General features: G+C 27.4%; 5 protein-coding genes and 1 long non-coding RNA gene across 7 annotated transcripts; 3 read left to right on the forward strand and 3 right to left on the reverse strand.

Annotated features, from left to right (window-relative positions):
• Positions 1 to 4,774: 4,774 nt before the first annotated feature.
• On the forward strand, positions 4,775 to 8,346 carry LOC145947765 (leukocyte elastase inhibitor B-like). The gene is made up of 4 exons (XM_083057543.1): positions 4,775 to 4,802; positions 5,630 to 5,877; positions 6,518 to 6,725; positions 7,742 to 8,346. Exons 1-4 carry the CDS (start codon positions 4,775 to 4,777, stop codon positions 8,344 to 8,346), a joined length of 1,089 nt encoding a protein of 362 aa, XP_082913669.1.
• Positions 8,347 to 12,927: 4,581 nt separating this feature from the next.
• On the forward strand, positions 12,928 to 16,641 carry LOC145947764 (uncharacterized). Of its 2 annotated transcripts, none has more exons than XM_083057542.1 (4): positions 12,928 to 13,197; positions 14,101 to 14,339; positions 14,821 to 15,140; positions 16,388 to 16,641. In XM_083057542.1, exons 1-4 carry the CDS (start codon positions 13,155 to 13,157, stop codon positions 16,395 to 16,397), a joined length of 612 nt encoding a protein of 203 aa, XP_082913668.1. In that variant the 5' UTR covers positions 12,928 to 13,154; the 3' UTR covers positions 16,398 to 16,641. The 2 variants fall into 2 exon arrangements, with proteins under 2 accessions (XP_082913668.1, XP_082913667.1); XM_083057541.1 differs by lacking the exon at positions 16,388 to 16,641 and adding an exon at positions 15,345 to 15,430.
• Positions 16,642 to 44,764: 28,123 nt separating this feature from the next.
• LOC145947766 (serine protease inhibitor 88Ea-like) lies at positions 44,765 to 45,331 on the reverse strand. Its single transcript, XM_083057544.1, has one exon. It carries the CDS (start codon positions 45,329 to 45,331, stop codon positions 44,765 to 44,767), a length of 567 nt encoding a protein of 188 aa, XP_082913670.1.
• Positions 45,332 to 50,596: 5,265 nt separating this feature from the next.
• LOC145947767 (serine protease inhibitor 27A-like) lies at positions 50,597 to 53,637 on the reverse strand. The gene is made up of 2 exons (XM_083057545.1): positions 53,598 to 53,637; positions 50,597 to 51,159 (listed from the first exon to the last, which is right to left on the reverse strand). The coding sequence occupies exons 1-2, from the start codon at positions 53,635 to 53,637 to the stop codon at positions 50,597 to 50,599; spliced, it is 603 nt and encodes a 200-aa protein (XP_082913671.1).
• Positions 53,638 to 55,661: 2,024 nt separating this feature from the next.
• On the reverse strand, positions 55,662 to 59,307 carry LOC145947768 (serpin B4-like). The gene is made up of 2 exons (XM_083057546.1): positions 59,277 to 59,307; positions 55,662 to 56,245 (listed from the first exon to the last, which is right to left on the reverse strand). The coding sequence occupies exons 1-2, from the start codon at positions 59,305 to 59,307 to the stop codon at positions 55,662 to 55,664; spliced, it is 615 nt and encodes a 204-aa protein (XP_082913672.1).
• Positions 59,308 to 68,314: 9,007 nt separating this feature from the next.
• On the forward strand, positions 68,315 to 69,191 carry LOC145947763 (uncharacterized). Its single transcript, XR_014427235.1, has 3 exons — positions 68,315 to 68,433; positions 68,604 to 68,739; positions 69,097 to 69,191. It is a non-coding gene; the product is annotated as an uncharacterized LOC145947763 (long non-coding RNA).
• The last annotated feature ends 2,898 nt before the right edge of the window (positions 69,192 to 72,089 follow it).

Below are 72,089 nucleotides of genomic sequence, written 5' to 3' on the forward strand. Positions count from 1 at the left end.
AGGACCGCGTGAAGCGCGGTCCGAAACGCTAGTTTAAAATAATTGTCGAATATATATACATATACCATATAAATTTTAATTTCATACAATATGCTTTGATTTTAAGATATGCTTGATTATATATATTGTTAGTTGTTAAGATTCATTTAAGCTATATATTAATTCAAATTGTAACTCATTATAATTAAATTACTATTTATTTCTAATATTCTTCTTTTCAAATTTAATTTTTTTATGTTTTTCATTCGCTAGAAAATATAATAAAGAAAGGACGTTTCCAGTTTGCGATCAAATGTCTGGATGAAACTATGCAGATTAAGCCAAAAACAAATTTTGCCTTCAATCCGTATTGCATATATAATGGACTTTTTATAATATGTTTAATGGTCAAAAGTACAATTGAGAAGCGCCTAAGACAGATTCTTCATTTATCGAGAATCAGCAAATTTAATTTGATAAATTACTGCCATATATATAAGGTAAATATTCCTGTTGCATTTTTACATTAAATGACAGATTCTAGAATGGTAAAAGAGTCAAAATTTGCATACCAGACTGTATAAAATAACATATGAAAACATATTATGTAAGAAAAGTTCTGTCAGATTACAACCTTTATAAAGTGGTAACAATAAAGAAATATATGTTAGCGAAAAAAGATTCGCGAAGCTTTGACACATATGTTAAATTTGTCAGTGAGGATATTTTTAACATGATAAATCTTTTAATAAATGTCAGAAACAACTTCTATCGAAATATCTCTACAATTTTGACTCTATTTACATTCAGAAATGAAGTAATCACAATTTTTAAAGAATATAGCAAACACACATAAAAATAATGCCTGCTAGACTCAAAACTTTAATGAAGCAATTATAAAATTAAAGGAATCTGAAATCTAGGAAGAATCTTACAAATATTGGTTCAATATTTTCGGTTTCAGAATGATACATTTGTGGCTTTCTGCGATTACCACCATCACTATATGTTTACATGTTGGATTAAACGTCAAATATATTTATCTAGTCTATTACTTTCTATTTTGGACAAAATACTCAAAAAAGATGTATCCAGCAATTCTGTGAAGAAATTAAATGACATCAATAAAATATTAAAGAAAGCGATAGATTATCACATTCATGATCCCGTGAAATTAGCCGTAGTCAAGAAAGATATGGAATTTATTTTGATGACCTCGTTGCGTATATATGTTCAAAAAGTGAAAGTTCCAACGACTCGTACATCTAACGTAAGAAAAGTATCGACTATTCCTGACAAACGAAAGCGTAATAGTTGTGAGCATCTCTTTATTTTATCTGACTTACATAAATTTTTTTATATTATAATCTTTTCAATTAATCTTAAACTAAACAAAAAAATATTTTGTAAACACAATTTTTCTTGTAAAAGACACAACGCGTAAATTTTATTTCTAGTAAACGTGTACCTGGGTATCCAAAGAAATTTTAAATATTAAAAATTTATTGGAATATTTTTCTTAAACAAAATATACAGAGCTGTGTTATACGAAAACAACTTATTAAAATATAACGAAAAACACAATTGGTATCCAGGTATCCATACATTAATGAAAAGGCGAATAAATATGCATTCAAGGGTCAAATTTTAGACTAGTAAAAATTACAGTTAAATGTTTTTAAAATTTTGAAAAAAAATACTCTGATTTTCACCTCTTTACAAATTATTTAATTTTTTATTGTCCAACATGTGATCAAAATGTGTTTACGCAAATGATTTTTCATTCTTGAGAATGTAAAATGTGGATTCTCAAAACAATACGGATAGGACGAATGTATATTTCTGGGTTTCATTCATCTATCTTGACCACTTTCGGTTCTTTGCTATATTCTTAATGCTTTTTTAGTCTTCTGTCCAGATCTAAGCATGCACGTGAGCGAGTTCATCTACGACGATAAAACCTCTCTGTTTGTGTTCCTACCTGCTTCATTAAACTCACAATCAAGTGAATGGAAGATGAAAAAAGACTCTACTAGTACTGACATTTGCGATTTTTGATTCAACGATGGACGACCAAAAACGGAATCTCCAAATTGTGGAATCTGCTAGATAATGAGAGGACTGCATCATCATCAGAAGATGATGGCCGATCTTTGAGGTGGAGAGAAATTTGAATATCCGTGAGCTGCTGCAAGTCCTAGGTGCCGAAGAATTATTGATGCCCGAACCAATTGAGCTGGAAACTATGGAAAAGAGCACCAGCAGCAGTGTGCACATCGGCAATGTCGTGCATCGTACTCGTATCAAGGTAAGGGAAGAGGACATCCTCGGGGGTGCCATCAATGTCATCTACACCGGACAAGAGTCCTTTCCGAGCACCAAAAAAGTCGTCGTAAATTACAACTTTCCATTCGTCTGGCTGATCTATGAGAAATTACATCGAGAAATTCTCTTTGTCGGCGCTTTCAATAAATTCGCAGAGTCTGTTTTCGGAAATTAGACGATCGGATACAAATTAAGTTTAGAAATACTCGAGTCGGAAAGACACTTTGACACGATTGGGATAAGATCTGTAGTTATTGCATAATAATATGTAATTGTAGAAGCTTTTTTTCCATCTTATACGCGCGATTCAATCTTTTGACAATTTGAGCTAACATGCATTATTTATATATTTCGTGAACGATATAATTTTACGAGCAACTTCTGTTAAAAATTCAAAAACGCATAAAATAAATTAATTTTTTAGATCATTAAAATTTAAGGTATGATTAGGTAAATTTATAAATTTTTAAAAGACCAAAAAAAAAAATTAAAAACTCGTATTCTTTTTTTCTTCGAAAATGTAGATTGTCAATTCTCATCAAAAATTTCGTTGTTTTATAATTTTTTATGTTATTAATTGACTGAAAAGAAGAATTACTAAAATTAAAGAACGCTGATATTATTGTCTCTTAGTAAGTTGATGCTAAATTTCGGTAAAGTCGTTAATATATGTATATACATACGTATATATATATTTTTATTTATGTTCATACATATAAGTACATAAATACATATAATTATATATACATATATTTATATATACATATCAGGGACCCGGACCAAACCGGAACCAAAACCGATAACCGTTCCACAATCGTTTTATTTAGTAGAACTGAAACTGTAAACCGTTGAAATTCTATTGAATTTATAACACCGGAACCGTAACTGAACTGTTAAATTATTTTCGTTTTACGGTTCTTTTCGGTATTTTTTTCTCTTATTGCGCAAATAACGGAAATGACGGTCATGAAATCTGATAATTATTTTTTAAACGTTCTGAAACGCATGTATCATCGCAATAATTATAGCTGTGAGGATATTATGTTTCCCGTTTATATATATAAATATATAAATTATTTATAAAAGTATATATATATAAATTATATTACTTTAAAAAACTTATTAATTTTTATGACATAAATAAAAGACACTTCATATACATGAATACTTCATTCTACATAAATACATAAAATATATTTATATATATTCTATATTAGATATACCAATAACTAAATATATTTTCATGTATAATATGAAGTGTTGTTTATTTATATGTCATAAAAATTAATAATAATTTTTTAAAGTAATATAATTTAGAAATTAATTTAATTAGAAAAACGAAAAGTAAAAATTAAAAAAAACCGAAAACGTAACCGAAGAAATCGTAATTTAAACGGCTTCGGTTTTCTTTATTTAAATTTATTTAAATAAAAAAACCGAAACTTGAACCGGAATAGTTGTAAAATATTTTATTAAACCGTAATCAAAAGCAAACCCTAATTTTGTTTTGGTCCGGATCCCTGATACATATATGCACATTAATTTATTTGTATATATACATATATATGTAGATGGATGTTTGTATGTATATGTATAATATATAGCTGCTATAAATGCCATAAAATTATTTTTTTCAAAAACTTTGAAAACATTAGACGAGTTAACAATGTCAAAATTTATAATTTGTAAATTATTGTGTATATACGTATATAAATAATTTTTACAAAATTTATAAAATTGTTTAATTGCACGGTAGTAATATATATGAGAAAATAGACTAAAGTATTCTTCTATCTCAAATATGAATAACCATGCAATGTGCTTCACTTTTTTGTAAATTTGCTGTGATATTGCTATAGCCGATAGTATTAATTTTACTTTTTTAATCAAATATTCAAATTTTCTATTTATGATTCTCTTCATGTATCAAATATTAACAGAATTAATGAGAAATTTTTGACTCCTTTTTTCATTTGATTTAGTATATATATGCATATATATCTACACTTATTTATGTATATTTTCAAAAATGTGTCAAGATGTATGAGATAACGCATATTTGTATAAATATTTTAATAAATTGATTGTAAATTTTTGACATTAAAATCAAATAATATGTTTTGTACCAGTGTGTGTGTTTGTGTGAGTATTAATTTGCGCATGCTTTGATTCTGACAGAAATGTTTTTTTTCCGTCAAGGTTGTATAAAGCTGGAGAACGGCTTCAGATTTAAAAGTTGTTCAATAGAATTTGATACGAATGTTTATGGGGAGGACATAGCTTTTTCAAACTCGGTTCAACTATCTATGCAACAATTTCATCCGATAATAACGTCAACTACAACAATTTGCGTGCGAGACTAAAGCTGCTAAATAATATTGCGATCAAAGCAATATTTAATAAATATAAGACTTTTGCGTTTCATCAATGCTACACGTTTGTTCCTGCTCTTGCTATTTTATAAATAGAAATGAATCGAGAACAGATATCACAAATTGGTAAGTTAAAATATTCTTGCATAAATCCATATAATTTTTCGAGTTTTTTTGTGGAAGAGATAAAAATCTGGAATAATTTTATATATTAATGTCAAATGTATTTACAGTTCCATGTAATTCAGTGGCCATGACTTGAAGAATTTTGCCATTTGTTATATTTTAATAAGCTAAATCCTAGTACTTTTTCTCAAAGTTTGCTAGAAATCGGTATTAATATATTTTAGCGAACTGTTTCAAGTTTTAAATATACAAAAAATAAGATTATATTTAAGGTGTAACTTCGTCAGCGTAAAAATGACAGAAAGTACCCTTGAGTAATGTATAAATAGAATTTTTGTAAAATGGATTTCTTCATTGTCAGTATTGAGAAATATCATTATTAATTTATATCAATAATTATTAATTGACTTTGAATTTTGTGATTATTCTAATTAATGGTAATACAAATAAAGTACCGTTTTTCGAATTTTTTACAAATTAAACAAAGTTTGAATATATAATCATGTTATTAAACATAGATGAGAATACATTCGTGAATTTCTTCTTTTTTCTCTTCAAATTGTTATTATATAAAATTTATTATACTGTATTTCGATTCTAGAATTAAATTTGAGTTGTAATAAATAAAAATATTCAACATACAAAATAATTTTCGAACAAGTTTTTAATACAATATACATTTAACATATTTTTAATTATATATGTTATTAATTGTTAGGATCAATTTATTAATTTCAATTATAACTTATTGTAACTATTTAATTGGAATATTTTTTTCTTCTATATTTTGCACTTTTTTTTTCTTACTCGTATTTTTTATTTGCCAGAGGATACATTGGCGGAGAAACGTTTTGAGTTCACGATCAATTGTCTGCATAAAGTTATCCAAATCAACCCCAAGAAAAATTTAGCCTTTAGTCCGAATTCCATATACGATGGACTTATGATGATTTATTTAATAATCCATGGTAACACCGAGGAGCGGCTAAAAGATATTCTTGATTTAACAAATTTATCGAAAAATGAGTTGTTACAATACCACAAATTAAAATTAGACAAAGAACATTTAATACAAGTAAATAATTATAAAGCATTTTTGTACTAAACAATGGAAACAATAACAAAAGTGTCAAAATTTGATAGCAGACTTTTTATCTATTGAAATGTAAAAACAATCTATCAACAAAAACTTTGCCACTCAGAAAGATTAATAGCGGCTACAAAAAAAAGAGAATATATTTTTAATTATAATTAAAATATTTGAAGCTTGGATACATCTTACATTTGTCACTGTTCGATATTTTAATGATAGAGCTATTAATAAATTTCAGACAGTTTACTTATCGAAATATTTTTATAATTTTAACACTTTTTTATTTTGATTAATTTAAACAAAGTAATTTAGCGCAATTTGGAGTTAATTTTAGATTTAAAAGAGCATAACACGCGCACTTAAACGATTTCGGCTGCTAATATAAAAATTTGAATAACGCGATTTAAAAATGACAGAAGTCTTTTCATCAAGAAATGAGTTAAAATCTTACTAATATTTTCTTTGATATTTTCAGTTATGGAAGGAAAGTAATATGGTTTACCCCTTCTACAGTTATTATACTAACATTTGGCTTAGGAAGGATAATTTCTTAATATCATCGCGTTATCATATTTTGAACGAATATTTAGAAGAATTCAATTGTTTCTATTCTCCTATCCAGGGAATAAATATCATAAATAGACATATAAGACATATCTTAATGAATTACATGATGCATCCTATAAAATTGAGCGTAGTCAGAAAAGATATGGACTTTATTTTGATGCACATCTTTTGTTCTGGGTTATTCGAATTCCAAATTTCAACGGCCTGCCAATCTCATGCACCAAGTGTATCGACAATTCCTGATAAACGAAAGCGTAGAGAATGTGAGCAAATATAATCTTTAGACCATTTATAAATGGAAAGAGAATTGATCATCGAGCCTGTATCCAAAATCGATGGCGGAAAGAAAATTAGTGGCTAACAATTGTTCGCAATGCTCATGCGTTGATATCGTTGTTGTTATGGTTTTCTTGGAAAAAGAATTATAAGCTTTGCTTGACCTTGACGTTTTTATTAACAATCGTTTGATAACAATTGTTAGTTATTATATTTCTATTTCGTATCGATCTTGGATACAGGCTAATTCCATGAAAAAGACAGACAATTTCTCTTTCATTGATATATGTCATAAAATATCATCTTGTAATTTCATCTGTTTTTATAAAATATATATGTATATGTAAAGCTTTTTATAATTGCATTTTTTGAATTAATTGTATCATATTTAACGAAACTAATTGAAAGCTGTTTAACGAAACATATTTTGTAAACATATTTTATATTCTAAAGCACTCAACGCTTTAACCCTTCTGTCAAGGAACGGAAATCCAAATATCCAAAGCAACTTTAAATGTTAAACATGTCGAACTTTTTCTTATACCAAGCAAAATACAATTAGCTTTGTATTTAAAAATAACTCTCTAAAATATAACGAAAAAGAATATTCAGCAGCTGCTAAAGAAATGTCACGGAACAAAAAACAGGAAATTGGTACCTGGATGTTAATAAAAAATAATAAATAATAAATATGCATTGACAGAAGGTTTAAATTTTAGAATAATAAAAACTGTTGTTAAATGTTTTTGAAATTGTTGAAAAACAAGATTCCGATTTTTACTAATTTGCCACTCATTTAACTTTCAATTTTCCAACATTTATTGAAAATATGTTTACACAAATGGTTTTCAATTTTTTAAAATGTCAAGTATTGTAGGAATTTTCAACAATGCACAATATTTTATATGCAATCAGACGAATATATTTCCGAATTCATTGATTTATCAATCTTGATCACTTTTTTTCTATATAATGTTCTCAACTTCTTTTTTTTTTTTTTTAGCCTATTGTAAGGAATTAAGTATGCACGTAAGCGAGTTTCCCTACCAGAATGATAACATATCATTGTTTATCTTGTTATCTGCTTCAATAGACTCACAATCAGGTGACTGCAGGATCAAGAAAGATGCTACCGACACTGACATTTCCAATATGGTTCAACGGTTGTCGACCAAGGATGGTATTTGCAAATTGCGCCATCTGTTACATCATGATGCGACATTGCAAGAAGATACAAACTTCTCGAAGCGGCCGATTTTTCGAGTGGAGAAAAATTTGAAAATCCGTGAGCTGCTGCAAGATCTAGGTCTCGAGGAATTAATATCATTCGGCGCGATTCACAAAATAGAAGTTCCTGGCTACATATCTTTCCAGCACCTCGGTAATGCCGTGCATCGTACTTATGTCAATGTCACGGAAAAAGACACCATCGCGAGTGCAATCACCATGTTTTACACCGGACAAGAGTCCTCTCCGAGCATCACGAAAGTCGACGTGAATTGCAATTATCGGTTCGTCTGGCTGATCTATGATAAATCGCGTCGAAATATCCTCTTAATCGGAGTTTTCAATAAATTTACCGAATCCTCAAGTGAGACGGCCGTATAAAATGAATTGAGAAGTACATGAGTCGGACACACATTTTGAAACGATTGATATAAGTGATCTGTTATTGCAAGATGATATGTAATTTTAGAAACTTTTTTCCTTTCTAGGCGACTCAATCTTTTGTCGATTTGTGTTAAGATTAGTATTAATATTTCGTGCGTGATATACCTTACGAGCAACTTCTATTAAAAATTCAAAAATGCATAAAATAAATTAATTTTTTATGTCATTAAAATTTAAGATATGATTGAGTAAATTTATAAATTTTTGGAAGATCGTAATAAAAAAAAGCTGGTATTCTTTTCCTTGAAAATGTAAACTGTCTCGTTAATTTTGTCTCGATTTGAATTTCATTGTATTATAATTTCTTGTGTTATTAATAAACTGAAAAAAAAGACATAACTTAAAAATGCTGATTATTGTCTCATGATATTTAAATGCTAAATTTCGATAAAACAGTTAATATACTCTGTATATGCCTATGTATAATGTATATATATACATATTTATGTACATATATGTATATCTATGCATCTATATTGTATATATTTATGTACATATATAAATATATTTATTATATATATATATGTACATAGTTTTATATATACATATATACATATTTATTAATTTGTATAAATACATATATATATTTATGCATATATACATATGTATATATAGTAATACATCTATAAATGTCAAATGTTAAATTACTTTTTTTGGATTCTTTGTAAGAAACATTTGGAGCGAGTCAACAGTTCGGTGTCGAATTTAACATTTACATATTATTGTATACATATGTATTTAAATAACGCTTACAAAGTTTGTAAAAGTAATAATTGTGCGGTGTAGGAATGTAATAGGAAAAAAATTGAACTATCTTTCTCTCTCAAATATGTGTAATCATGCGAAATACTTAATTCTATTTTAATTATGATATAATATTGCTATAGCTAATAGCATTCTATTTTATTCTTTTGATAATAAGTATATTTATTTCCTTTTTTATATTTTAACATAATCGAGGGATTTTTTATTTTTTTTTTACTTGACGCACGCTTTATATATGGGCGCCTATATATTTCTTAATATTTTCATAATTGTATTACGATATATGAGATAATAAATTCATATAAATATAAATAAAGTTTGAATTTTTGATATTAATATCAAATTATATGTTTTATTAATGTGTATCTGTAAGTGTGTTTGTATTCGTGTGTATATGTGTATGTTATTATGAATGTGATAAAACTGTTATCTTCAAACTATGAAAAATCAAATGAGAGAACTGTTTCAGATTTATAAATCCACAATAAAAAAAGAGATGTAGACTTGAGAAGTGTTTTTTAATTTCTTATTTGGGAGAAAGATTTAGGACAAGAATTAATGAATTTTTATGGCAAATTTAACTCTAGCTTAATTATTTGATTATTCCATATTTACGATATGTGTCACATTTAAATATATTTATAATTAAAATAAATGATTTAGGATTATTTTAATTATTTTATTTTCTTAGTTTCTTATAACTAGAAAAATTATTAGAGATTTCTTAGTTAATAGAGAATTTTGTAATTATGGGAGCTATAAAAAATTCCTCTTTCTCGATTCACTTTTTTGTCGATGTTAATTAGCATAGTTTTATTTCGTGCGCGATATATTCTATGAGCAACATGTTTTAAAATATTGCAGACCAATGAAATTAATTAATATTTTGAGTTATTTAAATTTATGTTTGTTTGATATTATATTTATAAATTTACTGAAGAGCGAGATGAAAAAAGAAGCTCGTATCTTTCAAAGTTTTTTTGGAAATATAATCTGTTTAGATGATTTTTATAAAAATATAAATTAAGCGATGTAATAGAAAAAATGTAATAGAAAAAAAATGAATTTTTCTATTCATGCGATGTGCTTAACTCTATTTTAATTTTTCTATTGCTATTATTAATATTAAAATTTATTTATCCGATAATATGACAAATATTTAAGTCTTTTATTTTTATGGTCCTCTTCATGTGTCAAATATTAATAAAATCCATAATAAATATTTAACATTATTTTTATTTGACGTATGCTATACATATATATATATATATATGTATATATATATATATATATACATTTTTACATTTTTTAAATTTTTGGTAATGCTTATCAAATGTAGAAATGTTATATATGCTGAGATAATGTATAAAAAAAAATGAAACTGTCTTTCTCTCAAATATGTGTAATGTGCGCTGTGCTTAATTCTGTTTTAATTTTGCTATAATATTGTTATTACATTATACATTATTTTTTAATAATATATTATATCTACATTATTTTTTTAAAAGTCCAGCAATAACAGAATTGTATTTTTGACTCATCCTTTCACTTGGCGTACGCTATATACATATAATAGGTGTCTATCTATTCTTTTAAATTTTTATAATTGTATCTCGATGTATGAGATAATGTATATTTATATAATAATAAATAAATATTGAATTTTTGATAATAATATTAAATAATACGTTTTGATGTTTTGTTAATGTGCATTTATCAGTATGTTTGTATAAGTGCATGATATTATTTTGATAGAAACGGTTACCTTCAGACTAGAATGAAGAATCACCCTAAAGAATAGTTTCAAACTTGAAAATTGTACAAATAAAAATCTTAGAAAAAAAAATTTACTACCAGAGCAAAAATTACATCTGATAGCAATGTTAATTAACAATAATGCGAGCAAAATTATAGTTGCTAAATAATATTGCCATCAAAGCTTCTGAAAAAATACTTGTGAATTTCACGTGGGCCACACGTTTGTTCCTACTTTTGCTATTTTATAAACACATTGGAAATTAATCGGGAACAGGCAATATTAATTGGTAAATTTAAAGATTCTTTTATAAAATTATGTGTAATTTTGTAATCAATTTGTCGAATAGATAACGATCTATAATTACGCTGATCATACGTTCTTTATTCTAAAAGACAATCCTTTATTTCAAGTAGCAGTCCTTTAGATTTTCATTTTTTTTAAACTTAATTTTGTTCTTTATTTTTACATATTTGTCTTATATTACAATTTTGTCCTTTATCTTCTACTGATGCGATGATAATAATCTACAACTTGTTCTATTACAATATAATTATGTTGGATGGTGAGACCAAGTCAAATGGCAGCTCTAGATTTGTACAAAAAAATTTTGGACGATGATAATAATGTACAAAACACGCGGTTTAAATTATCGTACACAAATTTCATTCGGTGACAATATATTCGTGCGCTACATAATATGATATAAATATGTAAGCAAGTTTGTCACTGTTTTGCTACGTATAGCTATAATGGAGCAGCAAATTCTAAAGAAGAAAATTGGTGAGTCGAAATATTTTTTACAAAAAATCAAATAATTTTGATTCCGATTTAATAAACAGATAATTGAGATATACAACGCTAATATTTTTTTGTAGCACATATTATTTTTTAACATACTATTTTAATTTTATATATTTCGATGTAATTAAGTAACCACTGCGTAATGAGTCTTTAGATTTTTTAGATTTGAGTAATGTTGCACATTATGGTACATTATTTCGAATTCTGATGGTATTAACTATATTTTAGCGTATATTACCTTATTTTGTACACGTAAATAATGTACACGGAATAAGATCAATTTTAACGTACAATTTTTACTGCGTAAACAACGGAAAGTATATTTAATAAATACCAGAATTTTAGATATATGTACATATATAGAATTATTGCAGAATATAAATTCTTTATTGTTAAGTATTAAACATTACTAATAAATATTATCAATAATAATCAACTTCGAATTTTGCATTTATTTTACTTGCTGGAAATATAATCAACATATTGTCAAAGAGTTTGTTACATATTTAACAAAGTTTGACTATAAACATGTTAGCAAATATATGTAAGTATATATTTATAAATCAATTGAATTGACTTGCATTATATTTCGTGCGCAATATACCTTATGAACAACTTCTGTTACAAATTCGGAGAGCAATGAAATAATCGTTTGGTCATTTAAATTTAATGTGTGCATGTATTAAATTTATGAATTTATGAAACAAAAAAAACTCGTATTTTTTAAAGATGCAATAAAAAAATTATAAATATAAATGTACCATTCTCACTTAAATATGTGAACCATATGCGATGTTTTTAACACTATATTAATTTTACTATAATATTGCTATAGTTAATTGGAATATAATTAATGTTTTTTGTATATTTGATCTATATCTTCTTTTTCAAGGTTCATTAACAAAATCGTTGAATTTGTGACTACTTTTTTACTTGACGCTATATAAATATATATATATATATATATATATATTTATATATAGGCGTCTATCTATTTTTTAATATTTTCATAATTGTATCACGAAATGTGAGATGACATATATTTATATAATTATAAATAAATTTTTAATTTTTGACACTATCAAACGATATGTTTGACAGTCTTATATTTGTGTGTATCTGAGGGAGTGTGTTTGTATTCGTGTGTATATGTTATGATTCTGACAGAGCGGTTACCTTCAGTCTACGAAGAACCGAGCGAGAGGACGGTTTAAGATTTGCAAATTATATTAAAGATTCTCAAACAAAAGAGAAGGTGTACCAAGAGGACAAAATAATCTTACATTCGCCTCAATTATCATCGCAAATATTACATTCTCTAGCTAAATAATATTGCAATCGACGCTATTAAATAAAATATTTGCGAATTTCGTAGGACACAGTTTTGTCTTTGCCTTTGTTATTTTATAACTAAAACAGGATGGAACACGAGGAGATAAATGAGGATAAGGCGAGAGAAATTGGTAAGTTTAAAAATTATTGTATAAAATTATGTAATTATTGAGTTGATTTATCGAGAAGATAATTTAAAATATATTTTGTGGTAACATGTTTTTCTTTATTTATTATTTTATATATTGTTGTCTCTAGAATTTATAATTCGATGAAATTTAATGGCTATGACTTGATAAGTCTTGCAATTGGATTAACTAAAGTATTTTTGTTTTAAATCTGCAGCAACTATAATTAATTAGTTAATCGTACAACGTTTTATATATATGCATAATAAGTTTAAATTCAAAGTATGACTTTGTCAGCTTTCACGGCAGAAAGAAAGAACTTTAAAATTCTACATATATTCATTGCAGAATGTATTTTCTTTATTGTTTTACACATTATATACATATTACTTAAAAGTTTCATCAATCATAAAATCCATCGATCTCAAGTTTTGCATTAATTGTATTTTCTAAAATGTAAGTAAAATATCGTATCTTCAATTCGTTATGTATTGAACGAGGTTTAAAGGTCATGCTATTAAACATTAAATTCGTTTATGTATTGAACGATGTTTGAACGTAGGCATGTTGTTAAACGTTGGTAACTTTACATCAGTTATTTTCTCTTTTTTCCTGTTTCGATTTTCTTTATATGTATATTATTGATTCTGTCATATTTTGATTTTAAAATTAAATAATAGTTATAACAAAATTTTATTTTACACGTTTAAAATAATTTTGTCGAATAAATTTCAATACATTACATGCTTTTAATTTTATTATATGATTAATTATTATATTCTGTTAATGTATGATATTTATCTATAAATTTTTATTGTATTTTATTATAATTAAATTACTAGGTATGCTTAATATTTTTTTCTTCCGAATTTGATTCTTTACTTATTTATCTATTCTATTCGCTAGATAGTTCACTAAAGAATGCGCGTTTCCGTTTCGCGGTCGACTGTCTGGAAAAAGTTATGAAAGTCAATCCGAATAAGAATTTTGTCTTCAGTCCGCCTTGCATATATGAAGGACTTTTTCTAATGTGTCTTATACTGAAAGAAAGTAATTTTCGGGGCCGACTACGAGGGATTCTTGATATATCAATGTTCAAAAAACTAGATTTTATAAATTTCAGCGAATATCAGAAGAAACAGGAGGTAAATATTTTTGACACATTTTCGCATTAGATGATATATTCTATATGGAAAAAAATCAAAATTTGCAGTCGATGTATAAAATAATCTGTAAAAGTAATTGTGTAATGTAAACTCCGCCAATCTAAAAGATTAATAAAGAGTAAATTGCGTTGATAAAAAAAGAGATTTTTTAGCGAAATTAAAAGTCAACGCTTTGTTGCAACTTAAATTTGTCAGTGAGCAGTTTTTTTAATGATAGATCCTTTAATAAAAAATTAAGAAATTTTTCTTATCGAAAAATCTTTATAATTTTGGCTCTTTTTTTATATTGATTAATAGAAATATAGTAATTCGGCGAATTTTATAAATATAGCCACATATAATTACAATGCTTGTAAGAATAAGAACTTGAATAAAGCAATTTATAAATGATTGCTATCTGTTGTCTATTAAGGAATGAATTTCTTACAAATATTAATGATATTGGTATTTTTGGTTCCAGAATGAATGGGTGGAATATTTCAAGGATTGCTCTCGTAATGTTGGATACTGGTCTAAATATAAATATTTCATTGAGGCAAAATTTAATTTCTTTCGCGCACCACTGCCGTTAAATATGTCCAGAAATCGTAATCAAATAATAAAGCAGGTTAATGGAGTGTTGACGAAATTTGTAGAAGATGACATATGTGATCCCGTGTTATTACCTGAGAATGGACAAACTGATGCTATGATTTTGATGAGTTTTCTCAGTTGCGATCTCATACCACGGAACCAACAGACTGACGTACCAAGTGGAAGTAGAAGCAATCAAATTTTACTGTGAGCACATCATATTTTCATTTCATTTAACTTACATAATATAAATCTTTTTAATATAATTTTTAATATAATTATTATATTTAATTTAATTTTTAATATAATTTTTATATTTAATTTAATTTTTAATATAATTTAATATAATTTTTAATATAATTTTTTTGATGTATCCTAAATCCTAAACAGAACATATTATGTTTTGTAAAGGAAATACCGCTCAAATTTTATTTTCAATAAACGTGTATGCCGGTATTTAATGATGAGAGTTTAACTATATGTCGGCCCCAAACAAAATATCAAGTGCTTTGCACTCAAAAGTAATCTATTACCATATAATAAAATACATGTCCGATGCTTAGCAGCTGCTATAAGAAATTTGTCGCGGTGCTATTTGTCAAAGACACTTAGTTGATAGCCGAATATCCATACATTAATGAGAAAGTTAATAAATATGAATTGAAATGTGTTAAATATGACAGAAGAGATAATTTTTAAAGTAAAAAAATTGATATTAAATGTTTTTTTCAAAATTGTTAAAGATATAATTTTGTTTTTAACCGGTTTGACCATTATTTCATTTTTAAGTGTCCAATATTTGATCAAAATGTGTTTACGTAAAAAATTTTTTATTTAGAATGTGCAATTTTTCATTAAGGCTCCTGGGTGCTCACTGCGGCCATATTGGATTGTGACGTCAGAGGCGAGAAAGCACACGCTGAAAATTCTTAGATGCCATTTTTTAATGAAAAGATATTTCGATTAAACAGCATTTCAGATGGCTTTAGCACACTCTTAAAAACCCCCGAAAACAATTTTTTTCCTTTATAATCAATCAACATCTGTAAAATGATCGAGATATCAGAGTTTGACATGCGGAATGACTGCGCATGTGCAAAGACCAGACGGACTGGGCTTCATAATATTACATTTTACAGCTGTTGATTGATTATAAAGGGGAAAGGATAGTTTTCGAGGTTTTTTAAGAGTGTGCTAAAGCCATCTGAAGTGCTGTTTCATCGAAATATTTTTTTATTTCGAAATGATATCTAAGAAATTTTAGCGTGTGTTTTCTCGCCTCTGACGTCACGATTTCGACATGGTCGGAAAGGAGCCAGGAGCCTTAAGGATATGAAATATTATGTATTTTCAAAAATGCATGATATTTTATATGGAAAAAAACAAATGTATTTCTGGTTTCATCCAACTTGACCATTTTATGTAGTTTTTTACATTCTTAACTTTTTTTATAGATTACAATGAGGAATTGAGCATGCACGTGAGCGATATACCCTATAAAGATGATACGTCGCTGTTTGTGTTCGCACCTGCTTCGTTAAGCTCAGGTAGATGGATGATTAATGAGAAAATTAGCCACACTGACCTTATAAGTTTGACTGAACGATTGTCGAGCGACAATGGAAGATTTAAATTGCGCAATCTGCTAAGAGATAGTAGAATAACATACCCAAAATTTCCTTCACATGACTGTCTTTTTACGCCTTTCAAAATGGAGAGAAAAAACGTTTCTGAGATTCTACCAAAGGATGTAAGAGATGACATCTCCTACATCCTTTGGTAGAATCTCAGAAACGTAATATGTTTTCTATTAAATTTTGATAGTAGAATTATCATCGCTGTTTGTGTTTGCACCTGCTTTGTTAAGTCAGGTAGATGGATGATTAATGAGAATATTAGCCACACTGACCTTAAAAGTTTGACTGAACGATTGTCGAGCGACAATGGAAGATTTAAATTGAGCAATCTGCTAAGAGATAGCAGAACAACATACCAAAAGTTTCCTTCAGATGACTGTCTTTTTACGCCTTTTGAAATGGAGAAAAATCTGGCAATCCGCGAGTTGCTAGAAGCATTAGATCCCGAAGGATATTTCACGTCCGATAACTATCAAGTTGGACGTGATCCATCAAATTCACGAGACCTTAGGCAGTACATCAGCAATGCTGTGCACCGTATTCATGTCAAGTTCACAATGCCGAAGTCGAAAGCAGATTCACATTGCGTATGTTCCATGAATTTGTTTCACGGACGAGTTTACACTCCGGATGAGAGAGAAATAGACAACGTAAATCGCAACCGTACGTTTGTTTGGTTGGTCTATGACTCAAAATTAGTCTTTGAAGAAATTCTGTGTGTTGGCACTTATACTAGTGCTGTGAACGTATCTGAGATTCTACCAAAGGATGTAAGAGATGACATCTCCTACATCCTTTGGTAGAATCTCAGAAACGTTCACAGCACTAGTATAAGTGCCAACACACAGAATTTCTTCAAAGACTAATTTTGAGTCATAGACCAACCAAACAAACGTACGGTTGCGATTTACGTTGTCTATTTCTCTCTCATCCGGAGTGTAAACTCGTCCGTGAAACAAATTCATGGAACATACGCAATGTGAATCTGCTTTCGACTTCGGCATTGTGAACTTGACATGAGTACGGTGCACAGCATTGCTGATGTACTGCCTAAGGTCTTGTGAATTTGATGGATCACGTCCAACTTGATAGTTATCGGACGTGAAATATCCTTCGGGACCTAATGCTTCCAGCAACTCGCGGATTGCCAGGTTTTTCTCCATTTCAAAAGGCGTAAAAAGACAGTCATCTGAAGGAAATTTTTGGTATGTTGTTCTGCTATCTCTTAGCAGATTGCGCAATTTAAATCTTCCATTGTCGCTCGACAATCGTTCAGTCAAACTTTTAAGGTCAGTGTGGCTAATATTCTCATTAAGCATCCATCTACCTGACTTAACAAAACAGGTGCAAACACAAACAGCGATGATAATTCTACTATCAAAATTTAATAGAAAAAATATTAATACATCTTTTTCTTTCAAACATATATGCAACAATGCGATGTTTTTAATTTTATTTTAACTTTATTATAATGTTGCTGCAGCTCATTGTATTATAATATATTTTTCTCTCTGATAAAATATGTAATTTAAATCTTCTTTTATATTGTCCAACATTAACAAAATCGATAAATTTGTAACTTTTTCACATTTGACGTACGCTATATGCATATATGTGTGTGTGTGTGTGTGTGTGTGTGTGTGTGTGTGTGTGTGTGTGTGTGTGTGTGTGTGTGTGTGTGTGTGTGTGTGTGTGTGTGTGTGTGTGTGTGTGTGTGTGTGTGTGTGTGTGTGTGTGTGTGTGTGTGTGTGTGTGTGTGTGTGTGTGTGTGTGTGTGTGTGTGTGTGTGCGCGCGTGTCTATCTATTTCTGTATATTTTCATAATTGTATCACGAAATGTGAGATGACATATATTTATATAATTATAAATAAATTTTGAATTTCTGACATTAATATTAAATGATATGTTTTGATGTCTCTTAATTATGTGTATCTGGAGGGAGTGTGTTTGTATCCGTGTGTATATGTCATGATTCTGATAGAATGGTTATCTTCAGTCTACGAAGAATCGATTTGAAAGTTATAAGCAAAAGAATCTCACGCGAGAGAGAATATATACCAAAAAGAACAAAATAATTTCATATTTGTCTCAATTACCATCGCAAATATTGCATTCTATAGCAACGGTAATTAACAATACGCGAGCGATACTGTAATTACTAAATAATATTGCGATTAAAGCTGTTAAATAAAATATTTGCGAATTACGTAGAATACACACTTTTGTGTCTGTTTTTGCAATTTTATAACTAAATTAGAATGGAAAACAGGATGAGTCAGAAAAAGGCAAGAGACATTGGTAAGTTCAAAGATTATTATATAAAATTATATAATTGTATTTATGTTTATTCTTTTATTTGTTTTATATCTTGTTGCCTAAAAAATTTATATTTTAATGTTATTTAATGGCAATGATTAGACAAGTCTTGCAATAAGGTTGATTTATTTTTTTTTAAATATGCATTAATTATAATTTAGCCAATTGTATAGCGTTTTATATATGCACAATAAGTTTAAATTTAAAGTATGATTTCGTCAGCTTTGAAGATAGAAAGAAAGAACATTAGAATTTTAGATATAATCATTGGAGAATGTAATTTTTTGAATTCTTTGACATTAAATATCATTTTCAATTTCATCAATAATGAAGTCCACCGATCTCAAATTTTGCATAAATTCTATTTTTTCAAATGTATATTGTTAATGTTTCTATTTAGACTATATATCATCAAGAATTAAGAATGTACGTGAGCGACATACCCTACCAGAATGGACACATGTCGCTGTTTGTGTTCGTATCTGCTTCGTTAGTCTAAGGTAGATGGATGATTAATGATAACATTAACGACGCGAACCTTTTTTATTTAATCGAACGATTGTCGACTAGCAAAGGAATCAGTAAATTGCGCAATATGCTCGCAAATAGTAGAACAATTGAGTTAAAAACTGATGCACTTTTCTCAATTATTCCGATTTTCGATGCAGAGAGAAATTTAACAATCCGTGAGCTGGAACCATTATATGCCAAACAATTGTTGATGCCTGATGCGATATATCTGGATGATTCTTACACCACGGAAGAGGACATTCCTAGTGTGCACATCGGCAAACTGCAACGAGAAATCCTCTTTGTTGGCGTTTTTAATCAATTCGCCGAGCCCGTTTCTCAAACAGTACCGATGGACATTGATATAAATCAGGCAAGTCAAACAAGCCGTAATGTCAAACGTAAAAGCTACGGCTCGCCGAGACTTTTAAAAAATCTTTTGAAAAGACAGGATTTGAAAAAATAAGTCTTAAAAAAAAAGATATTTTTTAATTTCTAGAATATTAAATATATGCGATCTTTAATTTAATGCAAAATTTCTCATGTGGCCCATTTCATTATGCAAATCGAGTTTGATATACCTGATAGAGATTAACAATAAGTTTAAAAGTACACAAATTAGTTATACATTATGAAACGATTGATGTAATAGATCTGTAGTTGCGTTATGATATGTAATTATCGAAGCATTTTCTCTTACACGATTCAACCTTTTGACGATTTGAGTTGACATGCATTATATTTTGTGCGCGATATATGAGTATAACTTCGGTTAAAAATTCAGAGGCCAATGAAATAATCGTTTATCGTGAAATAGTCATTTCAATTTAATGTGTGCATGTACTAATATATAAATTTTTAAATATACGAATTTTTGAAATTGAATGAAAAGCTTATTTTTTACTGTTGCTTTGAAAATATTTATAAATATATATAGCGTGGTGGGTACATAATTTTCACTAATTTATTTTATATATTATTTGAAAGTCATTATTGTTTTATAAACTTTTCTTTTAATCTACAGATAAGGATATAAAACAACACTTACATTGAAAAGCATTTATATTATCATTTAATGATATGTATATTTAATAAATTTCGATAAACCAGTGAAAATATACATATACATATACATTTACATGCATATACATACATTTGAATACATATAATTCATATACATATATAAATACGTATACATATTTATATGTATATATACATATGGATATGTATGTATGTGTATTTCTGTCATAAATAATAATAAATTTTTTTTATATTCTATGGAAAAAATATTTGCAAACGAAAAGATGATTCGTAGTTGAAACACTACATTGCACATTATTGTCTATATATTTAAATAATGTTCACAAAATTTGTAAAAATGTTACTTGTACTATCGTAATGTAATAGGAAAATAGATGTATATTTCTCACTTAAATATGTGTAACCATGCAATGTCTTTATCATTATATCAATTTTACTATAATAATGTTAATTGGAATGTAATTTATTTTTTATTTAATATTTCATCTATTTTATCATGGTCCAACATTAACAGAATTATTAAATGTGTGATTTTTTTTTTACTTGGCGTACGCTATATATATATACATATATATATATGTAAATATGTATGTGTCTATCTATTTTTTAATATTTTCATAATTACGAATATCACGAAATGTAAGATGACATATTTTTATATAATTATAAATAAATTATGAATTTTTGACATTAATATTAAATTATATGTTTCGATGTTTTGCTGTGTTTCTGTGAGTGAGTGTGTTTGTATTTGTGTGTATATGTTATGATTTTGATAGAACAGTTATCTTTAGTCTACGAAAAATCGAACGAAAGGACAGATTTGAAATTCATACAAAAGAATCACAGACGAAAGAGAAGATATATCAAGAAGAAGAAAATAATTTTGCATTCTTTACTACCATCGCAAATATTACATTCTTTATCAATTCTAATTATCATACGCGAGCAATACTGTAATCGCTAAATAATATTGCGATCAAAGCTGTTAAATAAAATAAATGCAAACTTCGTAGGATACACTTTTTTGTGTCTACTTTTGCAATTTTATAACTAAATCTGAATGGAAAACAGAATGAGTCAGGAAAAGGCAAAATACATTGGTAAGTTCAAAGATTATTGTATAAAATTATGTAATTATTGAGTTGTAATTGTTGATTTATCTAAAAGATGATAATCTAATCTAAAACATACTTTGCTATAAAAATAATTTTTGTTTTATTTATTATTTTATATATTGTTTTTCAAAAAATTTATATTTCGATGTAATTTAATGACTAAGACGTGACAAGTATTGCAATTCGATTGACTAATTTTTTTTCTAAATCTGCATCAACTATAATTTAGCTACTGGTACTGTGTTATATATATATATATGTACAAAATAAGTTTGTGAATTTAAAGGTTGACATTGTCAGTTTTCACGGTGGAAAAAAAGAACGTTAGAATTTATGTGTAATCATTGCAGAATGTAATTTTTTTAGTGCTTTACATATTTTTTAAATATTACTTTTAAGTTTTATCAATAATAAAATTAATAAATCTATCGATGTCAAGTTTTGCAAAATTCCATTTTTTTAAATGTAAGTGAAATATTGTTTCTTGAATTTGTTATGTATTAAACAATGTTTAAACGTAGTCATGTTGTTGAACTTTGATAAAAGTACATCAGTTTATTTCTTTTTTTTTTACTTTTTTCCTGTTTCAATTTTTTTATTTGTATATTACTGATTGTGTCGTATTTTGATTTTAAAATTAAATATGAGTTTAAATAAAATTTTACTTTACGCGCTTAAAATAATTTTCGAATATATCAATACATTATGCTTTTTGATTTAATATATTAATATGTTTTTTTAATTGATGAATTTTATATATAAATTTTAATCGTAATTTATTATAATTAAATTACTATCTATGCTTAACATTCCTTTCTTTTGAGTTCGATTTTTACTTATTTATCTATTTTATTTGCTAGAAAATACAATAAAGGAGGGGCGTTTCCAGTTTGCGATTAAATATCTGGATGATGTTATGAAAATCAAACCGAAGGTAAATGTTGCCTTTAGTCCGCCTTGCATATATAAAGGACTTTTAATAACTTATTTAATGTTGAGAGGTGAAATTGAAGAGCGCCTAAGACATATTCTTTGTTTAACAAACATCAACAAATTAGATTTGATTTGAAATTACGGCCGTCATAAATTATACTCGCAGGTAAATTTTCCTGACGCATTTTTGCATTAGATGATATATTCTATAATGGAAAGAAGTCAAAATTTGTGTTTAAAATAACAGTTTTTAAAATAGCAGTTTTGTGTTTAAAATAACATGTAAATATAATTATGTAACGAGAATTCCGGCAGTCTGAGAGATTAATAAAGGATTAGATGCGTTTATAAAAAAGAAAGATATTTTTTAGCGATATTAAAATTCAATGCTTTGTCACTTCTTAAATTTATCAGTGAGCGCGGTTTCTTAATGATATAGATTCTTCAATAAAATTCAAAAATCTTCTTTATCAAAAGATGTCTACTATTTTGATTCCTTTTCATTTTGATTAATTAAAATGAAATAACCTGGCGAATTTTGAGAATATAGCTCCACATAAATATAATAATTGCAAAAATAAAAATTTAAATGAAGCTATTTATAAATAATTGGTCTAGGAAGGAATGAATATTTGACAAACATTAATTTGATATTTTCGATTCCAGAATGCATCGGTGGTTTATCCCTACCATTACCATTATGACGTTAAATGTTTTATTAAAGATGATATACGTTTAAATGATGCACTACTTCATTTTTTGCACTCACCAGTCGTATCGCTAGATAGTAAGTCCAGTAAATCTGAGCAGCTAATAAATTACATTAATAATGGAGTATTGAAGAAAGCGGTAGAAGGATACATTCGTGATCCCGCGAGCTTAGCCGTAGTCGGACAAGATATCGAATTAATTTTGATGACAACTATCTGTGGCAAATTTAAAAAATTTCAATATTCAGCGGCCGATGAAGCTGACACACCAAATATGTCGACTCTTATTGACCAACAAAATATTAGCTGTAAGCATTTTCATTTCACCTGACTTACATAATATACATTTTTTGATGATATAATGTTTTTAATTAGTCCTAAACAAAACATATTTTTTGTAAAGGAAATACGTAAATTTTATTTTTAATCTGTGTCCGGGTACTCGATGAAAGTTTAAAAAAATATAATAAAAATATATATTGAAAAATTTTTCTGTCTCAAACAAAATGTCAAGGGTTCTGTGCTTAAAAATAATGTATTAACATATAACGGAAAAGATGTTCGTTAGCAGTTGCTATAAGACATTTGTCGTGATGCTGTTTGTCAAAAACTCACTCATTTGGTACCCGGGAATCCATACATTAAGGAAAAAGTGAATAAATATGACTTAAAGAATTAAATATGACAGAAAAGTTAAATTTTAGAATAAATGAAATTATAATTAAATGTTCTTTTAAAATTGTTAAAGAGATAATTTTGATTTCCATTGCTTTAAAAATTATTTCAGTTTTTAATCGTCCAACATTTGATCAAAATATGTTTACGTGTAAAAGATGTTTCATTCATAAGAATGTGAAATATTATAGATTTTCAAAAATTCATAATGTTTTATATGGAAAGGACAAATGTATTTTTGATTCCATCTATCTTGACCACTTTCTGTAGTTTTTCTATATTCTTAAATTTCTTTTCTAGACTTCGATTACGAATTAAGCATGCACGTGAACAAATTCCCTTATCAAATCGGTAAGGTCGCTGTTCGTGTTCAGACCTGCTTCGCGAATCTCAGGAAAATGGACGGTTAGAAAGAATGCTAACACTGACATTTGTGATTTGATCAAACGATTGTCGAGCAGCGAGGGAATCGGCGAGTTGCGCCTACTGCTAAACAGAAGAATATCATTATCAGACGAGGTCAATACAGCCTTTTCATTTTTCCCATAGTCTTTGATGTGGAGAAAAATCTAAAAATCCGTGAGCTGCTCCGAGCACTAGGCGCCGAACGATTGTTGATGCCGGACGCGATCGATGTGCATGGTTTTTCCATCAGGAGCGAGAACTGCCCTAGTGTGTACATCGGCAATGTCGTGCACCGTTCTCGAGTCAAGGTCACAAAGAAGGATATCTTGGCAGGTGCGAGGACCTTGATCCATACCGGACAAGAGTCCTCTCCAGGCACCAAAGTAGTCGACGTAAATTATCATTATCCGTTCGTCTGGCTGATTTATGACAAACTACGTCAAGAAATCCTCTTCGTCGGCGCTTTTAATAAATTCGCCAACCCTCTTTCCGGTTCAAAGTAGACGCAATCGAATACAGATTTAGTTCAAAGATACACGAGTCGGTTATACACTTTGAAACGATTGATATAACGGATCTGTAGTTATTGAAAAATGACATGTAATTATCAGAAGCTTTCTTTCTTTTTTAAGCGATTCAACCTTTGACGATTTGAGTTGATATGCATTATATTTCGTGCCCGATATACTCTATGAGCAATTTCTCTTAAATTTCGGAGGCCAACGAATTAATCATTTGGTTATTTAAATTTAATGTTTGCTCGTATTAAATTTTTAAATTTTTAAAATTTCGAAAAAGGCTCGTATTCTTTAAAAATATAATTAGTTACTTAATTCTCATTCATTTATTATAGCATTTGAATTTCAATGTTTTATAATTTCCTGCCTTTTATTTTATTAAGTAGAAAGACATAAAACGTAATTTACATTAGTAAGCAATATTATTGTCTGACGATATGTCAATTTTATATTTGGATAAAGCAGCGAATTCATTATATGCATATAAAATTTTTAAATATATTAATTGTGCGGTGGCATTGTAATTGGAAAAAAATTATCTTCTTAAAAATGTTTGTAATTATGCAATGTATTAAAATTTCTTTAAATTTTATTATAATATTGTAGCAAATAGCATACTTAATTTTTTTGATAAAATATTATATATCTAAATCCCTTCTCTATAGACCAACATTAACAGAATCGATGGATGTTTGATTATTTTACTTGTCGTACGCTATGTATATAAATAGGTGTCTATATATCTTTATATATTTATAATTGTATCACGATGTATGAGATAACGAATACTTATATAATTATAAATAAATTTTGAATTTTTGAACATCATAATAATATAAAATGTTTTGATGTTTTTTTAAATATATATTTGTGTGCGTGTGTGTGTGTGTGTGTATTTGTATGTATAACTGCATGTTATAATTCTGATAAAAGAGTTATTTTCAGTCTACAAAGAATCAAGCGAGGGAAAGATTTAAAAATCACACAAAAGAATTTTAGACGAAGGTATACCAAAAAGACAAATTAAATTCACATTCGGCTCAACTACCAGCGCAAAATTTACATTACATAGGAACGTTAATTAACAATACGCGAGTGAGATTACAATTGCTAAATAATATTGCTATTAAAGCTGCTACTAAATGAAAAAACTTGCAAATTTCACGTAAACCACACGTTTGGCCTTGCTCTTGCTATTTTATAAATAAAATGGTATTAAATCAAGATCGAGAGACAAGACGAATTAGTAAGTGCAAAGCGATTATTGTATAAAATTATGTAATTTCTCATTGTCAGTCTATTTATTGAATAAATAATGATAAAATATATCTAGTTACGCAAATATTTTTTTTGTGTTATTATTTTATATATTGTTGTTAAGTGAGTTTATATTTCTATGTAATTTAATGGCCATCGCATGGCAAGTCTTGCAAGATTGGATTGAAATACTTTAGACTCGCATACATTTTGTCGAAAGCTTGTAAGCTTTTCTATATTTTAGTGAATTTTTTCGCCTTTAGCATATACATAATAAATTCAATTTTTAAGTATTACTTCCTCAGCTTTCACGGGAAATAGTATACTTCAAAAAACGTTAGAATTAGATAGTCATCACAGAATATAATTTCTTTATTGTTAAAGATTAAATATTACTTTTAAGTTTTATCAATAATAATATAATACATTGATATCGAAATTTTGCATTAATTCTATTTTTCTAAATATAAGTAAAATATCGTTTTTGAATTCTTATATTAAATGATGATTAAACGTAGTCATGTTATTAAACATTGGTAACATTACATCAGTTATTTTCGTTTGGTTCGATTGTTTTTATATGTATGTTATTAATTTTACGGTATTTTGGTTTTAAAATTAAATATGAGATGTAATACCTATATAAAATTTAACTTTACGGATTTAAAATAATTTTCGAATATATATACATATACCATATAAATTTTAATTTCATACAATATGCTTTGATTTTAAGATATGCTTGATTATATATATTGTTAGTTGTTAAGATTCATTTAAGCTATATATTAATTTAAATTGTAATTTATTATAATTAAATTACTATTTATTTATAATATTCTTCTTTTCAAATTTAATTTTTTTATGTTTTTCATTCGCTAAAAAATGTAATAAAGAAAAGGCGTTTCCAGTTTGCGATCAAATGTCTGCATGAAACTATGCAGATTAAGCCAAAAACAAATTTTGCCTTCAATCCGTATTGCATATATAATGGACTTTTTATATTATGTTTAATGGTCAAAAGTACAATTGAGAAGCGCCTAAGACAGATTCTTCATTTATCGAGGATCAGCAAATTTAATTTGATAAATTACTGCCATATAAATAAGGTAAATATTCCTGTTGCATTTTTACATTAAATGACAGATTCTATAATGGTAAAAGAGTCAAAATTTGCATGCCAGACTGTATAAAATAACATATGAAAACATATTATGTAAGAATAGTTCTGTCAGATTACAACCTTCATAAAGGGGTAACAATAAAGAAATATATATTAGCGAAAAAAAATTCGCGAAGCTTTGACACATATGTTAAATTTGTCAGTGAGGACTTTTTAAGATGATAAATCTTTTAATAAATGTCAGAAACAGCTTCTATCGAAATATCTCTACAATTTTGACTCTATTTACATTCAGAAATGAAGTAATCACAATTTTTAAAGAATACAGCAAACACACATAAAAATAATTCCTGCTAGACTCAAAACTTGAATGAAGCAATTTGAAAATTAAAGGAAATTTAGGAAGAATCTTACAAATATTGCTTCAATATTTTCGGTTTTAGAATGATACATTTGTGGCTTTCTGCGATTACCACCATCACTATATGTTTAAAAGTTGGATTAAACGTTAAATATATTTATCTAGTCTATTACTTTCTATTTTGGACAAAATACTCAAAAAAGATGTATCCAGCAATTCTGTGAAGAAATTAAATGACATCAATAAAATATTAAAGAAAGTGATAGATTATCACATTCTTGATCCCGTGAAATTAGCCGTAGTCAAGAAAGATATGGAATTTATTTTGATGACCTCGTTGCGTATATATGTTCAAAAAGTGAAAGTTCCAACGACTCGTACATCTAACGTACGAAAAGTATCGACTATTCCTGACAAACGAAAGCGTAATAGTTGTCAGCATCTCTTTATTTTATCTGACTTACATAAATTTTTTTATATTATAATCTTTTCAATTAATCTTAAACTAAACAAAAAAATATTTTTTAACACATTTTTTCTTGTAAAAGACACAACGCGTAAATTTTATTTCTAGTAAACGTGTACCTGGGTATCCAAAGAAATTTTAAATATTAAAAATTTGTTGGAATATTTTTCTTAAACAAAATATAGAGCTGTGTTATACGAAAACAACTTATTAAAATATAACGAAAAACACAATTGGTATCCAGGTACCCATACATTAATGAATAGGCGAATAAATATGCATTCAAGGGTCAAATTTTAGACTAGTAAAAATTGCAGATAAATGTTTTTAAAATTTTTGAAAAAAAATACTCTGATTTTCACCGCTTTACAAATTATTTAATTTTTTATTGTCCAACATGTGATCAAAATGTGTTTACGCAAATGATTTTTCATTCTTGAGAATGTAAAATGTGGATTCTCAAAACAATACGGATAGGACGAATGTATATTTCTGGGTTTCATTCATCTATCATGACCACTTTCGGTTCTTTGCTATATTCTTAATGTTTTTTTAGTCTTCTGTCCAGATCTAAGCATGCACGTGAGCGAGTTCATCTACGACGATAAAACCTCTCTGTTTGTGTTCCTACCTGCTTCATTAAACTCACAATCAGGTGAATGGAAGATGAAAAAGGACTCTACCAGTACTGACATTTGCGATTTGATTCAACGATGGACGACCAAAAAAGGAATCTCCAAATTGTGGAATCTGCTAGATAATGAGAGGACTGCATCATCATCAGAAGATGATGGCCGATCTTTGAGGTGGAGAGAAATTTGAATATCCGTGAGCTGCTGCAAGTCCTAGGTGCCGAAGAATTATTGATGCCCGAAGCAACTGAGCTGGAAGCTATGGAAAAGAGCACCAGCAGCAGTGTGCACATCGGCAATGTCGTGCATCGTACTCGTATCAAGGTAAGGGAAGAGGACATCCTCGGGGGTGCCATCAATGTCATCTACACCGGACAAGAGTCCTTTCCGAGCACCAAAAAAGTCGTCGTAAATTACAACTTTCCATTCGTCTGGCTGATCTATGAGAAATTACATCGAGAAATTCTCTTTGTCGGCGCTTTCAATAAATTCGCAGAGCCTGTTTTCGCAAATTAGACGATCGGATACAAATTAAGTTTAGAAATACTCGAGTCGGAAAGACACTTTGACACGATTGGGATAAGATCTGTAGTTATTGCATAATAATATGTAATTGTAGAAGCTTTTTTTCCATCTTATACGCGCGATTCAATCTTTTGACAATTTGAGCTAACATGCATTATTTATATATTTCGTGGGCGATATATTTTAATGAGCAACTTCTGTTAAAAATTCGGTGGCCAATTAAATAATCTTTTGGTCTAATTTAAATTTAATGTGTGGCTGCATTAAATTTATAAATTTTTGAAATTTCTAGAAAAAAAGAAAATTTTGTATTCTTTGAAGTTGTTTCATAAATATAGTAGATTACTCAATTTTCATTAATTTATTCTAGCATTTGTAAGGTAAAAGTATCAATGCTTGGACATGCATATCTGGACATTGGTATTTTTTTAATTTTTTAATATGGATATCTAAACTTCTAATATGGAATGTATATATATATTAAATGTACGTACATATGTTTACGGCTAAAAGTTTAGATATCTGCATTTAAAGACCAAAAAAAACGTCCAGATATAGATGCATGTCCAAGCATTGGTACTTTTACCTTATTTGATTGTATTATAATATTTTGCCTTTCTAATTTATACCAAGAAAGATATAAAACATAACTTACACTAAAAAGCGTTGATGTTATTATTTGACGATATGTGTTTTAAATTTTGATAAAGCAGTATATATACATATATACACATATATGTATATACGAGTGTGCATTTGTGTGTGTACATGCACACATATACATACATATATGATTATACAATCTCTCTAGATTTGAATATAAATTATTAATTCAATTTTTTTGGATTTTATTGAAGAAATATGTAGAAGTGAGATATTGATTGGCTGCTGTAAGTCAACATTTATACGCAGAATATGAATATTAGTTACCATAATTTAAAAGAGAATGTAAATATGGCTGAATTTTGCTCCCAAGCCAACAAATTTCCATAATTTTTTAGTTTTTGGCCGTTGGATGATGTACTTTTGCCAATCGTTTGCTATCAAAGTATAAGCATAATATGAGTGAAAACTTCACAAATGTGATAATTATAAATAATATAATATAATATAATGTAATATAAAACAAAATAATATAATATAATATTATATCATATAATATAATATAATATAATATAAAAAATAATATTATATATTTAATATTAATATAATAATTATATATATATATATATATATATTATAATATATTTAAAATATAACAAAAATCGGCTACTTTATAACAAACTCCTTTACAAGATAGATATCTTTCTATTAATACTTTATATTATATTATCTGATATTTAGTTACAATGTCCAAATTTTAACTGTGATAACTAATGTTTATAACTATAATTTAACGGAGAATTTCCCGTTAAACTTAAATCAAAGCTTATAAACACTAGTTACTATATAATATAATATATTATATTTATATCCTCATTCATCAATTTTTATGGTCCAACATTAACAAAATCAATGAATTTTGATTCCTATTTCATTTGACGTACGCTATATAAATAAGTGTCTATCTATTTCTGAATATTTTTATAATTGTATTACGATGCATAAGATAAATTATATAATTATATAATTATAAATAAATTTTGAATTTTTGACATTAATATCACATGGTATATTTGAATATTTTGTTTATATGTATCTATAAATGTGTTTGTATTCGTATGTATATCGGCACGTTATAATTCCAATAGAACGGTTATTTTCAGTCTACGAAGAATTAAGCGAGAGAAGCGATTTCTATATAAGCAATAATTGTTAAAAATTCGAATATCAATGTAATAATTTTTTGACTAATTAAATTTAATGTGTGCTTGCATTTTATAAATTTTTGAAATCTCGAGTAAAAAAGACTCGTTTTCTTCTAAATTGATTCAAAAATATAATAATGGAGGGTTACTTGATTTTCATTAATTAATTTTAAAGCAGTGGTATCAACGCAGAGTACTCTTACTTTTCTATTATTTACTCTAAGGAGGAGATAAAACATTACTTACATTAGAAAGCATTAGATATTTTTATCATATAATATTTAAAATTTCGATAGTGCAATGAATATTTTTACATGTATGTTTTTACAATATATCTCTTTATTTGAATAAACATTATTAATTCATTTTTTTTGAATTCTATTGAAGAAACATGTGGAAGCGAATATCGATTCGCTGCCGAAATTCAACATTTAAACGCGGAAACTAAATATTAACTATAATAATTTAAATTTTGCAGATAGGTATTTTTATATTGCACCTGAAATTTAATTACAATGTCTAAATTTTAGCTTTCGTGGCTAATATTTGTAACTATAATTCAATGGAAAACTTCCCGTTAAAGTTAAAATGAAGCTTAAAAATATTAGATACCATAGCCAAAATTAATTAAATTTCGATGTAATATATAGAGACATCTATGTGTAAAAAGTTTACATTATTGTAGTTAATATATTTTTCCCGTGTATTATATTGTGTACATATTTATATTATAATAAAATAATGCTTACAAGTTTTGTAAAAGTATTAATTTTTTGGTGGCAATGTTATAGGACAGATATTGAACTATCATTCTTTTTCAAATATGTCATCATGCCATGTACTTAACTCTATTTTAAATTTGTTATTACTTTTATTATTAATTTTACCATTAATTATGCCATAATTATTAGCAATTCAAACTTATATTTTTTCGACAATATATTATCTAAATCCTTTTTTTATGATTTTCTCCATGTGTCGAATATTATTAAGAATCGATGATAGAATTTTGATTTTTTTTTCATTTGACGCCTACGCTAAATATATCTTCTTTTTACAATTTTCGTAGTTGTTTTACTATATATAAGAATATTTATATAGTAATACATAAATTTTAAATTTTTGACATAAATGTAAAATAAAGTGTTTTATTGTGTTTCTTAAATATCTGTGCGTGCGTGTGTGTGTGTGTGTGTGTGTGTATCTATGTGTGTATTGATGTGTATTTATTTGCGCATGCTTTGATTCTGACAGAAATGTTTTTTTTCCGTCAAGGTTGTATAAAGCTAGAGAACGGCTTCAGATTTAAATATTGTTCGATAGAATTTAAATGTATATCGAGAGGACAAAGCTATTTCACACTCGGTTCAACTATCTGTGCAACAATTTCATCCGATAATAACGCCAACTACAACAATACACGAGCGAGACTAAACGCTGCTAAATAATATTGCGATCAAAACATTATTTAATAAATATAAGACTTGTGCGCTTCATCTAGGCCACGCGTTTGTTCCTGCTCTTGCTATTTTATAAATAGAAATGAATCGAAGACCGATAAGATACCGATCACGAATTGGTAAGTTAAAATATTCTTGTATAAAACTATGTAATTTCTTGAGTTGTTTTATCGAAAGGATAATGATCTGTAATTTATATATTAATGTCAAAAGTATTTATAGTTCGATGTAATTTAGTGGCCATAACTTAAAGAAAATCTTGCTATTTGATAGATTTTATACTTTTATTTATTACTCTAAATTTATTACTCTAAATTCCAGTACTATTTCTCAAAAATCTGCTCGAAATCAGCGTTAACTATATATATTTTAGCAAATTGTGTTTCGCGTTTTAAAAATATACACAAAATAAGTTTAATTTTAAGGTGTGACTTCGTCAGCGTAGATGACAGAAAATATACTTGAGTAAAGTATAAATAAATAAAATAATTGTGAAATGGGGGTAATTTCTTCATTGTCATTATTGATAATAATCATTATTAATTTATATCAACAATTATTCATCGAATTTAAATTTTATGATTATTCTATGTACTGTTAACACAAATAAAAAATACCGTTTTTCGAATTCGTTACATATTAAAGGAAGATTGAATATATATAATCATGTTAGTAAACATAGATGAGAATATATTCGCGAATCTTTTTCTTTTTCTTTTTCTCTTCAGATTGTCAATATATATATATATATATATATATATATATATATATATATATATATATATATATATAGGTATACATATATATATATGTAAATATAATAATTTATTTTATTGTATTTCGATTCTAGAATTAAATTTGAGTTGTAATAAAAAAATATTTTCAACATACGAAATAATTTTCGAATAATTTTCAATACAAAATACAATAAACATATTTTTTATTATATTTTATATTAATTTTTATTATATTTATATTATTAATTGTTAGGATCAATTTATTAATTTTCATTATAATTTATTGTAACTTTTTAATTGGTATAATTTTTTCTTTTATATTTTGCTTTATATTTTGTTTACTTGTATTTTCTATTCATCAGATGAAACATTAATGGAGGCGCATTTTCAGTTTGCGATTAATTGCCTGCATAATGTTATACAAATCAAACCGAAGAAAAATTTTGCCTTTAGTCCGTATTGCATATATAAGGGACTTTTGATGATTTATTTAATAATCCATGGTAACACCGAGGAACAGCTAAAAGTTATCCTTCATTTATCAAATGATTTTAACTTTAAACAGGACATGATACGACGCACATTCAGCTTACACCATCACGTACGATCACAAGAAAATAATTACAACGCATTTTTGCACTAAAGAATGGAAACAATAAGAAAGTGTCAAAATTTGTATTGCAAACTTTTTATATATTGAAATGTAAAAACAATTATTAAACAAAAATTTTGCCACTGAGAAAGACTAATTAGTGGTAATAACGGGTACAAAAAAAATATATTTTTAAAATTAAAATATTTAAAGCTTGGATATATCTTACATTTGTCACTGTTCGATATTTTATTAATAGAGCCTTTAATAAAGTTCAGAAAGTTTACATATCGAAACATTTTTATAATTTTGACTCTTTTTTCACTTTTAAATTTAATTATAATATAATAATTTGGCGCAATTTGGAGTTAATTTTATTAAAAGTATAACACGCACACTTAAACGATTTTGCCTGCTAGAATAAAAATTTGAATACAAAGATTTAAAAATGACAGAAGTCTTTTATCTAGAAATAAGTGAAAATCTTACAAACATTTTCTTTGATATTTTCAGTTCTACAATAATGCATATGTGGTTAACTCTGATTACAATGATTATATTAAACTTTGGTTAAAGTGGGATGAATACTTAAGGTTAGTGCGTTTTCGTTATTTGAACGGTGAATTAAGAGTAGAAAGATATACTTATAATTTGAATAATTATAATTTGAACGATATTCCTATCGAGACAATAAATAAAATAAATAAAAAAATAAAAAAGGAGCAAATGGATCACATGATTCATCCTGCGCAATTAAGCGTAGTCAGAAAAAATATGGAATGTATTTTGATGTCCGTGCTCTGTTTTGATGAGCAAGAATTCCAAATTTCAACAGCCAGCCAATCTGACGCACCAAGTGTATCGACAATTCCTGACAAACGAATAAGGCGTAGAAGATGGGGCAAGTAATATTTAAACCATTTATAAAAGGAATTGATCATCGAGCCTGTGTCCAAAATCGATGCGAAAAAAAAGTTAGTGGCTAACAATTGTTCGCAATGCGCATGCGTTGATATCATTGTTGTAATGGTTTTTTTGGTTGGCAATGGAATTGTAAGCTTTGCTTGAGCTTGACGTTTTTATTAACAATCGTTTGAGAACAATTGTTAGTTATTATATTATTCTTTCCTATCGATCTTGGACACAGGCTAGTTCCACGAAGGATACAGACAATTTCCCTTTCATTGATGTATGTCATAAGATATCATCTTTTAATTTCATCTGTATTTACATAACATATATGTAAAACTTTTTATAATTACATTTTTTCAATTAATTGTATCATATTTAACGAAACTAATTGAAAGCTGTTTAACGAAACATATTTTGTACACATATTTTATCTCCTAAAGCACTCAGCGCTTTAAACTTTCTGTAAATGAACGGGAATCCAAATACCCAAAGCAACTTTAAATGTTAAACATGTCGAACTTTTCTTTGTACCAAGCAAAATACAATTATCTTTGTATTTAAAAATAACCCTCTAAAATATAACGGAAAAGAATATTCAGCAGCTAAAGAAATATCACAGAACAAAAAACACGCAATTGGTACCTGGACATTAATAAAAAATAATAAAATTAGTAATTAGGCATTGACAGAAGGTTCAAATTTTAGAATAATAAAAATTGTTGCTTTAAATGTTTGATGTTGGAAACAAGATGCCGATTTTTACTAATTTGCCGCTTATTTTATTTTCAATTTTCCAACATTTGATTAAAATATGTTTACACAAATGCTTTTTAATTTTTAAATATGTAAAGTATTGTAGGAATTTTCAACAATGCACAATATATTTTACGCAATTATACGAATGTATTTCCGATTTCGTTGATTCATATAAAATCTTAATCACTTTTTTTCTATATAATATTCTCAATTTCTTCTTTTTTTTTAGACTTTTGTAAGGAATTAAGAATGCACGTGAGCGAGTTTCCCTACGAAAATGATAATACATCGTTGTTCATCTTGTTACCTGCTACAATAATGGACTCAGGTTACTGGAGAATCAAGGAAGATGCTACCGACACTGACATTTCCAATATGATCAAACGATTGTCGACCGAAAATGGAAAGCGCAAATTGCGCGATCTGCTAGATAATAATAAGCTATTGAAAGAAGATACAAGTTCTTCAAAGTTGCCGACTTTTCGAGTAGAGAGAAATTTGAATATCCGTGAGCTGCTTCAAGCTCTAGATCTCGAGGAATTAATATCATTCGACGCGATTCACAAAATTCAAGTTTTTGAGAACATATCTTTCCTGCATCTCGGTAATGCTGTGCATCGTACTTATGTCAATGTCACGGAAGAGAACACCATCGCGGGTGCGGCCACCTTGATCTATACCGGACAAGAGTCCTCTCCAGGCACCAAAGTAGTCGACGTGAATTGCAATTATCCGTTCGTCTGGCTGATCTATGATAAATTGCGTCGATATATCCTCTTTGTCGGAGCTTTCAATAAACTTGCCTCAAGTTAGACGGTCGTATAGAATGAATTGAAAGGTACATGGGTCGAACACACATTTTGAAACGATTGATATAAGTGATTTGTAATTATTGCAAAATTATATGTAATTATATAATTATATAAAGTTTTATGTAATTATATAAAGTTTTTTCCCTTCTACGCGACTCAATCTTTTGTCTATTTGAGTTAAGATTAGTATTATATTTCGTGCACGATATTATTTTACGAGCAACTTCTGTTAAAAATTCAAAAACGCATAAAATAAATTTATTTTTTAGATCATTAAAATTTAAGGTATGATTGTGTAATAAATTTTCGGAAGATAAAAAGAAAAAGCTCGTAATCTTTTTTTTGAAAATGTAGACTCAATTCTCATTAATTTTGTCCCTATTTGAATTTCGTTGTTTTATAATTTTTTGTGTTATTAATTGACTGAAAAGAAGGATTACTAAAATTAAAGAACGCTGATATTATTGTCTCTTAGTATGTAGATGCTAAATTTCGGTAAAGTAGTTGATATATATGTATATACATACGAAGAATATTTATTTATGTACATACATATAAGTACATAAATACATATATTTATATATACATATCAGGGACTCAGACCAAACCGGAATCAAAACAAATAACCGTTCCATAATCGTTGTTTTTAGTAGAACCAAAACTGTAAACCGTATTGAAATTCTATTAAATTTATAAAATTGGAACCATAACCGGACCGTTAAATTATTTTCGGTTTACAGTTCTTTTTGGTATTTTTTTCTGTTTTTGCGCAAATGACGGAAATGTCATGATATCTGATAATTATTATTTAAATGTTCTGAAACGCATGTATCATCGCAATAATGATAGCTGTGAGGATATTATGTTTCCCGTTTATATATATATATATATATATATATATATATATATATATTATATATAAAGTATACATATAAATTATATTACTTTAAAAAACTTATTAATTTTTATGACATAGATAAACAACACTATATATACATGAATATTTTATTATACCTAAAATATATTTATATATGCTTCTATATATAATATATGCCTATAACTAAATATATTTTCGTGTATAATATAAAGTGATGTTTATTTATATGTCATATAAATTAATAATAATTTTTTAAAGTAATATAATTTAGAAATTAATTTGATTAGAAAAGTAAAAATTAAAAAAAAAAGTATACGTAACCGAAAAATATAATTTAAACGATTTAGATTTTCTTTATTTATCGAAAAACCGAAACTGGAACCGGAACGGTTGTTAAATATTTTATTAAACCGTAATCGAAACCAAATCCTAATTTTGCTTTGGTCCGGATCCCTGATACAATATATGCATATTTATTTATTTGTGTATATACATATATATGTATATGCATGTTGTATGCATATGTATAATATAGCTGCTATAAATGCGAAAAAATTATTTTTTTCAAATTTTTTAATAACATTAGTCGAGTTAACAATGTCAAAATTTATTATTTGTATTGTATATTATATTGTGTACATACGTATTTAAATAATGTTAACAAAATTTATAAAATTGTTTAATTGCACAATAGTAATATATATGAGAGAAAAGACTAAAGTATATTCTTCTATCTCAAATATGAATAATCATGCAATGTGCTTCACTATTTTCTAAATTTGCTGTGATATTGCTATAGCCGATAGTATTAATTTTACTTTTTTAATCAAATATTCAAATTTTCTATTTATGATTCTCTTCATGTATCAGATATTAACAGAATTAATGAGAAACTTTTGACTCCTTTTTTCATTTGATTTATTATATATATGTATATATATCTACTTATTTATGTATATTTTCATAAATGTGTCAAGATGTATGAGATAACGCATATTTGTATATATATTTCAATAAATTAATTGTAAATTTTTGACATTAAAATCAAATAATATGTTTTGATATGTACCAGTGTGTGTGTGTTTGTGTGAGTATTTATTTGCGCATGGTTTGATTCTGACAGAAACGTTTTTTTTCCGTCAAGGTTTTATAAAGCTAGAGAACGGCTTCAGATTTAAAAGTTGTTCAATAGAATTTGAAACGAATGTATATGAGGAGGAAAAAGCTATTTCAAACTCGGTTCAACTATCAATGCAACAATTTCATCCGATTATAACGCCAACTACAACAATTTGCGTGCGAGACTAAAGCTGCAAAATAATATTGCGATCAAAGCAATATTTAATAAATATAAGACTTGTGCGTTTCACCTAGGCCACACGTTTGTTCCTGAAGAATTTTGCCATTTGTTAAATTTTAATAAGCTAAATTCTAGTACTTTTTCTCAAAATTTGCTCGAAATCAGCATTAATATATTTTAGCGAATAGTTTCGCGTTTTAAATATACACAAAATAAGTTTAATTTTAAGGTGTAATTTCGTCAGCGTAAAAACGACAGAAATTACATTTGAGTAAAGTATAAATAGAACTTTTGTAAAATGGGTTTCTCATTGTCAGTATTAATAAATATCATTATTAATTTATATTAATAATTATTAATTTATATTAAGAATTCATTTAATTTGAATTTTGTGATTATTCTAATTAATGGTAATACAAATAAAGTACGGTTTTTCTAATTTTTTACATATTAAACAAAGTTTGAATATATAATCATGTTAGTATACATAGATAAGAATACATTCGTGAATTTTTTTTTTTTTCTTCAAATTGTTATTATATATATAGTTTATTATACTGTATTTCGATTCTAGAATTAAATTTGAGTTGTAATAAATAAAAATATTCAACATACAAAATAATTTTCGAACAAGTTTTAATACAATATACATTTTTAATTATATATGTTATTAATTGTTAGGATCAATTTATTAATTTCAATTATAACTTATTGTAACTATTTAATTCGAATATTTTTTTCTTTTATATTTTGCTCGTTTTTTTCTTACTCGTATTTTTTATTTGCCAGAGGATACATTGACGGAGAAACGTTTTGAGTTCACGATCAATTGTCTGCATAAAGTTATACAAATCAACCCCAAGAAAAATTTAGCCTTTAGTCCGTATTGCATATATGCTGGACTTATGATGATTTATTTAATAATCCATGGTAACATCGAGGAGCGGCTAAAAGATATTCTTGATTTAACAAATTTATCGAAAGATGAGTTGTTACAATACCACAAATTAAAATTAGACAAAAAACTTCCATTACAAGTAAATTATAAAGCATTGTACTAAACAATGGAAACAATAACAAAAGTGTCATAATTTGTATTGCAGACTTTTTATCTATTGAAATGTAAAAACAATCTATCAACAAAAACTTTGCCACTCAGATAGATTAATAGCGGCTACAAAAAAGAGAATATATTTTTAATTATAATTAAAATATTTGAAGTTTGGATACATCTTACATTTGTCACTGTTCAATATTTTAATGATAGAGCCGTTAATAAATTTCAGAAAGTTTACTTATCGAAATATTTTTATAATTTTAACACTTTTTTATTTTGATTTACTTTAATAATGTAATTTGGCGCAATTTGGAGTTAATTTTAGATTTAAAAGAGCATAACACGCGCACTTAAACGATTTTGGCTGCTAATATAAAAATTTGAATAACGCGATTTAAAAATGACAGAAGTCTTTTATCAAGGAATAAATGAAAATCTTACAAATATTTTCTTTGATATTTTCAGTTATGGAATATAAGTCATATGGTTTACCCCTTCGACAATGATTGTATTAATCTTAGTCTTAGGGAGGATAATTTCTTAATATCATGGCGTTATCATATTTTGAACGAAGATTTAGAAGGATCCAATTGTTTCTATTCTCCTGTCCAGGGAATAAATATCATAAATGAATCTATAAAATATAACTTAATGGATTACATGATTCATTCTATGAAATTGAGCGTAGCCAGAAAAGATATGGAATTTATTTTGATGCACATCTTCCGTTTTAAGTTGCAAAAATTCCAAATTTCAACGGCCTGTCAATCTGACGCACCAAGTGTATCGACAATTCCTGACAAACGAAAGCGTAGAGAATGTGAGCAAATATAATCTTTAGACCATTTATAAATGGAAAGAGAATTGATCATCGAGCCTGTGTCCAAAATCGATGGAGGAAAGAAAATTAGTGGCTAACAATTGTTCGCAATGCTCATGCGTTGATATCGTTGTTGTTATGGTTTTCTTGGAAAAAGAATTATAAACTTTGCTTGACCTTGACGTTTTTATTAACAATCGTTTGAGAACAATTGTTAGTTATTATATTTCTATTTCGTATCGATCTTGGATACAGGCTAATTCCATGAAAAATACAAACAATTTCTCTTTCATTGATATATGTCATAAAATATCATCTTGTAATTTCATCTGTTTTTATATAATATATATATGTAAAGCTTTTTATAATTGCATTTTTTGAATTAATTGTATCATATTTAACGAAACTAATTGAAAGCTGTTTAACGAAATACATTTTTTTATCTTCTAAAGCATTCAACGCTTTAACCCTTCTGTCACGGAACGGGAATCCAAATATCCAAAGCAACTTTAAATGATAAACATGTTGAACTTTTCTTTTTACCATGAAAAATACAATTAGCTTTGTATTTAAAAATAACCTTCTAAAATTTAACGAAAAAGAATATTCAGCAGCTGCGAGGAATGTCACAGAACAAAAAACAGGAAATTGGTACCTGGACGTTAATAAAAAATAATAAAAATAATAAATATGCATTGACAAAAGGTTTAAATTTTAGAATAATAAAAATTGTTGTTAAATGTTTTTGATATTGTTAAAAACAAGATTCCGATTTTTACTAATTTGCCACTCATTTTACTTTCAATTTTCCAACATTTGTTGAAAATATGTTTACACAAATGGTTTTCAATTTTTTAAAATGTCAAGTATTGTAGGAATTTTCAACAATGCACAATATTTTATATGCAATCAGACGAATATATTTCCGATTTCATTGATTTATCAATGTTGATCACTTTTTTTCTATATAATATACTCAACTACTTTTTTTTTTTTTTTTTAGCCAATTGTAAGGAATTAAGTATGCACGTGAGCGAGTTTCCCTACCAGAATGATAACATATCATTGTTTATCTTGTTACCTGCTTCAATAGACTCACAAGACTCAGGTGACTGCAGGATCAAGAAAGATGCTACCGACACTGACATTTCCAATATGGTCCAACGATTGTCGACCAAGGAAGGTATGTGCAAATTGCGCCATCTGTTACATCATGATGCGACATCGCAAGAAGATACAAACTTCTCGAAGCGGCCGATTTTTCGAGTGGAGAAAAATTTGAAAATCCGTGAGCTGCTGCAAGATCTAGGTCTCGAGGAATTAATATCATTCGGCGCGAATCACATAATAGAAGTTCCTGAATACATATCTTTCCAGCACCTCGGTAATGCCGTGCATCGTACATATGTTAATGTCACGGAAAAAGACACCCTCGCGAATGCAATCACCATGTTTTACACCGGGCAAGAGTCCTCTCCAAACCTCAAGCAAGTCGACGTGAATTGTAATTATCCGTTTGTCTGGCTGATCTATGATAAAACACGTCGAAATATCCTCTTTATCGGAGTTTTCAATTTTGCCGAATCCGTTCGCCCTCCTCAAGAGACGGCCGTATAAAATGAATTGAGAAGTACATGAGTCAGACACACATTTTGAAACGATTGATAAAAGTGATCTTTAATTATTGCAAAATTATATGTAATTATATAATTATATAAAGTTTTATGTAATTATATAAAGCTTTTTACCTTCTACGCGACTCAATCTTTTGTCTATTTGAGTTAAGATTAGTATTATATTTCGTGCACGATATAATTTTACGAGCAACTTCTGTTAAAAATTCAAAAACGCATAAAATAAATTAATTGTTTAGATCATAAAAATTTAAGGTATGATTGGGTAAATTTACAAATTTTTGGAAGATCAAAAAAAAAGTAAAAACTCGTATTCTTTTTTTTTTGAAAATGTAGATTGTCAATTCTCATTAATTTTATTCCGATTTGAATTTCGTTGTTTTATAATTATTTATATTATTAATTGACTGAAGAGAAGAATTACTAAAATTAAAGAAATCTGATATTATTGTCTCTTAGTAAGTAGATGCTAAATTTCGGTAAAGTCGTTAATACGAGGGCAGTTCGATAAGTCTGTGACTTTTACAAGATATGGCACTCAAATCGCAATCTAATTTTATTTCTGATATTTACCATCTTATTTATGTATACACACCAAGTTTCAAGTAGATCTGTCAAATAGAAATTTTTTGACAGCGTTCTAAAGCGGATAAGTTTGTGTTTTTTGCTAAAATGGAAAAAAGTGAATTTCGTGTGCTAATAAAACATTACTTTTTGCGTGGAAAAACCATTAAGGAAACTGAAGAAAAGCTAAAAAACTATTATGGGGACTCTGCTCCATCGCATGGAATGGTTCACAAGTGGTTCACTGAATTTCGTTGTGGTTTTTGGTCGATTGTGAGCAAGCGCGGCACCCATCTGGCCGACAGCTTCTTCATGCCCAAATGTTTATGCAAGATATTAAAAACACGTTCGTTTGAGATGTTTACCATCTTGGCTATCTCGCGTATCTTCACTCGACGGTCGTCCAATACAATATCATGGATTTATTGACTGTTTCTTCAGTTGTGACCTCATTCGGACGTCCCGGGCGCTCAGCATCATTCGTGCTTGTACGACCACAACGAAATTCAGTGAACCACTTGTGAACCATTCCATGCGACGGAGCAGAGTCCCCATAATACTTATTTAGCTTTTCTTCAGTTTCCTTAATGGTTTTTCCACGCAAAAAGTAATGTTTTATTAGCACACGAAATTCACTTTTTTCCATTTTAGCAAAAAACACAAACTTATCCGCTTTAGAACGCTGTCAAAAAATTTCTATTTGACAGATCTACTTGAAACTTGATGTGTATACTTAAATAAGATGGTAAATATCAGAAATAAAATTAGATTGCGATTTGAGTGCCATATCTTGTAAAAGTCACTGACTTATCGAACTGCCCTCGTATATAGCATCATACAAACTCTTTCAAGTGAAAGAGGAGTCAAATATCAATCGATTCTGTTATTGCTGGATCATAAATAGAAAAGATGTAAATATAATTTAATATAAAAAAGAATAAAGTATAATGCTATAGCATTATTATAGCAAATTTAAAACAGATGAGTTAAGCAGATCGCACGGTTACACATATTTGAAAGAGAATAACTAAATACTTTTATCTATTTCTTATTACATTATGATAGCACAAGTAACATTTTAACTTTGTAAGCATTATTTAAATATATAGTAATATATAATGTTAAATTTCGATTACAATCTATTTCTTCGCTTCCAAATATTTCTTCTCCGAAAAAATAATTTAATGATATTAATGACAAGAATATTATACATACATACAAACATACATATGTACATGTGTGTGTGTGTGTATACGTATATATGTACATATGTATGTTTATGTTAGTATACATAAACACTGGTTTATCGAAATTTAGTATTTATATATCATTATATAGATAATATATATTAATGCTTCATAGTTGAAAAATTTTTGTCAAATTTAACAAATTACATGTACCAAACGGTCTACAGAAATTTTTGTGTTAATTTAACATAATACGGATATGTTAAATGATTATACAAATATTGTGTTAATATTTTAACACAAAATAAATGCAAACTTTAAGTAAACTTAAAATAAATTTTGTGTAAAATTAACATAGTTTCAATATAAAAATTTTAAAAAAATGTTAATTTTACATTTGATCATTTCTACTTATATTATAAAATAAAATTAACATTTCTTTTCTGTAAATTTTAACAGATAAATATTGTCACTATTAATACGAAACATATTTATTGTGTAAAATAAAAAATAGATGCACATTGTGTTATTTTTACACTTTTTCAGTTATTTTAACAATTTAACATTTCAGTGCAATTATCGCAACAACAATAAGTTAAATTAACATATGAATGTGTTATATATTTAACACAAAAATTTTAACGGGGACCGTTTTTAACAAGAGAACACAAATTTTCCAACTGTGTTTCTAATGTTAGTTAGTTAATTAAAACGACAAAAAGATATAAAACAATGAAATTCCAATGCAAAAATTAATGACAATCATCTAACAAATATTTCTAAAATACTTTGAAAGGTACAAGGATTTCTTTTTTCACCATTCAGAAAATTCATTAATTTAATAGGAAGCAAATATAAATTTGTACTAACCCAACAGATTGATCTCCAAATTTTTAAAAGAAGCTAAACATAAAATATAATGCACTCGAAATATAATGCAACCAAACACAACAAATTAACTCTAAAAAAAATATAGTTTCAATAATTAAAACATTAGCCAATAATAACAGAACCATTACTTATTAATAGCCGTTTCACAAAATATGTTTGATTCGTCAATCTCGGAACTTAATTAGTATTTGATCGTCTAGGAATTGGACTCATTGAATTCGTTGAAAGCGCCGACAAAAAGGATTTCTCGTTTATTTTTTTCATAAATAAGCCAGATGGAAGGGTAATTGCAATTTCCATCAACAATCTTGGTGCTCGGGGAGTGCTCTTGCCCAGTGTAGATCAAGGTGGTGGCACGGCCAACGATGCTCGTTTCCATGACCTTGACATGAGCGCGATGCACGATATTGCCGAATTGCAAACTGGCCTCGCAACACGAGAAGCAATAGTCCACATCAATCTTATCGGGCGTCAACAATTGTTCGGCGCCTAGTGCTTTGATCAGCTCATGGATTTTTAGATTTTTCTCTACCTTGAATTCCGGCAAAAAAGAGAAGTTTGTATCACTTTTTGATGTCGCATGACCATCTAGCAGATTCCGAAATTTGCAGATTCCCTCGTCGGTCGACAATCGTTTCATCATAGCATACATGTCAGCATTGGTAGCGTTCTCTTCGACCACCCACTCGTCAGAGATTAATGAAGCAGGTCTGAACACAAACAACGACATGCGGTTTTTGTAGAAGAACTCGCTTACGTGCATGCTTAATTCGTGACAGAAAACTAAAAAATAAAAAAGAAATTAGAACTTAAAAGACAACAGAAAATTGTCAAGATATATCAATGAATTAATAAAATTGGAAATATATTCCGCCCTTGCTTATAAAATAACGAGCACTTTTAAGAATCCATATAATATTTCACATTTTCATGAATTAAAAGCCATTTACGTATTTTGATTTAATTTTAGAAATGTAAAATCGAATTAAGTGGCAACGGTAAAAACAGAAATCTTTTCGTTAACAATTTTAAATATTTAAAAGCAATTTTTATTACTAAAATTTAACTTTTCTGTTAATGCATAATTTTTCTTTTTCCACATTTGTATCGATATATATACATCCGGGTACTATCTTTATGTCATTGCGCATTACAAAGCGACAATTATTTATAAGAACTGATAAGAAACGAAAATTATTTCCCGTTGTACATGAAAAGCTTTGCAAATACAAAGATCCTTTCTATTTTGTTCGTGGAGATGGAAAGTTTCGATATATATTTTTAACATTTAATATTGCTTTGGGTACCCGACTATCCGTTCATTGACCAAAAAATAAAGCGGTTTGTTTTGTACAAAATAAAATATGTCTAGAAAATATGTTTCGATTAATTTAAAAAATTTGATAAAAGATTTATAATAAGTAAAAACATGTAAAATTAATGGCATGCTCACAGCTTTTACGCTCTTGATTGTTAGGAATGGTCGGTTCGTCTGTATCGTTCCAATGAATGACCCTTGTTTGTAATTCTAAATTATGTAAAATTATCAAAACAATATCCATATTATTTCTTATTACGCTTAATTTTACCCAATTATGACAAAAAGAATTTATTATTGTATTGATATATTTTATCATCCCAAAAATAGCATCGGGTTGATCTGCGAATAAATATCCAAAGTTACAGCTGAAAATTCTTGTCATTCTCGACATGGAGTTTTCGGAAAACTTTTTTTCTGGAAAACAACACGCAGTTGCATTTTGGACGACAGAATTCTAGAATCAAAAATATCGAAAGAAATGTTGATAAGATTCTTAATCATTTCTAAATAAAATACTTTTATTTTATTTTTTTAAATAGTTTCATTTACCATTTTTATACGTGTATCTAAATCATTATATTAATTTAAAATACACGCCAAGTGACTTCATTCAAATTAATCTACATATATAAAGAGTCAAAATTAGGTGACTTTAGGTTTGTCTAGATTTCATTAAAGATTTATTATTAAAAAATTATTCAGTGACATACTTAAGATGTATCAAAGTTTCGAATCCTTATTTCGCTTAAAAATATATCCTATTATTTTTTTGTTTCCGTTATTACAACTTAATAAATTCTTCAATGTTGCAGTATTTTAATTTGATAATAATCTTTACATGTTATTTTATACAAAGTAGCATACAAATTATGACTCTTTTATGATTATTATTTCCATTATTAATGCAAAGATGCGTCAGAATTATTTACCTCACCGAGTGTATCGAAGTATTTATAAAGTTTAATATTATTTAATATTAAATAATGTTTGCAGAATTTATTTAAATATAAAATAAGTTTTAAACGCTCTTCAATGACACCACTTGGCATAATAAGGTAAACCATTAAAAGTCCTTCATATATGTTGTACGGACTGAAGACAAAATTTCCCTTTGGCTTGATCTTTATATATTTACGCAAACTTCTGATCGCGAACTTAAAGAGCGCATCGTTGATTATATTTTCTAACGAATAAATAATATAAAAAAATTAAACATAATTGATAAAAAAAACATTTTAAAAAAAGTCGAAATAAATTACAATTAAAATAATAAATTAATTATAACAATTAACAATAATTGTAATTCAAAAAGATGTTTAATACAAAATATGATGTAATTAAAATGTTCTCGACACTTTGCATGTGTATAGAAAAATTGTTATTATTTCTTATATTTAATTTTGAATTTAAAATACAATAAAGTCAAAAATATTAATATACTGTTAATCGAAATAGGAATAGAGGAATCTATTCGTAAATATATTCTTACATATGTTTACTAACATATCTACATTCAAACTTTTTTAAATATGTAACGAACTTGAAATGATGATTATATTTCCACCAAGTAAAATAAACGCAAAATTCGAAATCGGTCGATTATTATTATTGATGAAATTTAATAGTAACATTTAATATTTAACAATTAGAAGAAATTATATTCTGCAATAATTCTATATATTTAAACATCTGACATTTATTCAAATATGTATATAGTCAGTTGTCTACGAAGTGAAAGCTATACCTTAAAAGTACACTTATTTCGTGTATACCTATATCGCGAAACGATTTTCTAAAATATTGTTAATACCGTCAAACTTCGAAATAATATACGCAACTCTATTTGAATCTACATAATCGCGAGACTTACTATGCAATGGTCGTTATAACAACGAAATATACAAAATTACAAGTACAGTAAGTTAAAAATTAATATAACACAAAGAAAATATTAGCACTGCATATTTTAATTATCAATTTGTGTAATCGGAACCAAAATTCTTTGATTTTGTAAAAGATCTTTCGATTCACCAACTTCTTCCTGTCGAATTTTCTGCTCCATGTTTTGGCTATACAGTAGCAAAACCGTGGCGAACTTCTCTCGTATATTTGAGTCTGGATATTGTGTAGCCGCCGCTTTTGGATATATTTATATTGAGTGGCGCATGCGTACATTGTCGCCGAATCTTTGTGTTCGACATATTAAATCGACATATTAAATGTGACTTTAGTTTTTTGTATATTTTCGTCGTCTAATTGTAAGACTTTTTCTTTAAGATTATAAGTCTTTTTCTGTACAAATCTAGGGTCACTTTTTGACTTGATCTTTATCCTACATAAGTATTATAATAGAACAGTTTGATAACTGAAATTGTCAGCGTTAAGAAAAAGTTGTGGAAAATGATTACTCTTTTTATTTGGTTTTTTTTTATGATTGAGGATTATACTACATTTTGCTGAGCTGTCTTTTTAAAATCGTTGAAAGATTCAAAATTTTGTCTTATCGTTTATGAGAAGTTTAGATTTAATTAATAGTATTAATATTTTTCTTCTAATAATAATTTTTAAATATAGTAATAAAGCATTAATATTTTTTAAATATAATTTTTTAATAATTATGTTATTGATAACTCGTAATGAAGAAATTATATTATGCAATTAATTTGATATAAAATAGAAATATATATAACAATAATATATGTCGATGGTTAAAAAAGAAACAATTCAATCCTAAATTGATTACCATCATGTTGAATATAAAGAACAACTCGTCAAAAAACTCACAAAATTGACAAAATAAATTAATATTATTACGCAATGTTAATGTGCGTGAGTGTAATTTTTGCGCTGATATAATTAAGCCAAATGTGAGATAATTTTGTTCTTTTGGTCTTATATCTTGGCCTGAAATTTTTTTCTACAATTTTCAAATCAAAAACCGTCTTTCCGCTGAATTCTTGATATTAGATTGAATATAACCGTTCTATCAAAATCATAATTAAAACGAACATATACATACGAATACAAACACATTCATATATAAATAAACAAAACATATTTGATTTTAATGAAAAGAATTTTAATTTATATATAATTATACAAAAATACGTCATCTCGTACATGATGATGGCAATTATGAAAATATAAGAAAATAGATAGACAGCTATATATATATGTATATACATATATATGTATATAGCATACGTCAAGTGAAAGAGAAGTGAAATATTCATCGATTCTGTTATTGCTGGATCATAAAAAAAAGGATATAGATATAATATATTATCAAAAAAATTAAGTACAATGCTATAGCAATATTATAGCAAAATTAAAACAGTGTTGAGCACATCGCACGTGGTTACACATGCTTGGGAGATGAATAATACTTTTATCTCTTTCGTATTACGTTATGATAGCACAAGTAACATTTTTACAAACTGTATAAGCATTATTTAAAAATATAATAATATAAATGTTGAATTTTGACTACAAAATTATTTCTTCGCTTCCAAATATTTCTTCCATAAAATCCGAAAAAATAATTTAATGATATTTATGACAGAAATGTTATGCATATACATACATACATACATACATACGTACATAAATATGTACATATATAATATATAAATGTATATATATTATAAATACTTATGTACGTATATGTATATGTATATGTATATATTGTATATATGTATATGTTTGTATATGCATGTGTATTATATTAATAACTAGTTTATCGAAATTTAACATTTATATATCACCAAACATAATATCATCGCTTTCTAATGTTAGCTGTATGTCCTTCTGTTTAGTTAATTAAAGCGGCAAGAAATTATATAAAACAATGAAATTCAAATACAAGAATAAATTAGTGCATCTAACAAAATCTCTTCCCTTTTCTCGAGTTTAAAAAAATGCATAAATTAGTAGCAAGCGAACATAAATATGTACCGACTCGAATTGATTTCTCAATCTCCAAATTTTTAACAGAATTTGATCATAGAGTATATCGCGCCCGATATATAATTCATCTTAAGGCTCCTGCATACTCGATTGCCAAGTCCGTAAAATTTGTCCAACAGCGCCACATTTGGCAAAACTATAAACTATTAAGCGTGAAAATGACATAAATTATTCTTGCGACTTACAGCGTCATTTATCATTTTAGTGCAGTGTTTCTATTTTTAAAGTAATTGTTATAGTGTTAAAATATACCGAAGACTCTCATTTTGTTATAATTTAATATGTAAAAGCAAATATTTATTTCATTTCGATACCTGTCAAACAGCTGGTTTTCGTCCTTGATTAGGCTCAATTCAATTCAACATATACAATGTTATTTATTGCTTACCCAAACAAAAGGAGAGTTTTCGGTATATTTTACAAGTCGGTTCTATCGGTTACAAACCCTATTTTTTTGAAAAACATTTTTATTTTAGCGTAAGTCGCAAGAATTTTCATGGTATATTTTCTCGCTTCTGACGTCATCAATTCAAGATGGCTGCAGTGAGTATGCAGGAGCCTTAAACAAACAAAAGATTGACTCGACAGAAAAAAATAGCTGCAATAATCACAACATTTTCCAATAATGACAGATCTGTCACTAATAACCCTTTATATAGTATGCATCTGATTCGTGTGTACCTTTAAATAAATTATTTTAATTTATATTCGTTTGTTTAATCTGAGGACGGAGCCGACGAATTAATTGAAAGTTTCGACGAAGAGGATGTTTTGATGCAGCTTGTCATAAATCAGCCAGACGAACGGAGTACTGTAATTCACTTGGAGCATCTTGGTGCTCGAAGAAGACTCTCGTCCGGTGTTAAATAAGGTGATTGCTCCCGCGATGGTGTTCTTTTTCGTGATCTTGACGTGAGTTCGATGCACGACGTTATCCAAATGCATCCTGTGCTCGCCTTTCGCGAAAGATTTGTCCAGACCGATGGTGTCGGCAATCAATAATTCTTCCAGACCTAGAGCTTGCAGTAGCTCGCGAATTTTCAGATTTTTCTCTACCTCGAAGACCGGCCAAAACGAGAACTTTGTATTTTCTCTTCTCGTATTATCATCTAGCAGATTGCGTAATTTGCGGATTCCCTCGTCGGTCGACAATCGTTTGATCAAATCGCGAAGACCAAAGTTGCTAGTGTCCTTTCTGACATCGTTGTCTGGGATCAACAAAGCAGGTAACAACACGAACATAGATGCATTTCCATTCTTGTAGGGATACTCGCTTACGAGCATCCGTAATTTGCGACAGAAAACTAAAAAAGGAAAAATATAGGTAGAAAATATAGGTAGAGAATAACGAAAAGTGGTCAAGATACATGAATCAATAAAGTCGGAAATACATTCGATCTTGGCAAGTAAAATAAAAAGCATTTTTCAAATTACATATAATATTTTACATTTTCAACAATTAAGAACCATTTGTGTAAACATATTTTGATGTGGTGTTAAGAAAGAAAAAAAAATGAAATAAGTGGCAAAGCAATAGAAATCAGCAATTTTTATTAGACTAAAAAAAAATTTTTTTTTGTAAGTGCATAATTTTTTCTTGCATATTTTTACAAACGCGTACCCGAGTATTAACTATATTTTCAACATTTAAAATTGCATCTCGATTTCATTGACAAAAGGGATAAAGCGGTGTGTTTTTTACAAAATAAATTATGTCTATAAAATATGTTTTGTTTACAATTAATTGAAAAAAAATTTGATTATTAAAAAAGATTTATAATATGTAATTAAAGACAGTTGAAATCAAAAGAAGACATACTCACAGTTTTTACGCTTTCGTTTGTCACGAATACTCGGAACTTTTGATGCGTCAAATAGACAAGCTTTTTGAAATTTTTGAACATTGAAACGCAGTATAGTCGTCAAAATAATATCCATATTTTTCTCATTAACTTCACCGGACCACGAATATGATTCTTTGTCTTACTTTTTATTATTTTATTGATACCACTTATCTCCGCCATAATATTATCTAAGATTATGAATCCACCGTTGAAAACGATGTTCATCGGTGAAGGGTCTGCGGAAAATTTACTTTTTGAAATAATACACATATTTTCATTCTCGCAATCAGGGGAAGCCGCAGATGTATTTGCCTAGAGGAAATGTTTGTGAGATTTCTATTCATATTCCTAAAATATTCCTAAATAAAAGACTTCTGTCATTTTTCTAAATTGTTTTATTCACATTTTTACTCATATAGGTTGAATCTTTTTTATATTCTAAAATCGCGCAAAGTTACTTCATTCAAATTAATCTATATAATTAACCTATATTTTGAAAAATCAAAATTAGCAGATAATTTGATAAGCAAAGTTTCTTGATCTTATTAAAAAATTTTTATTATTATGTTGTAGCCATTATTATTGTATTATTATTTTGCAAGGGTTTTATTTGCTAGATATCTTTACATGTTATTTAATACAATGTAGCATGCAAATTTTGATTCTTTCACTATTATTATTTCCATTCATTTAATGCAAAAATGTCAGAATTATTTACCGCTCCGTTTCAAAGCTGTCGTCATTTTTATCAAAATTAGTAATATCCATCAAATAATATTCGCGGTCTTCCGTTAAATAAAGGATACGTTTTATACGCTCTTTGATAGCACCACTGGACATAAGGTAAACCGAAAAAAGTCCCTCATATATGCTAAGCGGACTGAAGGCAAAATTCTTCGGCTTGATCTTCGTATATTTATGCAGACATTTGATCGAGAACTTGAAAAGTGCCTCCGTCATTAATTTCTCTGACAAATAGAAGAAAGATGAATAAGAAAAAACGTGAAGCAGAAAGAGATATTATGGAAATAGAAAGCTCAGAATAAATAATTATAATTAAAATTAATTAATTAATTAAATAATTATAATTAAAATTAATTAATTAATTAAATAATTATAATTAAAATTAATTAATTAAATAAATAATTATAATTAAAATTAATAAAATTATAATTAATAAAATTAGTTAATTAATTACAACAATATTAACAACATTTGTAACGAAAAAGATGTTAAATACAAAGTATAACGTATTGAAATTTTTTTCGACAATTATTTTGTATGTGCGCATAGATATATGTTTATTATCTCTTTAATTTTAAACTCGAAATACGATCAAATCAACAATATACATATAATGATAATTGAAGGAGAAATACAAATGTTCAAACTTCGTTTATACTTACCGAACTCGAAGAATAATATTTTGTTCATATTTTTAGCAAGCAGAATTAATGCAAAATGCGAGATCAGTAGATTATTGTTGATAAAATTTAATAGTAATAACTAATACTTAACAATGTGAAGAAATTATATTCTGCAATAATTCTATATATCAAAAATTCTGAAATTTTTTCGAATATTACTTTCTGTTTAGTCGCTGTAAAAGTCATAGCTTAAAATTAAACTAATTTCTAGTATACCTAAAACGCGAAAATATTCGCTAAAATATAATTAATGACTTTGAAATAAAATGTACGCGGTTTTATTTGAATCTCACAAATCGCGAAACTCGTTATATGCAATGGTCACAAAATTATATCGAAATGTACAAAATTACAGAAAAATATGTTAAAAAATAATATAGCACAAAAGAGATATTAGCGCTGTATATCTTAATTATCTGTTTGAAATCGGAAGCAAAATCGTTTGATTTCGTTAAAGATCTTTCGACTTACCAAATTGGCCATCAGACTCCATTGAATCCTCGTGCTCCATTTTTGGTTCTTTAGCAAAACTGTGGCTTTCTGTGTCTATTTGTGCCTCAGTATTGTGTAGTCGCTGCTTTTATTTATTTATATTATGTGGCGCACGCGCATATTGTCGCCGGATTTAATTTTTGCACGAGAAATTGAACCGGATGTGATTTCAGTCTTTTGTACATTTTCGTCGTCAAAGATTTTTCTGTACAAATCTATAGCTTATCTTTTGACTTGATCACACCATCCTAAATAAATATTGTAACAGAATAATTTGGAGACTGGAACTGTCAGCGTAAAAAAAACTATAGAAAATAATTAATCTTTTTTATTGATTCTTTTATAAACTGTGTAATTGAGGATTTATTTTGCTGAGCTGTTTAAAATCGTTAAAAGATTAAAAATTTTGTCTTATCGTTTATAAGATATGGTTTATAAAACGTTTGAAATTAATTAGGTATTAATATCGTTGCTTATAATAATCTTATTTAAAAAGTGTTAAAGCATTAATAATTTTTTTTAACATGTTTTTCAATAATATGTTATTGATAACTGGCAATGAAGAAATTATATTCTGCATTAATTTTATAAACAACACAAATATAACAAAGTAATATATGTCGAGAAAGAAACAATTCGATCTTAAATTAAGTATCATCGCGTCAATTAAATGTAGCAATTCGTAAAGAAAACTGACATTATCGACAAAATAAATTAATAATTATTACAGTAATGTTAATGTGTGTCAGTGTAATTTGTGCGCTGGTTGATCCAAATGTAAAATAATTTTGTTCTCTTAATATATCTTGGCTTGATATTCTTTTCTACAATTCTCAAATTAAAAGTCATCCATCGCTTTGTTTTTTATTTTAGACTGAATATAACCACTCTATCAGAATCATATAATTAATATGCACATATACACACAAATTCAAACACATTTATATACACATAAACGAATCATATCATTGAATTTTAATCGGAATATTTTTAATTTATTTATAATTATAAAAATATGTCATTTCGAACATTGTGATACAATTACAAAAATATAAATAATAGAAATGTATATATTTACATAGCGTATATTTACATACCTCAAGTGAAAAAGAAGACAAATGTCCATCGATTCTGTTATTGCTGGATCATAAAAAGGAAGGATGTAAATATATTAAAGTATCAAAAAAATAAAGTATAATACTATAGCAATATTATAGCAAAATTAACACAGAGTTAATCACATCGCACGGTTACACATATTTGAAAGAGCATAATACTTTTATCTTTTTCCTATTACATTATGATAGCAAAAGTAACATTTTTAATTTGAAAGCATTATTTAAAAATATAGTAATTTGTAATGATGAATTTATACTACAAACTATTGGTTCGCTTCTAAATATTTTTTCCATAATATCCGAAAAAATTATTTAATGATATTTATGACAGGAATATCATACATACTTACATACATACAAACGTGTATGTACATATATATAAATGTGTATATATTATATAAATAATGAAATATATGTTTTAAATATATGTAGTATATGTATGTTTATATTAGTATACATAAACATTGATTTATCAAAATTTAGTATTTATATATCATTAGATAATATCAATGATAGTTAAATGTCTAACTGTTCAGTTAATTATAACGACAAAGAGATGTAAAACAAGATAATTCATATGTAAGACTAAATTAATGACAATTATCTCACAGATACTTCTGTAATACTTTAAAAGAAACAACGATTTCTTCTTTACTTATTCAGAAAATTCATAAGTTTAATACGAAGCAAATATAAATTTGTACTAACCCAACAGATTGATTCATTTCATCGATCTCTAAATTTTTTTACAGAAGTTAATCATAAATATAATGCATTCTAAAACAAAAGATTGACTCCAAAGAAAAAAAAATAGTTTCAATAATTACAACATTAACCAATAATTACAGATCTATTATCTATTAGTAGCCGTTTCACAGAACATGTTTGATTAGTCAATCTCTGAACTTAATTTGTATTCGATCGTCTAGGAATTGGACTCGTTGAATTCGTTGAAAGCGCCGACAAAAAGGATTTCTCGTTTAATTTGTTCATAAATAAGCCAGATGAAAGGGTAATTGCAATTCCTCTCGACAATATTGATGCTCGGAGAGGACTGCCCGGTGTAAATCAAGGTGATCGCACTCCCAACGATGTTCTCTTCCGTGACTTCGACATGAGCGCGATGCACGACATTTCCGAAGTGCACACTGGCTTCGCAATGCGAGAAGCAATAGTCCACATCAATCGCTTCGGGCATCAACAATTGTTCGGCGCCTAGTGCTTTGATCAGCTCATGGATTTTTAGATTTTTATTCACCTTGAAGACCGGTAAAAATGAGACGTCTCTATCATCTTTTGATGTCGTATGACCATCTAACAGATCTCGAAATTTGCGGATTCCCTCGTCGGTCGACAATTGATTCATCATAGCGCACATGTCAGTATTGGTGGCGTTTTTATTGATTACCCACTCGTCTGAGATTAATGAAGCAGGTAACAACACGAACATCGACGTGAAGTTCTTGTAAGGAAACTCGCTTACATGCATGCTTAATTCGCGACAGAAAACTAAAAGATAAAAAAAACGTGAGAATTTAAAAAACAACGCAAAATTGTCGAGATACATCGATAAATCAATGAAATCTAAAATACATTCGATTTTTGTCTGTAACGTAACATAACAAGCATTTTTGAGAATGCATATAATATTTTACATTTTCAGGAATTAAAAACCATTTACGTATTTTGATCTTAAGGTTCCTGGTACATTGTCGACCATGTCGGAATCGTGACGTCAGAGGCGAGAAAATACACGCTAAAATTTTTTAGATGCCATTTCTAAATAAAAACATATTTGCATAAAATAACACTTAAGATCTCTTTAATACACTTCTAAAAAACGCCGAAAACTATCCTATTCCCTTTATAATCAATCAACAGCTGTAAAATATAATATTATGAGGCCCAGTCCGTCTAGTCTTTGCACATGCGCAGTCATTCCGCATGTCAAATTCTGATATCTCGATCATTTTACGGTTGTTGATTGACTATCAAGGGAAAAGAATAGTTTTCGGCGTTTTTTAGAAGTGTATTAAAGAGATCTTACGTGTTATTTTATGCAAATATGTTTTTATTTAGAAATGGCATCTAAGAAATTTCAACGTGTTATTTCTCGCCTCTGACGTCACGATTCCAATATGGCCGCGGTGAGCACCCAGGAGCCTTAAGTTAAAAACGTATAATTGAAATGAGTGGTAAAGCGGTAAAAATGAAAATCTTTTCCTTAATAATTTCAAACATTTAAAAACAATTTTTATTATACTAAAATTTAACTTTTCTGTTAATGCATAATTTCCCTTTTTGCACATTTGCATTAACGTATGTGTACATCCGGGTACAAACTGTATGTCGTCGACACATTACAAAGCGATTATGCAATTATTAATAAAAGCTGCTCAACATCGAAAACTATTTCTTGTTATACATTAGAAGCTTTCCGGATACAAAAATCTATTATTGTTTTTGGAGATGGAAAGTTTCATTTATTTGTTTACATTTTTAACACTTAATATAGCTTTGGGTACCCGGCTATCCGTTTATAGACCAAACAGATAAAGCGATTTGTTTTTACAAAATAAAATATGTCTACAAAATATGTTTCGTTTACCATTAATTTTAAAAAAATTGATAAAAGGATTTATGTAAAAATATGTGAAATAAAATAATATGGCATGCTCACAGCTTCTATGCATTTGTTTGTCAAAACTAGACGACACTCTTGGTGCGTCAGAAAGATAAGTACTTGAATCTTGAAATTTTTGATTATTGAAATTATGTACGACCATCAAAACAATATCCATATTTCTTCGTATGATGCTTAATTTTGCATGATCAGGACGCTCTACTATAAATTTTATTATTTCATTGATACGATTTATCGTCGCGATAATATTGTCGTAGAGATTTGAGAATCTAAATCCGAACCCACAGTTAAAAATTTTTTTCATTCTCAAGAAGGAAGTTTCGGAAAACTTTTTGTTTGTAATAAAACACATTGTATGCTTCTCGGCGGGACAATCATCCTAGAATCAAAAACATCAAAAAAAATTTTGCTAGATTTCAGTTCATTTCTAAATAAAATACTTCTATTTATTTTTGTAAATAGTTTCATTTACCACTTTTATATTATTTTAATGTATCTAAATCTTTATATTAATCACGCCAAGTTTCTTTATTCAAATTAAATCTACATATACAAAAAAGTCAAAACATAACTTGAAGTTATATATCCTATCTTTTTGTTCCCACTATTACAACATATTTAATTTTTTATAGTGGCAAAATTTCAATTTGATAAATACCTCTCTATGTAATTTTATATAACGTAACATACGAATTTTGACTCTTCTACAATTATTATTTCGATCACACACACACACACACACACACTTAATGCAAAGATGCGTCAGAATTATTTATCGTAAATATGGTATCACCGAGGTATGTATGGAAGTACTTATGAAAATTAATCTCATCTAATAAATCATGTTTGTAGAATGTATTTAAATAAAGAATATCTTTTAAGCGCTCTTCAATGGCACCACTTGACATAAAGTAAACCATCCAAAGTCCATCATATATGTTGTACGGACTGAAGATAAAATTTTCCTTTAGCGTAATCTTTATATAGTTACGCAGACATTTGATCGAGAACTTGAAAATCGCCTCCGACTTTATTTTCTCTGGCAGATAAAAAATGATAATATGAAAAAATCAAGCAAAATTAACAAAAGAGACATATTCAAAACAGAAAGTCAGAAAAATTTACAACTAAAATTAATAAACTAATTGAAAGAATTAACAATAATTATAATTAAAAATATGTTAAATACAAAATAAAATAAATTAAAATTTTTGCGACACTTATTTTGCATGTGTATAGAAAAATTTTTATTATTTTTTAAATTTAATTTTAAATTCGAAATACAACATAATCAAAAGTATAATTACAATGATAATTGAAATAGGAATTGAGAAATAGATTCGTAAATATATTCTTACATATATTTACTAATATATCTACATTTAAACTTTTTTAAATATGTAACGAACTTAAAATGTTGATTATATTTCCAGTAAGTAAAATAAACGTAAAATTCGAAATCGGTCGATTATTATTGATGAAATTTAAGAGTAACATTTAATACTTAACAATTAGAAGAAATTATATTCTGTAATAATTCTATATATCTAAACATCTGATTTATTCAAGTATGTATATGGTCAGTAGTCTATGAAGTGAAAACTGTACCTTAAAATTGAACATATTTCGTGTATACCTAGATGGCGTAACGATTCGCCAAAATATTGTTAATACAGCGGCAAACTTCGAAATTATGTACGCTTTATTTGAATCTACATAATCACGAGACTTACTATGCAATGGTCATTATTACATCGTAATATACAAAATTACGTAAGAACAGTATGTTAAATAATAATGTAACACAAAGGAAATATTAGCACTGTGTATCTCAATTATCTGTTTGTGAAATCGGAGACAAAATTGTTTGATTTTGTAAAAGATCTTTCAACTCACCAAATTCTTCCTGTTGATTTTCCTGCTCCATTTTTGGCTATACAGTATTATAGCAAAATCGTGGCAAATTTCTCTCGTTTATTTGAGCCTCGATATTGTGTAGCCGCTGCTTTTGTATATTTATATTATGTGGCGCACGCGTATATTGTCGCCGAATTTTTGTGTGCGACAAGTTAAATCGCACGTGACTTTAGTTTTTTTTATATATTTTCGTCGTCTAAGATTTTGATCTGTACAAATCTAGAACCATCTAGAACTTTGACTTGGTGTCTATCCTACATAAGTATTATGACAGAACAGTTTGATAACTGAAATTGTCAACGTTAAGAGAAAACTGCGGAAATGATTACTATCTTCTTTTTTTGTTTCCTTATTTATGATTGATTAAACATTTTGTTGAGCAGTCTTTTTATAATCGCTGAAAAATTCAAAACTTTGTCTTATCGTTTATAAGACGTCTAGATTTAATTAGGATTTAATATTGTTCTTATAATAATTATTTTTAAATAGTAATAAAACATTAATATTTTTTAATAATAATTTTCAATAATTATATTATTGATAACTCGCAATGAAGAAATTATATACTGAATTAATTTTATAATAAACAGAAATGTAACAAAGTAATATGTGTCCATGGTTGAGGAAAAAAAATTCGATCCTAAATTGAGTATCATCGCGTTAATTATAAGGAGCAATTTGTAAAAAAAGCTGACATTATTAACAAAATAAATTAATATTATTACGGTAATGTTAATGTGTGTGTCGAGTGTAATTTATGCGTAGTTGAGCTAAATGTGAAATATTTTTGTTTTTCTTGTATATCCTGACCTGATATTATTTTCTACAATTCTCAAATCTAAAATCGTCCTCTCGCTTGATTCTTCATTCTGTACTGAATACAACAATTCTATCAGATTCGTATAATTATTATGCACATATACACAAATACAAACACATTCATATACACATAAACGAAACATATCATTGAATTTTAATGCCAAAAAATTTTAATTTATTTATAATTATATAAATATATGTCATCTCGTACATCGTGATACAATTATGAAAATATGAAAAATAGAGAGACACCTATATTCGTACGCTATATATATAGCGTTTAAACTCTTTCAAATGAAAGAGGAGTCAAATATCAATCGATTCTGTTATTGCTGGATCATAAATAGGAAGGTTGTAAATATAATATAATATGAAAAAAAATTAAGTATAATGCTATAGCAATATTATAGCAAAATTGAGCAGATGAGTTAAGCAGATTGCACGGTTACACATATTTGAGAGAGAATAACTAAATATATTTATCTCTTTCCTATTACATTATAATAGCACAAGTAACATTTTAATTTTGTAAGCATTATTTAAATATATTGTAATATATATATATATATATATATATATATATATAATGTTGAATTTCGATTACAATCTATTTCTTCGCTTCCAAATATTTCTTCCATGGAATCCGAATAAATAATTTAATGATATTAATGACAAGAATATTATACATACATACAAACATACATATGTACATGTGTGTGTGTGTGTGTGTGTATATACATACATATGTACATATGTATGTACATGTTAGTATACATAAACACTGGTTTATCGAAATTTAGTATTTATATATTATATCATTATATAGATAATATTAACGCTTCACAGTTGAAAAATTTTTGTCAAATTTAACAAATATCACATGTACCAAACGGTCTACAGAAATTTTTGTGTTAATTTAACATAATACGGATATGTTAAATGATTATACAAATATTGTGTTAATATTTTAACACAAAATAAATGCAAACTTTAAGTAAGCTTAAAATAAATTTTGTGTAAAATTAACATAGTTTTAATTAATTTAATTAGTAAAAATTAAAAAAAAAATGGTAATTTAACATTTTATCATTTCCACTTATATTATAAAATAAAATTAACATTTCTTTTTTGTAAATTTTAACAGATAAATATTGTCACTATTAATACGAAACATATTTATTGTGTAAAATAAAAAATAGATGCACATTGTGTTATTTTTACACTTTTTTTCAGTTATTTTAACAATTTAACATTTGAGTTCAATTAACACAACAACAATAAGTTAAATTAACATATGAATGTGTTAAATATTTAACACAAAAATTTTAACGGGGACCGTTTTTAACAAGAGAACACAAATTTTCCAAATGTGTTTCTAATGTTAGTTATATGTTTAACTGTTCAGTTAATTAAAACGACAAAAAAACAGAGATCTTATTTATTATTCTACAAATAAATTTTTAACAAAAACTGAGTTTTTTTATGATTTTGAAAGAATCTAATAATTATTATCTCATTTGCAAACGTGTGTATTACATAATAATATTGTTGTACAAAATTGAAATTTTTATTATGCATGCGATGATCTAATATTAAAAAAAGAATTCATAAATTCTAAGAAGAATATTTAAACAGTAAAGGACAACGATTATTTAAGAGATTAATTTAATGGCATTTTAATAAAAGATTAAATAAATGTTAAATAATTCATATTATGCACAAATCACATTATCGTTATAAAGGTTACATTTTGAAAATTGTGCGGAAAAAATGACTTACTTATATATGTACACAGATATACTTACATTGCTAAAATTACAATTTTATTAAACAAAAGAAAAGATAAAATAGGGTGACAGACGTTTTTTATTCAAATGTAAAAGTAAACTAAAATAAAGATAATCTTATTAATTAAGGTCATTTAAAGACCGAAAAGTCGTAGGGTTTCGAAGCTCTGGGTCTATAGGAATTTTCAGGTAAGAAGGACTATGAGGATATAACATCCATTACAAAGAAAAAAAAAACCTTTTCTATTCAGAACAAAACGGAAAATAACGGTCAAATTATACGATATTACAATAATTTACTTTACTGGAAATACTGTACAATTTTAAAAATACTATAACGAAAATGATATGTATAATGTTGACTTTTCGAAGAAATTGACGTTACGCTACTTGGTTTCGAGGCAGTGACGACGCCTCTCATTTATTAAAAATCACAACAAAATCTTCACAGAAGAAAAAAACACGCCAAGTATATAAAAGAATTCATTGTATGCCTATGTCTTTGTAAAAACTTTCCCAAGTTTAAAAATAAAATTTAAAAATATATTAAGAAATGTGCAGCTCAAAAATAAATATAAAACAAAGCTCAGCCAAGTATAAATGTATTAATTTATTATCTGATATAAAATTTATCAAAAGAATAGTACTTTTATATTTTTAAGAATGATTATCTGCATAATTAAAACGGCGTTTAGACCGGCATTGAAAGAATTAAAGTGACAAAAACTCGGGCATGCCCGGTTCAGAGCATTAAAATGATATAAATTTTCTAATAAGATTGCTTGAAAACTAATTTATAAAATTAATTTGTAGAGTAACAAGGAAGATTTTTTGTGTTTAAAAATGTTTCATATTAAACGATATTGCTTTTTTTAATTCTTTTTTTCTCTTATGTTTTTATATTTCAAACTTTATTTGATAGGACTGTTTTTTAAAAATAATTCTTAAATAAAATATAATTTTTAAATAAAATATATTCTTAAAATAAATATTAGAATTTTAATTAATTTGTTGATATTTTAAATTTTTTTGCTGCATTATGCTAAGATCATGTATTTTTAATTAATTTTATTCAAGATAAATATGTATATATACTACACAATTATTATATTATTATAAAATCCTAATAAAAATAACAAGTAAGGCCCTGTGTATTAAATATTAAAAATAGGAATTATTTTAAAATAATAAAATAAAAAAAACTCTGATATAAAAATACAAATTCAGGTATAAAAGACTAATAATGGCTAATAAACTAGTAAGAGCCCTTTATACTCGTATTTGTATTTGTATATCAAATTTTTTTCGATTTCATTTTATTATTTTAAAATAATTCCTATTTCTAATATTTAATATTTATTTCTCTAATGTGCGCAGGGCCTAATCGAAGAGAAAATTTATTCGATTAATAATTAATCAATTTCAGCGATTAATTTATTAACCGCAACCGTATTAACCGATAAATCGATTAGTCGAATATTAAACGTTTTTTTCAGTTACAACCAGTTAACCGATTTTAAAATAATCGACTAATCGGATACAATCACGAGCCCTATTACATAAGCAAAGTGTCATTAGATTTTCGATTAAGGATTTATTTGTGGAAATATCTTGATAAGACGATCGTATGACAGATAAATATCTGAAGCGACGCCTTCGTTCTCCCACTACCGTTCAAAAATTAGACGGCCGAGCCGCTGATCACAAGGGCAACGTTATGCCTGAGGAGTGTTTCTACAAAAATTGAATGACGATTTAGCGGAAGTTACAATATCAGCATACTTTTTTTTGTAGGGACACTTCAGAGGCATAGCTCGAGTGACCGCCGGCTCGGCCGTCGAGCCTCGAACGGTAGTGGGGGACCGAAGGTGTCGCTTCAGATAACGGTCCAAAAAGGGCAACTAATTCCGAGCACTTTACACAAAAGACAGTGCTCGTTCGCAGACGAATCACAGTGCCAATAGAGTAAATTTTGTGCGCTCTCATTGTCAGTTGTATACATGTAAGTATATAAATGAAATTAGTGATACGAAATCAGAGTAAATAACGTCTCAGTGAGCATTATTGAGAGGAAGAGCTCTTTAAGAGAACTTTTTTCTCAAAAATGATATTAGTAAGTTATCTTTTTGTAAGATATCTTTCAGAAGAGCTCTTTAAGAGAACTTTTGAAGACCTTATTAATTTCTCTTAAAAATGATATCAGTAATTACAATTATTAATTGGCTCGATAATTAGAAATTAAAAGGTAATAAATATTAGGCCTTTTCTCGAGCAGGAAATAAATAAAGTGACGATGTTGATATGTAGTATTGAAACTACTTGGTATTACTGCCAAATCTTATATGGAATAATCTCATACTTGAGATTTTTATTCCATACATCCCCTCTAACCCCCCTAAAGAATTAGATGCGAGAGAAAAATGTAGATCCGAAAGTCGCTGAATCGGGACTCGAACCCGAGACCTTTCGCTTGCCGGGCGACTGCTCTTCCAACTGAGCTATTCAGATCCTTTCGATTCTATATTTTTCTCTGCTTTTAAGTAAATACTTTAAATATTACTATAACAACGCATTATGGCCTGCGTATAATTATTACAATTATTAATTGGCTCGATAATTAGAAATTAAAAGGTAATAAATATTAGGCCTTTTCTCGAGCAGGAAATAAATAAAGTGACGATGTTGATATGTAGTATTGAAACTACTTGGTATACTGCCAAATCTTATATGGAATAATCTCATACTTGAGATTTTTATTCCATACATCCCCTCTAACCCCCCTAAAGAATTAGATACTGATATCAGTAAGTTATCTTTTTGTAAGATATCTTTCAGAAGAGCTCTTTATGTTGTCTATTCATAGATGTCTGTAGAGTCTCTAGCAAGCGTGCTATTTTACGAACGCCGCACATGGGCAAGCCACATATATACGTGTGTGAAATGCGTGCTCTGAGTTGAATTTCAAGGAGATAGCATTTACGTTCTTCGATATTAACGTTTAATCTTTCTTTCTTAAATTATAAATATTATTAAATATGTATTTGAGCATAAAATAGAGATTATATATTTTCATATATATTTTTGTTATTTGTTCTATGTTGCCTCTATATCCAACCAAAGAAGTTGGGTTATGTCTGCAAAAAGCACGTTGCTATCATAAAGTTTTTTTTATTCAAAGTCTATGGGCATTTTGAAACCTGTTTTAATTTTAATAAAATGTTATAAAAGAAGTGTATACTAAGAGTTATATTTTTTTAATATAAAAAAAAAAATATCTAAAAATATAATACTACAAATAGCAATTCTTAACGGTAACCTTTTTTTGATATTTAAAAGAAGTCAGATTGTGGAATTCTTTTAGATGTCGTTTATGTGATGTCTTTCTTTCCTCTAAAATCGACGCATTGGAGGACTTATTGATATCATAATGTTATCATTTTGATGGAGTTATCGGAAGTCCGACTCTTAAATTTGAGTACTTTATGAATTTCTTTTGATAACATATTGCTCACTGGGGTGCGTTGCGAGATTTTTTGATTGTGAATTTTTTCCAATGGCTGCGCTAACAGCACTCCTTGCCCTTTGAAGTGATTATTGCTATTCTTATGGGATATGACGATATCACACACACAGTATTGAGGATGTCGTAAGTTTTACTTCCACGTGTAAATGTTTCAGCATATAATGGCGAGCAAATTTTGAGAAAAGGAATATTACAAGTGGTACTTTTTTATTTAAAAAATTAACTTTTTATGTGTGTATGTAGTCATTTTCTATTTATAAACATTTTTATAAATTATTTTAAATACAAAATTAATTAGCAATTTTGAGCCTGGCGTAGACGGTCGAACGCAAAAATAAAAAACAAAAAGAAAATTAAAATTCTTACTTAACTTATATTAGATAATGTGTACAGACTAAATTACATAGCGGACGTTTCGGACCCATTTTTGGGCCATCTTCAGCGCAAATGACATAATTCGTAGAAAATTATAACATAAAAAATAAAAGAAAAAACGATTATTGTAAAGTTACATATCGAGATACTTTCTTTCATCGACTTGTCCGAGAAAAGCTTTCCGTTCTTAAGTTAAATTAAGATCATCCATAATGGGTCTCTAGCCACATTGTTCCAAGGTTCATGAGCCAAGAAACGACTAGACAGAATGCGTGATACCCCTCTGATAAAAAAAATCGATAGAAAACAATAGGAACCGATACGATAGAAAATCTTATCGTTTCTTATCGTATCTTATTGTTTTACTTTTTAGATTTCGAAAGAAATGTTATCGTTTTTTATCGTTTTCTTTCATTCTCTGTTAAAAGCGGATTTAGTCGTTAGAATACGATAAAATTCTTATTGTGATATATTGTTTTTTATTGTTTTATTGGAATTTATCAAGAAAAAATGATTGAAAATCTATTCGTAATCAATTGTATATTTACAATAAAAAAAGTTTTAAGTTTTTTAACGTACAATTACGAAAAAACCTATAATTTTTAATCATGCATCAACCACAAACAATTGAAAACGTATTTTATAAATGTATTATCGTAAAGTTACAACAGAAAACATCCCTGATAAAATATCGATAGAAAACAATAGGAACCGATATGATTTGCAAAAACAGTACATTGCAATTACATTGCAGTAATATTACAATCTTGCAAGTTGCATTGTAATACTGTAGGGACATTATAGAAACATATAACTGTAATATTTTATGAAAAATCTTACAGCAACATTCCAAAAATATTATAAAAAGATAGTATTCAGTCAAATCGTTAGTTCCTTCATTTACCGCTATGCGACGCGCGATTCACTATCTATCTCGTACTTAAGTTTTAGTCAGGAGAATTATATAAAGTTGATGAAATTAGCTCTAAGACTAAAGATACAATTATCTCTTAACTTTAAAATGTCGAGTAAATGCTAGATTTAACGTTTGATGTTATAACATCAATAATGTTTTATAACATCAGCATAAATTATAATTTACTTAATTTAAAGTTAATAATTATAGAAATATATATATTTTACTACATTAAATTACTATAAGTAAACATAATGATGAAAGCGCGTAATATATCGAAATAAAAAGTTTTATTTAATATTATTTTTAATATATTGCACCGTAATAATACCATGGTATTCATTGTAATTTTTTTAAAAGCGGAAATTTTACTGTTGCCACATTCTTGCAGTAATATTACAGGAATATTTCACAACTCACATGCGATATTATAATGTTAGATCTATGCAATATGTTTCTACAATCATTCAATGCTGTATGGGTTAGCGAAAAGAAATAATAAGAAACGATAACATATTAATAGGATACTTACGAAAGGAAACGCTAGAGAATCAATCGTACATTTACGATATTCTTTCGTTAACTTTCGATTCATAACTACGATTAAAATCGAGATAATCGTTTTCTGTTGTTTTCTATCAATTTTTTTATCAGGGACGTCCATCATATTCATTAGTGTCCGATTTTAAAATTCATCGAACAAGCAATCCAATTAAACGCAGTTTGTTAAATGTATGATTAATGTATATAATTCGGTATGATAAAACGGTCGCAAGAAAGAAATATTAAATAATTCCAAATTGTTTTAACAAAGATCGTCCGTTAACTCAGTCAGTCAGTCGGAATTAAAACGTAAATTTATTAATTTAAATTAATTACGAAAGATTCTTATGGTTTATTACGCAATTTGTTTGTAATTATTCTTAATTTATTCAGAACATTTTAGTACTTTCTTTGGACCATCCTCAGCTTATTGTATAAATAGTGAATGTTGTTTTTTATACATCATACCGAACACTTGTATTATTAAACGATAAGCTAAAGATGATCCAAAGAAAGGACAGAAACGTTCTGAATAAATAAAGAATAATTACACACAAAATATTTGCGTATTAAAATGCCGACGCATCGGCTCTTATTAGTTCATTTCCTTGAATCTTTTTATATATCTTTTCATATTTTATACATTTTTTTATATTCTAGTTATTTACACATTATCATAAAATCATGATACAACCAGCGCATACGATTCATTTGATAATAACAAAAATATTACAACACTTTTAATGAACGAGTTTGCCAAAGAACTAAAAAATATATCCGGAAAATGTATGGATGTTGGTTGTGGACCCGGAGATATAACAAAGAATATTCTTCTTCCAGCGCTTGATCCAAAAGCAACAATAATTGGTAAAAAATTAATAAAATAATAAAAAAATAATAAATCAGATTATTATAACATCTCGCGCGCGCGCGCACAAACACACACACATACATTGTGATAATAATTAATATTAATTAATATAACAATAATTATATATTATAAAGGTACATTATGGAGAATATAATCGAATACGCGAACAATACGTGTGGTGACAAGGAATGACTCAAATTCGAAGTGTTCGATATTCAAACGAAAAAATTGCCCAAGAAATATATTTCGAAATTCGATCACATATTCTCATTTTATGCTTTGCAATGGTGCCATGACATTCGGTAAGTAAAATTATTAAATAAATGTAAATTAAAATTTTTTTTTGTAGGAAAGAACTTTTGCATATAATTTTACTAATATATTTTTACATAACTATATTTCAAAAATTAATACTAATAGATATATATTTTCAAAATTACAATAATTAACATTCATCTTCATTGTTTAACAGCCAAACGTTTGAGAATATTTATCGTATGCTTCGACCTGGTAAAACTAAGCTGATATTAAGTATAGCACGTAGCACAGCTATCTTTGAGGCCTTAGAAATTTTGGCGCAAGATATGCGATATGCATCGTATATGGGGGTGAATATTATTACATTGAAATATGATGTAAAATTATATTGTAGCATAATTTCTGATTGTAGAAATATCTTTAGCAATATTTTAAAATCCGCCGAATGTACATACACTTATAAATGACTGACATATAAAATAGATTTAGTTGCTTTACATTCTTGTATTATTTAACATTCAATTTTGGATACACTTTTTTGTTTTACTTACTGATCGGTCTGCGAAGATATCAATATCAAATATATAACAGACGGCATTATTTATAAAATCACTTTCTTTATATATAAATATTTAAATATTACATGTGCGTGTGTATTGCTTCTATTGCAATGTTTTAACTGTAGACTGTCAATTATCTTTATACAGGGCAAAAAAAAGTATGTTGGAGCATTTCATTATTCGGCCCGACCTCGCGAAGAGCTAATAGAAATACTTGAAGATATCGGATTTCAAGTTCATCATTGCAGTCATCGGGAGATAACACTTATAAGAATACAGAAAAGTTTCTACGTAAGTATTTTCCTTGACATGCATGCAAAAATTAAATTCCAGAATATGTGATTAATATAATTTTTTAAATATTATTTCTTCTTATTTATTTGATTTGTAATTGTAAATTAATCATATTTTTTTAAATTCTCAATAGCCATAATTACTTCACAATATACTTTTACATTTTTGGACAATATGTCGTTTAATCTAAGAGAGGAGTTCATGAATGAGTTTGCACGTAGATATACGGAAATAAAAGTTAAAGAATACAGAGATAGTCAAGGTAATTCTAAGCTGCATAATGGAAAAGAAGAGACGGATATTCTTACTTTATATTCTGTACTAATAGTTTATGCACAAAAAAATGTTTCTTAGTTGTACAGATATCTCTCCATGATTTACGGCAAAAATGGATATAATTTTTTTCTTTCCTATTTTTTTCTTTTAACCCCCTTTTTACAAAACGATTGTATTGATAATATTTACTTGTATTTTTTTATAGACTAATCTAAAATAATAATATTAACAAATTTATTTTACAAGTATATTGAAGTATGTATTGAAGTAAGTATATTGTGTGTGTGAACTAAATATTTTATATTTTATTTATATTACATAAGGTACAAAATATTATATATAGGATATATAATATAGTATAAAATACTTAATACAGTTTTCTTTTTAAAATTGATGGAATGTATCGAAAATAAAAGAAAAAATATTTTTTATAGATTGACAGATTCCATAAACAATGTATATACTTTATAAATTTGTAAATATTATTTTTACTCTCCAACATGGTTACAATTCTAAATAACACCATGTATGTTTTATTGCATATAAACAATGTATATTGTTTTGACCATTTTCTATTGCGTTTTTATATTTAATAATTATCTATGATACATGTTTGTACTTGATCTTAGAACTGATAATAAATAGTAATTGAATGATAATTAAACATAATTATTAGAACAAATAAATGATTATATTTTTATACTTTGACTTCTATATTTTATTTCTATATCATATTTCAATATCTCATTTAATATTTATTACTTAAAAATAAAATTGATTATCCTAGTGTATCCTGTTGATGCCATTTCGATTAAAATTACAAAATAATATTTTAACCGTAATCTTGAAGAAAATTTGCATATATTTAAAAACAATTTTACTTCCATTATATCGGCAAGAAAACAATTAGAAAAATCTGGAATTTCTTCATGTAATTCTCTCAATATAATATTTAGTCAGAAGTACGAGAAAGTGAGCAGCCTCACATTCTGGATAAAATAAGAAATTAAAATAGCTACAATATTAACAAAAATAATGGCTTGCAAATTTTAATTAACATTTCTGAAAATAAACAGCCAGTTGATGTGTCACTATGAAATCACAACAATTTTGGTACTTTTAAAGTACGCATCCATTGTCTTGTCTAAGGTAGAATGCACTTTTTCACGATATAAAATGATATTAACAGACAGATGACAAAATTTAAAATTTAATAATTTAAGTTGATATTTTGTCACTCTCTCATTGTTACAAATCTAACAAATAATTTATATATTTATATGTATTGTTTATATATACATACGTCTGTTGACGGTACTGCTTCTCACGGAGCTCGGCCGCTAGCATGCATGCTTGGAGCGAGGAAAACTGCACCGCGATCCGATTTTTGATTGTTGATACTACTGAACATAATTAAGAAACTAGTGTATAAGTAAAGTTTCTTCAATAACGTGTATAGAGTGATCTAATTTTGGTTGTATATAAGTATAATAAATTACAACAAAATCTTCACAGAAAAAAAATATGCCAAGTATATAAAAAAATTCGACATTGTATAGCAAATATGGTTTTGTAAAAATTTTTCTAAGATTGAAAATAAAATTTAAAAATATATTATTTAAAAATGCAGCTCAAAAATAAATATAAAACAAAGCTCAGCCAAGTATAAATGTATTAATTTATTATCTGATATAAAATTTATCAAAAGAATATTACTTTTATATTTTTAAGAATGATTATCTTCATAATTAAAACGGTTTAGACCGGCATTGAAAGAATTAAAGTGACAAAAACTCGGGCGTGCCCGGTTCGGAGCATTAAAATGATATAAGTTTTCTAATAAGATTGCTTGAAAACTAATTTATAAAATTAATTTGTAGAGTAATAAGGAAGATTTTTTGTGTTTAAAAATGTTTCATATTAAATGATGTTGTTTTTTTTAATTCTTTTTTTCTCTTATGTGTTTTTATATTTCAAACTTTATTTGATAGGACTGTTTTTTAAAAATAATTCTTAAATAAAATATAATTTTTAAATAAAATATATTCTTAAAATAAATATTAGAATTTTAATTAATTTGTTGATATTTTAAATTTTTTTGCTGCACATTATGCTAAGATCATGTATTTTTAATTAATTTTATTCAAGATATATATGTATATATATATATACTGCACAATTATTATATTATTATAAAATCCTAATAAAAATAACAAGTAAGGCCCTGTGTACAATAGAGAAATAAATATTAAATATTAAAAATAGGAATTATTTTAAAATAATAAAATCAAAAAAACTCTGAAATAAAAATACAAATTCAGGTATAAAAGGCTAATAATGGCTAATAAACTAGTAAGAGCCCTTTATACTCGTATTTGTATTTGTATATCAAATTTTTTTCGATTTCATTTTATTATTTTAAAATAATTCCTATTCCTAATATTTAATATTTATTTCTCTAATGTGCGCAGGGCCTAATCGAAGAGAAAATTTATTCGATTAATAATTAATCAGTTTCAGCGATTAATTGATTAACCGCAACCATATTAACCGATAAATCGATTTAGTCG

This window comes from Prenolepis imparis, unplaced genomic scaffold (genome assembly GCF_030444845.1).
Source record: "Prenolepis imparis isolate NDT839.2.m4 unplaced genomic scaffold, iyPreImpa1.0 SCAF_139, whole genome shotgun sequence".
Taxonomy (NCBI): domain Eukaryota; kingdom Metazoa; phylum Arthropoda; class Insecta; order Hymenoptera; family Formicidae; genus Prenolepis; species Prenolepis imparis.

Coding starts and splice junctions, on each gene's coding strand:
- LOC145947764 (XM_083057541.1), top strand. CDS start 13,155: ATGGAACACGAGGAGATAAATGAGGATAAGGCGAGAGAAATTG. Junction 13,198..14,100: donor GGATAAGGCGAGAGAAATTG/GTAAGTTTAAAA, acceptor TCTATTCGCTAG/ATAGTTCACTAAAGAATGCG. Junction 14,340..14,820: donor AATATCAGAAGAAACAGGAG/GTAAATATTTTT, acceptor TTTTGGTTCCAG/AATGAATGGGTGGAATATTT.
- LOC145947767 (XM_083057545.1), bottom strand. CDS start 53,637: ATGGAGCACGAGGATTCAATGGAGTCTGATGGCCAATTTG. Junction 51,160..53,597: donor GGAGTCTGATGGCCAATTTG/GTAAGTCGAAAG, acceptor TTCCTTTTTTAG/TTTTCTGTCGCAAATTACGG.
- LOC145947766 (XM_083057544.1), bottom strand. CDS start 45,331: ATGCACGTAAGCGAGTTCTTCTACAAAAACCGCATGTCGTTGTTTGTG.
- LOC145947768 (XM_083057546.1), bottom strand. CDS start 59,307: ATGGAGCAGGAAAATCAACAGGAAGAATTTG. Junction 56,246..59,276: donor AAATCAACAGGAAGAATTTG/GTGAGTTGAAAG, acceptor TTTATCTTTTAG/TTTTCTGTCGCGAATTAAGC.
- LOC145947765 (XM_083057543.1), top strand. CDS start 4,775: ATGAATCGAGAACAGATATCACAAATTG. Junction 4,803..5,629: donor AGAACAGATATCACAAATTG/GTAAGTTAAAAT, acceptor TTTATTTGCCAG/AGGATACATTGGCGGAGAAA. Junction 5,878..6,517: donor ACAAAGAACATTTAATACAA/GTAAATAATTAT, acceptor TCTCCTATCCAG/GGAATAAATATCATAAATAG.